Source organism: Magnolia sinica, chromosome 11 (assembly GCF_029962835.1).
Source record: "Magnolia sinica isolate HGM2019 chromosome 11, MsV1, whole genome shotgun sequence".
NCBI classification, from domain to species: Eukaryota; Viridiplantae; Streptophyta; class Magnoliopsida; order Magnoliales; family Magnoliaceae; genus Magnolia; species Magnolia sinica.
In genome coordinates, this window is record NC_080583.1 from 39,272,658 (window position 1) to 39,344,746 (window position 72,089).

A 72,089-nucleotide genomic window follows, 5' to 3' on the forward strand; every position below is an offset into this window, starting at 1 on the left:
ATATATTCGCCGAAATGAGAACTTCCTCGTATTTTTTTAGGATTACCTTGGTCCACAAACTGTAGAACTGACGTTAAACCAAGAGACCACGCGTCCTGAATTCATCTTTCTCCCACAAGGAATCACGGTCATGAAAATGCTACTGGATTATTTCAAAATAATGAGTGGGATATATAAAGTGAGGATTGTAGCATGGTATGAGAAAATGCATATACGATACTTGACCGGTCTTCTGAACTAGACATTTTTCTGTGAGATAGCCTTCGAGAATTCTTGGCTCTTTTATAACCTAGTTCGCCACATATCAGAGCCAATTTTATGTCATATAATCTGATGGTTCGTTTTGGATCATAAACAAGTGACGCTGAAGGTGCAAAAGTATGGTGATGATCTTGTCTTTATAAGGATTTTTGAATTTGATTGCATCCGCTTGAGACTTGATCATGTCCCAAATGTTTTGATAGCGTCTCTTATTGTGTTCTTAAATTTTCTCTTGGAAGATTTCATTTTTACTCTTTCGCCTTTTCTTCTTCGAAATCGATGGAGGGGAGGATTTAACAGGAGTAGGATGGGAATCATCTGTCTGAAAATTAGTGGTGGATTTCAGCAATTCTCCCAGTTTGACTCTTGACCTTCTATGGGTGGCGCTTCTCTCTAATCAAGACAGCGGTACGATTGGAATCAGATAGGCGCTGGATTCAATCAGAAAGTTGATTATCGATGGGGTTAGTGCCTTAAAAAGAGATGAGTAGCCCTCAGAGGATCTGGCTTTCTTTTGGGGATGAGTTTCAAGTGGCGAGGGGTTAGATGATTCAACAGCGTGATGACTTTCTTGAGAAGTGTGAAGCCTCTTAGAATGAGTGTTGGAAGAAGAGGATTTAGTAGACAAGTTAAGACACTCGAAGAAGTTCGAAATCAGCAAAGATATCTACAAGAATTCAGTTGTGCACAAATAGTAGTATTATGCACAGAAGGATCAATTGTGCACAATAGGCAGTTGTGCGTAAGAGTGCGTTGTGTGTAAGAGTGTGTTGTGTGTAAGAGCGTGTTGTGCGCAAGAGTGTTGTGCACAAGGATGTGTTGTGTGTAAGGATACATTGTGTGCAAGAAGGAATAGAGCGCAAGAAGGGGGGAAGCTGCGAAGTAAGAGTGAATGAAATGAGGGCTTGGAGGGGTTTATATAGACATTTCTAGGCTAGGTTGTGCGTAAGCTGGGTTGTGCGCAAATGATGTTTGCACATAAGCTGGGTTGTGCGCAAATTTGAAATTGCACACAATGAGAAAAATACAATAAAAAATGCTAAATTAATTAATTTTTTTAAAAGGTTGATCCTACATTCTCTTGTTTTGTAGATAAAAATCATAAATGCAGGATCAAGGAGGCATCTATTGAGGCATAAAAAGAAATAAAGGAAAAAATGAACGAAGGAGTTCTTTCTGAAAGGAGGTTATGCGCTACACAAACAAAAGGCTGCAATTAGGGGTTGTGCGCCACACCAGGCTAGGCCACACAAAGGATGTTGCAAGGAGATCCGCACAAGGTGGTCCACACAATGGTGTTCTACACAAAGGTGGTTTGCACAAAGGGGCTAGGTGCACAATGAAGGTGTTAAGGTATTCACACGTGCGAAAAGCTATATATACCCCATCACCCCTCTATAATGGAATCATTAGAGCTAGATTCAAGCAGAGGAGAGAGATCTAGACTTCAAAAGAACATAGGTATTGTCCACACCTATTGTGCAAAACAAGGCTAGTGGGGCACACAACGAGTGCCAATGCATAATGAGCAAGAGCGCACAACGCCTATGTGTGCACAACACCACCGATGCATAGTGGCTATGTGCGCACAACCCTCCTGGTGGTGTATTGTTCTCCCTTGTGAACGTGGAACGACTCCATTCGTGTCATGAATTCATTGATTATCCCTATTTTGGAGTATAGGATCAATCAAGATATACGCTATGCTAGCACATAAATATCACTACATTGAAGAGCATGATGTAATTTAATACTTGTATTGTGTTTATATAAATGTTCTACTTTGGAATCAAAGGAGATAAAGGATGTAAATGAAATCAGAATGAATAAATATCGTGATTATTCTCTTTATTTTTCTTTTGTTAACTATTGAGTGATTGAATTTTCCCAAATCGAATGCATTTGTTTCTTGTCGAAACAATGAGGTGCATGACTGAGCAATGGTCCCGTTGGCAGTGTTTCTTCTTGAGGGCGAGGCTGAGCAGTGGTGGGCATCGGTCTCTCATGTGGCAGGGGCTAGGTTTGTATGGACGTGGTAGGATTTTGTAGACTGGTTCGACCGAAAGTTTTTCCCTGACCACATCTGACAGCAACGCACAATTGAGTTCGAGACTTTAGTGCAGGGGGGATATGACAGTATCTTAGTATGAGGCCCGCTTCATCGCTCTATCAACATTCGTGAAGTATCTAGTTGATGATGAGGGGCAGAAGGCCCACCGTTTTCAGAACGGCTTATGTTATGGTCTCCGGGGGCGTGTTGTTGGGCATATGCTTTCGACTTTTGAGGAGGTAGTGTAGAGGGCCCAGATTTATGAGGCAGAGTGGGCCAGTTCACAGAGGGATCGTGATCAGAGGAGAGACCGGAAGAGGAAGGACCCCTTCAGTGGCTCCCAGGAGTAGAAACATCGGTCACAGCAGAGGCGTGCAGCCTGCCCAGCCGCACGAGCACCAGCAGCACCTCTAGCACCACCTCAGAGGCAGTTTTCGGGTACCTGTCATGGATACAGAGAGATGGGGCACTGTTAGCGGGAGTGTCCCCACCCTCATCAGTAGCAACAGCAGCCGAGGGCACTGCAGCAACCTCCACCATAGCAGCAGTGACAGCAGAGACCCCCACAGCAGTAGCAGTAACAGCCTTCGAGACCGCAGTAGCAGAGGCAGCCGTTTCGGCTGCCACAACAACAGCAGCAGCAGCGACCATAGTGGGGACAGGCACCTCCCCAGCCAGCTCAAGGTAGATTATATGCGGCACAACAGGACCCACAATCATCAGGAAGAGTCGTTGAGGGTACCCTCCTTGTCTTTACATGCATAGCTCGAGTTTTGATTGAATTTGGTGCATCTCGTTCTTTTGTAACCAAGGACTTCTGCCGCTTGACCGGATTGCCGTTAGAGTCTACTAGTGAGGGATTGTCAGTATCGACGCCCTTGGGAAAGACTACAATGTTAGGCCAATTTTGTTTATCTTGCCCCATTTTGGTAGGGGAGACCTTCTTGCCTACTGATTTGTTTGTGTTGCCGATGTCAGAGTTCGACGTCATTTTGGGCATGCATTGGCTCACCGAGTATCACGCCATCATGGACTGCTCCGTGAGGACAGTCATGTTCTGTATACCCAGCATGCCACAGTTCCAGTTTATAACTGAGCCCAAAGGAGAGCAGATTTCTTGCCTTTGATGTCATGTGCTGTTGAGGGGTCAGTTGCTTAGAGTATCGACCAGCTGCCAGTTGTCTATGGTTTTCCTGATCTGTTCCAGGAGATTCCAAAATTACCGCCTCACCAGCATATTGAGTTTTAGATTAACCTTGTACCCAGTACCGCGCCTATCTCAAAGGCTCCGTATCGTATGACACAGTTGCAATTGGACGAGTTACGCGAGTTAAGCTTTATCCATTTGAGGAGTTCGCCGTAGAGAGCGTCGGTACTCTTCGTAAGGAAGAAGGATGGCTCATTGAGGCTTTGTGTATATTACCACGAACTCAACAAGGTCATGATTAAGAACAAATACCCGCTTCCGAGGATCGATGATTTCTTTGTTCAGCTGCAGGTTACACAGTTCTTTTTTAATATAAACCTGCAGTCTGGTTATCATCAGATTCGGGTCCGAGAGGAGGATATCCCGAAGACAGCCTTAAAGACGCGATATGATCATTTTGAATTTCAAGTCATGTACTTCGAACTGACCAATGCACTCGCTGTATTCGTGTAGTTGATGAACAATGTCTTCTGTCCTTATCTTAATCAGTTTGTTGTGGTATTCATCGATGACATTCTGATATATTCGAGGACCCGCGGGACCATGAGTAGCATTTAGAGATCGCTTTGCAGACCCTTTGTGCCCACCAGCTTTATGTGAAACTAGAGAAGTGTGAGTTCTGGTAGGAGGAGATGAAGTTCCTTGATGACGTGGTGACGAGGTAGGGAGTCGCAGTGGACCCCTCAAAGATTGATGCAATGCGACAGTGGGGCTAGCCCATGAACGCGTCCGAGATCCGAAGTTTCCTTAGTTTGGCGGGCTATTACCGAAAGGGCGCTGAGTTTGTGTGGAGTGACGCATGCGTGTGAGCATTTGCAGAGCTGAAGGACCATCTTACGTCCACCCGGGTCCTCACTCTTCCCTTTGGGAGTAAAGGGTTTATGATATTTACCAATGCAGCGCATGTTGGTTTGGGTGATGTCCTGATGCAGCACGGGAAGCCACTGGCCTACATGTCTTGCTAGCTCAAGGTCTTTGAGTTGAACTACTCCAAGCATAATTTGAAGTTGGCCACCGTCATCTTCACACTGAAGGTGTGGAGGCACTATCTTTGTAGGGTTAGATTTGAGCTCTTCTCTGACCACAAGAGCTTAAGGTATCTCTTCTCACAATCCGAGTTGAATATGAGGCAGAGGCATTGGATAGAGCTCCTAAAGGAATACAATTTTGATCTTTAGTACCACCCACGCAAGGCGAACGTGGTGGCGGATGCTCTTAGCCATCAGCTACGAGGCCTGGTGGCACATATGATGGTCTGGGAGTGGAAGATGCTCGATGATATAGCAGAGTATGACTTCAAGTTTAGTCTGCAGTTTTCTATCGTTTAGTTATTGAGCTTGTCAATTCAACCCTCTCTTGTTGCAAGGGTGATCAAGGCTCAACAGACAGACGAGTCGTTACAGGATTATTGAGCAGAGGCGGCATTTGAGAGTCAATCAGGTTGGCATATTGGTTCTAATGGTGGACTTCATTTCAGAGGCCAATTATGTGTCCCGGATATCAAGAGTTGCGCAGGGATCTTATGACCTAGGCACATCAATCGAGGTTTTCTATCCACCCTGGCTTGAAGATGTACCGCGACATAAGGAGATGTATTTTTGGGTGGGGATGAAGCATCAAATCGCCAGTTTTGTGGTCGAGTGTGACACATGCCAGCGTATCAAGATCGATCATCAGAGACCCCCAGGTCCATTACAGCTATTGAGCATCCCGACGTAGAAGTGGAAGCACGTATCTATAGATTTTATCATGGGTTGATCGAGGACTCAGCGCAGTCATGACGCCATCTGGAGTGTCGTGGATCATTTGACGAAGTCGGCGCACTTTCTCACAATTCGTGCGACCTGGCCTTTAGACTAGCTTGCTAGATTGTTCATTGATTAGATCGTGGGATTGCACGGTGTTCCAGTTTCGATCATTTCTGATCGAGATCCAAGGTTCACATCTCAATTTTGAAAGAGCTTTCAAAAGGCGATGGGGTCTGCCTTGCAGTTCAGCATAGCGTATCATCCGCAAACCGATGGGCAGACCGACAAGGTTAACCAGATCCTTGAGAAAATGTTTCGGGCTTACGTGATTGACTTCTCAGGTAGCTGGGATGAGCACTTGTGCCTGGCTGAGTTCGTGTATAATAATAGCTATCAGGTGATCATTGGCATGACTCCCTTTGAGGCATTGTATGACAGGTCATGTAGATCCCCCAGTTGTTGGACCGAGTTTAAAGAGCACTGTCTCCTAGGTCCCGAGCTTATGCAGTAGACATTAGAGGACATCGATATTATCAGGTAGAGGATGCGCACAGCTCAAAGCCGGCAGAAGAGTTTTACTGATTGCCGGCATCGCCTCTTGGAGTTTGCAATTAGGGACCATGTGTGTCTCAAGGTCTCACCCATGAAGGGTGTGGTTCGATTTAGAGAAAAGGGAAAGCTTTCCCCTAGAATTATTGTACCTTTTGAGATCACTGGGCTCATTGGCGCCATGGCCTATAGGCCCGCCTTACCACCTCAGTTGTCTGGCAACCACAACATTTTTCATTTTTCTATGCTGTAAAAGTGTGGGTCAGACACCATTCTTGTGATTGATTGGCAGCCCCTAGAGGTCCGTGAGGACGCTTGCAACATTGAGCAACCAGTTCGCATCCTTGATCGAAAGGAACAGGTCCTCTAGACCAAGGTCATTCCCTTGACAAAGGTATAGTGGGGTCACCATAGTATTGATGAGGTATCTTGGGAGCGCGAGGCTGAGATTCAAGAGCATTATCCCCATCTCTTTGTTGATTGATTGTACTTTATATTATATTTTGATATATATATATATATGATGCCATGTTTCCTCTTTCCTTCTTGTTCTGCGCGATAGTATAAATGTCGAGGACGGAATTTTTATTGGGAGGGGAGAGTTGTAAGGCCTGTGTTTTAGTATCATACCGTTCCTTAGGACCCCGCAATTCTCTCTGTCGAATTCTGGCAACCTGCGACCTATAGACAGAGTTTGCAAGCGACCTTAAGTCGCATCCCATAGACCCGAGTCGACTCAACCTAAAACCTATACCATTGCGACCACGCCGTTGCCATAGTTCCAACGCCACGTCTCGTGTGCCAATGCGATGCCTAAACTAAGAGATATGACCCGCGCATAATCTCGGCCACATACTGCACGTTGCAGGGCCAAAGATTCCAGGTAAAGTGGATTCTCTACATGAGCAATTATGACTATGACATCATCCTAGCCTACGTAGCTTAGGATGACATCACCCTAACCACCCATGCCTTGCTAGCAATGATGACTAGCATGCCCATGCTCTCTTACACCACCATGATTACCTTACAACCTCATCATTGCTTTCCTATACCCCTCTCTCTCTCTCTCTCCCTCCCTTTCTTCCTTTTTTTTTTATTTTGCAACCAAGAGGCCTTGGATGTCCAAGCAAGAGCAGAGCAGGAACCCATCTCACCAGCCCTCTTCCTAGCTAAATCTCACCCAATCCAACCATTGAAATACCATCTCCACTATTAAAGGAGCACCTTAGGAGCTTTAGAACTCTAGGGAGCAATAAGAGGAGAAGTGGGTGCATTTTTAGCCTAGATATGTCCAGTTTCTTGTATGAGGGCAGGTGGGACCTACCAATCAATGGTAGGGATCCCATCTTGGTCCCTAAGTGTGGCCAATGGCCCACCATGCTTGCATACATGTGCCATGATGGGGTTATTCTCCATGGACCCCATCATGATGTTTCTTTGATATTTAGCATGTAAAAAGGGGTCATCTAGATCCTTGATCTTGTGGTAGGGATGACATCCCACCTTGATTTTGATTTGAGGGACCACACATGGATGGGGCTCATCTTGATGTATGCATGACACCTGGAGGGGCTCATAGTGGTGGAGCCCCTCCCACCACACGTCTTCTCTCTCTCTCTGTAACGACCTTGGAATTTTTGTGCTTATCTTTCCTTAAGTAGTTGTTTTAGGGTAATTAGCGCTTTACTCGATTGCTTGTGAAATTCGCATTAATCACTTTAAATTGTATCTGCATGGCTCTAAACGTGTAGATTAGTGAGCGCTACGTTACTCTGAAATCTGGGATCCATCGCTAAATCCAGTTGTTCTGGAGAATTTTTGGGAGATCTGGATCAGACCTAGACCGCGCGTCGAAAGTCCGATAGCGATGATCTTAGGCTGTTGCGGTCACCGAGTTGGGCTTGATCTTCACCTCGAAAATCAAGTCGATCTGATGTTCTGGGTCGATTTTGTTGAGCTCGGAGTGAAGAGTGTGAGAACGGTTGGAATTTATTAAGCTTTTATTGAAATCTGAGTCGTGTCGCTTGTGCGATGATTTTAAGCATTCTGACCGTTGGATTCTGACCCAATTTCACCCTCTGATCAGGATAGTTGGCCCAGGCATATCCTAGTGCTTGTGGACCTGATCGAGTTTCCGTGACCGTTGAATTGAGTGTGGTCCGCCACGGCTGATCTGAAGAGCCGGTCGGTATGAAAACTCAGCCTGACCTAGATCCATGGTCAATGAGCTTAAGTCCGACCTTTCGTGGTTATAGGCCCACCAGAAGTGCTTCGTTGGATCGAGAAAGGCTTGCTTTGGTTATAACCTAAGTATACCTTGACCCTGGGGTTATTTCCATCATTTTAAGGCCTATATATAGACCTTAAACCCTAGCTCTCATTTCCATACGAATTTTCTCTAACCCTAGCTTGGAAAGAGAGTGGAAAAGAGAGAGTTAGTGAGAGAGATTGGTTGGTGATTCATTTTGATTCTTCTTTGTTCTTCTTTACCTTTGAACCTTTACTTTGAATCGTTCATCTGACGATTCTGAGTTCTTTTGGGGTAAGTTAACCTAACCCTAACCTGTGTTAGAGCTTAGATTAGACTTGGTGTTGTTGTATCTCATTTCTATCCTTATTTTAGGGTATTCTAGCGCCGTTGACAAAGACTACTCGTCTAAATCAGCTCAGCGGTTCTTTCTTCGCTTAAGGTGCGGACTTTAAGTGTATAGGTTATGGTTTTCAAGGCTTTCAATCCCAGTTAGTGATTTATTCTTGTTATGGATGAGATTTCACATGTCAAATGTTATGTTTACATCGCTTTCCTGATATGCATGTGCTATATTGAGATTTGTGTATTCTAAGTGTATTTATAAAGTACCGTATACGTATAAAATACGCACTTGTGCTTGCCATGATTATTGGTCATGTATGTATGCTAGATGCATGTATGACAACTCCTTGGTAAAGGGAATTGTCTAAGTGCATGTATTCCAACATACGTCATGTATGTTGTTCCTTGTATGCTAAGTGTTTGTAGAAATGCATGAATGATCTAAGTGTAACTGATTACACTAAGTGTGGGCGTTGAGAAGTGATTCTCAATACTCCTATTGATGCGCATGTTTTCCTTTATGCAGTTACCTTTCAAGTTATTTAAATTCAAGCATCTCCTATGCTTACATTTATGTTAAGTTGATATTCTTCAGATGTGTATGTAACATGATTTGAGTTATTGTTCCATTACTGTTTTACATTCCATATGAATATCTGTAGTAGTGTAGGATATTTGGGACTATGCCTTAGTCCAGGAGATCGGTAATTGACCATATATTCGTGGTTGAGATTGCTTTCGCCACGTAGGACGTATTAGACGAACACGAGCCGTATTAGAGTTGACGGCAGTGGTTTGGCCACGCGGAGTGTTTGCGCACTCTATGTCGTTCAACTCAACGTGCGCTCGTGCTAGTCGAGTTCGTCAAATAACCCGATTGTCCGATGTATGTTAACCATGTATGGACGCTACTGCTTGAATCTAGGGTACCGAACTTACCAGTGAAATCCTAATAACCATGGTACCTGATCCGCTAAGACTCATGAGCCGGACATGGTGGTATGGGACACCGTGGTCGAGCCGTCGGCCTACGCCGGGTGACGAGCCTCCCGTAGTGACCGTGAGCAACTTAACTCGTGAGCCGATTATGGTGGTATGGGACACTATATTCGTCTTTGTCGGCCTACATTGATTGGTGACGAGCCCTTTGTAGTGACCTCGAGCATACCTGGATACCGCAAGGAGGTGACGAGCCGATCTGTGGTAGTAAAGGCATGAAAGGCGTGCATTGATTGGTGACGAGCCCTTTGCTACGACCTCAACTATATGATCGTATGAGATATCTAGGATTGACGACCCTAGTATGGATCACTGTTTGGATGGTGATATGAGGAAGGTATCTTAGCTTCCCAATCCTGTTGTGTGAAACGGACTAATAACAACTCGGTAATCATATCCATGCACCACATTTGCATGTGCTTTGTAGATGTGGCGCACTTTGAGGTGATGTCATGCGTAACGTAAGATGAAGACGCTGAGGGTGTACGCGTGAGGGCACGCATCATATTGCATTCATACTTGCATTAACAAGAGTACTTAGGATTTAATTACTTATCCTGCTTTATCATTACTGTTTGATTGAACTGATAACATGTTAACCAGTGCCTTAATGTTCCACTGAGTTGATCACTCACTCCCACGTTTCTGGGGCGGTGTTTCACACCCACCAGACTCTGTCTTAGGCCCTGATGTTGCAGATGTGGATGCGAGGTCTGAGGTAGAGTGGGAGCTGGATGACGATGAGGCTGCCTTCTCCTATATGCAGTTTTCAGACGGGTTCTAGCGAGCCTCGGTCTGATGCGCGGGATTCCTGGGATATTTTTGGGGACTGAAATGATGTAATTTGATACTTATAATTTTGTTAAATAACACTTTTACACGATCTGGTTGTATATGTAATTCAGGGATTTACACTTGTACACATTTTATTATAAGTCTTCCGCTTGCTTTATTCACTTGTCCCTGAAGCATATCTGTGTTTTGGCTTAATCTATTCCATGTTTTATGCACTAATACAGTCAACATACATTCATCATTAAATATGTTGCATAAGTGATGTTTTGGAACTCGGGAGCTGAGTTATGCTCGACCCCCGAATTTCAGGGCGTTACACACACACTCTCTCTCTCTCTCTCTCTCTTTTTCCATTGTATGTGTGGGCCACCTGGTGTACTCAACAAATCCAGACCATCCAGCAGGTGGGACGGCCTGGCTGTCTAGTTTTCTGGATGCAGGCTGGTCCACCTTGCTGTCCTGTTATGCATGATTTAAATATCAGGGGAAGGACATACATACCTGCTTGACCTGGATATGTGCGGCCCGTCCAGGTGGACCCTACCTTGATGCATATGTTTTAGATCCTTATTATCTAGCAATTTGGATAACATGTTGTCCATTTTTCCAGCCTGCATGACTGGTCAGTCATGCCGGGATAAATGAGTGGAAAGCATTAATATTAGCTTGATTCTTGTGTTATAGTGGGGTGGCCCACTGACGTGTGGACCCCACCTTGATGTGTGTGTGAACCCACACTGTCTAGCCAAAAGGGAGGACGTCCTATGTGGGCTTGGTAGGTCTGGATGGTCCAATTGCTGGTACTATCCAGTAGGCCTGGACGAAGGAAAATGCAAATATCGGCTTGGTTTGATACTAGTGGGCCACTCACAAGGACCCCACCTTGGTGTTTGTGTGTACATGCACACCATCCACCCATTTCTCCCATGCCAAACAGGCCATGGGCCCAGCCAGGCCCAACATGGGGTTGGGCTGACCGTTCAACACACTGCTGGACCTACCTTGATTTTTGTATTATATCGATACCATCCCTCTATTTTAAGGCCCACCTGGATAGGGCCCACCCTCTGGTGGAACGTCTGTAGGTGGGGCCCACCTTGTGTAGGTATTATATCCAGTTGTCCAGGCATTGGGACGTCCAATAGGGCTGGGACACTGCTGGACTAACCATCTAACAACAGGCCCACCCTGATGTATGTGTTGTATCCTTGCTGTTCATCTAGTGGGGCCCACCGTGACATGTATGAGCCACCATGAGTTATGCATTTCATCTTGACAGTCCATCTGCTGGACATCCAACAGGTCTAGAAGTTGGGAGGGCTGGACGTCCAGTAAGGGCCCAACTTGCTGTATGGTATTGCCCTTTGTATATTTGTGAGACCCACCACGTTGAAAGTGTAATGCATACACACTATACCTCTATTTTTTTCTGAGATCATAGGCCCCATTAGTGCCTTGTAAGGCCGACCTTCCATCTGATTGAATGAGGACCAAACTGTCCAAATTTTTGAACGTCCAGCAGGGCCAGATGGGCTAGACGCCCAGCCTTAGAACCCACTCTAATGTATGTGCTGCCCATCCATTATGATGGATTTTGTGGGCTGTTTTGTAAGCCACTATGATGTATGTGTTGTAGACCTTGCCCAACTATTTTCTAGAGCCTATGGGCTACCCCATGTAGCCCACCTTGATGTATGTAGACCATGGGCCATCCCTTGAAGCCCACCATGATGTATGAGATAATATGAATGCTGCCCATTTATTTTATAGCTATTGTAAGGGCCATAGGCCCCATTGTGAGATAATTTCTATAGTGTGTCACACTCTAGTAGGCTATGGTGGTTAAATGTCCACGTTGTAAACCTCCCTAGGGCCCATTGTTAAGCCCATTCTCATCTTCTCTTAGTAGGTTAACCCAAACCGTTGGGCCCCCCATTGTTGATGTGCTTCCACCGTGTCTTGTGGATTTATCCAACCTATAAAGCCCATCTTGTGCTTATTGGGCCACTTAGGAAGCCAGTTTACTACGTGATGAAGAGGGTGAGGAAGCCCACTCTTGTACTTAGGCTCATCCTCTTGACTCCCCTTGTTATATACATTAGACTTACCCATGAGGCCCATTCTTGATATGAGTATATCATCTAGGTCGTCTATTAATGATAGGAGAGTACAACATCACCATTGGATATACTTAGTAGAGCATCATGATACATGCCCATACGCATCATTTGTATGCTTGTATGAGGAGTGGTTGATCATAACATATGCCATTGGTCTGGTTGTTTTTAAGACTCCCTGAGAGACGGAATTGCCCTACATGAGTGCGTGGTACACGCAGGATTGATGTGTGACTGGATAGTATGACTCATGCATCTTACATTTGTGTGACATAATCATTGTACACTCTAGCGACATCAAGGCTGTGGCCTCCACAGGCATATCGTGGATGGAAGGATTAGATATCGAAAATATTTGGTTTTAGCACTGAGGCGTCATAGATGTCCATGGGTGAAAGTCCCTAAACCCTCGTGGTACTATAGGTTGCTCCAACTTCGAGACCGAGTGGATACATGAGCGCCTGAGTGCCGAATACCAGTAGGCTGCGTCTCCTACTATGTCGTGGTCGGTTGGAAGGAGGTGTGGCCTTATCCACCCACGGGGCAGGGGACAAAGCTAGGCTGAATTTGACCAACTCGGGAATGAGTCCACTACTGATAAGCCAGGTAGATATTGGCTGACTACTGGCTAGGTGAGTAATGAAGTCTCTTACACTCACTTGGCTGCACGCCTGGGGGAGAGACAGTCAATGTAGAGTGCACTAGACCCCGGTGATATTCCAGAGAGGAACTGTATTGATATGTGGATTCAGATGAGGACTGGCATGATTTATGATTGCATCTCGCATATGACATTTGACCATGTAGGCCTTGCATCGCATAGCCTTGGTACGGCTGACAGCATTCATAGACTTGCTAACATCTTTCCGCATTACTTTGATATTGCATACTTGGCACATACCTTATGCACACACGTACACCACCCTCAAAGCTTTCTATAAGCTTATGCATGATCGTTGCGTTCAGGTGACGTTAGGATGTAATAGCACTGAGGCAGGAGCGTGTGGCTGAGCTTCAGGAGTTTTTGATATCTATCTTGTATTTCCCTTTATGAGTTGTACTCAAAAGTTTTTTTTATTATAGTGAATATGTGGTGATGTTGTTGTTTGTCTCTAGGTAATGCTTATGGTTATGCTTCCCTTTACAAAATTTTTACTGAAAATTCTCCTTGTAGGATCCCAGGATCGGAATCTGGTATATGGGTGCCGGGAGCGGAGAATGGGGTACTACAGAGGTTGTCGATGCCAGATTTGGCAATCTGAAATTTTGTGAGCCCGGTTTCCAAGTTTGGGGCGTGACAGCCCCGAACTGCGTAACTTGGGCTTGGAAGGAAGTGCTTGAAAAGTACGACCCTCTTAGACCTGAATTTGAAACTTAAGTGAAGATGACCCCACCACTAAATTGTGAAGTTGCAACTTTCCAACAGTCAGATTGTGACTAAATTTGAGCCATGAGCCAGGGATATTTCCCTGCTCATATCTGCATAACTGTGGCCCCGATCGAGTGTCGATAGCCATCGATCCCAAGAAGGGTCCCGATGGTCACTCAAGGCATTCAATCTCCACCAAATTTGGATCGATCGCTTATCCTATGATGGGGCACCTACCCCATGGTGCAGATGAGCCAGCGGGCCCTGTGGACCAAAATCAAGCCCACTAGAGGCTTGCATGTTAGAAAAAGGACTCCCCAGGGTCATTTAGACACATAATCTGGACTATTTAAAGCCCAAATTCATCCTCCCTTACTCCCGTACAAAATTTCAGTTGCAAGGGAGAGAGAGAGTGGAGAGAAGTGAGAGGTAGAGCTCCTTGGGGAGCTGATTTGGGGAATTTCCATCTTACCACTGCCCATGTCAGAGCCCGCAACTATGCCCCACCGTAAAGAGCAGCCCGACAACTATAGCAAGGTAATCCCCTAACCCCCTTTGAAATTTGAGCTTTGTGGGCTATCGCATGCACCCTTACAAGCTAACTTATTCGACGTAAGGCGTCAATCCACCAATTGTTTGGTCGGTATCCTAGTTGTGACACAAGAGAATCATTAGATTTTTCCTAAGTGCAGATCATTACCTTTAGGTTGCCAATTATCAAACTTATATTGCAATTAAAGATTGTGTAGTGAAATTTGGAATTTGCATGTTAAACAATGAGAAATTCTTAGGTGTAATATCCTCCCTGAATTGAGAATTTTACCTAGAATAGTTGATCATTGATTGCATGGTAGAGTAGACTGTTTTTACTGAAATTACCATATTCATATGCTCCACACTTTCCCCTAATACATGTGCATAATCATCTGGTTGTTGTAAACTGTACGATGATTTAATAATGCACTTACGTGCCTATTAGTTTGCCCATATCAGCTAGAATATTTTGAGATACTGATGAATTTGGTTTCCTATTCTCGAATTGAATTGTTTGTGGCATGCTATAGAATTTTAGTCTATTGGTAATTGGGTTGGCTAGCAAATCAGAAAAATTCATAGGGGCAGCCCTATTGGATCGGCTGCCCTAGGCCAATCCGACCAATTCAGGCCAAAGACAGACAACCAACAGTAGTTGAATTACACGGGATGCTTACACCCAGTGCTAGTTGCGCCATAGTTCACCTGAGTCAACTGAATTAGTCCACCAGTTGGCCAACCACATATGTTCACTATGTATGATCACGCCTGTTTGAACCTGGGACACCTCACGCCCTTGGAATGCCCACTTACAACCGTTAGCGACACGATCCACAAGTCTCAAGAGCAGGGCATGGTGGTAGGGGATACTATGCTCGAGCTATCGGTCTACGATTGGGTGACGAGTCTCCCCGTAGTGACCGCGAGCAATCCAATTTACAAACCCGCTTTTCGTATGAGTGCAACTGGGAGTGACGAACCCAGACGGATCAAGGATCGCAGGTACGAGGACGTTACGGCCGCCCTGGGCTTCGCGATTAGATTGTGGTCTTGATTTCGTAGGAGTGCCTCAGTTTCCTCAATCTTGCTGGACGAACAGACATAACTAAACATTCGGCTAACATGATCATTATTGCATTGCATTAGTTAGGTTGATGACTTGGTAGTTGAGGTCACATTGAGGGAGTGCTGGTCATATATGAATGTGTAGATGGAGTCGCTTGAGGGAGTGTTGATGGCGAGTGCATGCATCATATCATAATAGCATACATGTGAATTAACAAAAGTATCTAGGGATTGTATGCTCAAATCGCTTTTCATTAATTGTGCATGTGGATTTGATAGCTTGTGTAACTTGATGTTAATGGAACCATTGAGTTGATCACTCACTTTCACTTTGGGATGGTGTTTTAAAACACCAACCAGACCCTATCTTAGATGAGGTATCACAGAGTCTGACATGTTGGATGAGGTGTCCATAGACTCAGAGGTGGAGCTCTCGTATTTTTAGCTCCTGGGCAGGACACTATAGCTGGCCTAAGGCCATCGATGGGACTGTAGGGCAGGGATGTTTTGTACATCTTTTGGATTATATGTATTTTGTTAATCTCGTACACTACGTGTATACACATCATTTTGTTAGTCATGCTCTAATTTAGTTAGTTGATTTCAATTTACGCCGCATGATCCATTAAAATTTTCAAATGCTCATTCACCAAATCAAATGAAACCCAAATTACTTAAATCTGCAAAGTATAAGTGGCACCTAGAAATTCGGGAGTCAGGCATTACTCAACCCTTGCAATTCAGAGCGTTACAAGCACAACCTGGGCTTGATCAATCTCACTAGCCATTGATGAGATTGGACACCCTTGCACATAGGTGAGGATGGAGTTGTGTTTCAAGTGGAGGATGTAAAGAGCAATCTACACTTAAGGTGGAGGCTAGCGTGGGAGATCTTTAAGGTGATTTGGTAGAATACAAGTTAAAGTGGAGATTGTTGTGCGAATGCTTATCGGGCGGACTGAACTAGGTTTGGTTTGACTTATAGAGTGCAGGATTTCTCAATTAAAAGTCAGAGCAGAGTAGGACTCTGTCGGTCCGATTGAAGGTGAGTTCAGTCTGACCGATAGTTGCCGGCTTAGTTACATGATTTTGTGAAAGTCAGGCTATTTAAGTCCTGATTCGATGAGGGCTTTAAAAGACGAGTATTTTCTCTCATAGGGTAAGGGTTTTATGAGATGAGAGGGCTTTCTACACTTATAAGGGCTTGAGAATGGATTTTTCTCAAGGGCCAGGGGGTTTCCTCGGAGTGTGCATTGCAAGGGGTGATTAAATTATTTATGTAATAGGAGAAAGGGGAGTGGTATAACTTAAAAGGCTTCTATTATAGTGGAGATCTTTGTCTCTTTGTACTGTGATTTTTTTTTTCTCGAAAGGGTTTTCCACATAAAATCATATGTTTGTAATTGTTTGATAGGTTTATTATAAATTGATTGTTCATCTTCGCTAAACTTGCTTTTGCAAAGCACATGATTAACAAGTGATATTATATTTAAATTTCTAATATCTAGGGTTGATTTAGGTTTATTGTGGGCTCAAAAATTACAACATTAACTTAGATTATGTGCTTGGAATTTGGATATTAAGTAACCTTAATATGTTATCTGAATTTTGGGGCATAACAAAAAGTCTAGGAAAATGCTCACCTTCTAAACTATTTCCTTTTGTATGGCCCACTCGAATAATTGATGGTGTTGATGTTTGGGTTCCATGCCTAAGTCTTGGTGTAGTATCTAATGGTTGGAGTGGATTTAGTTGGCCTTGTAAATATCAAGGGTGGACGTCTTTGTCCCAACTATCTCCCCTGGTGTGCCCTTCCAAAATCATGCGTCAGTCCAATCTTGTGGGCATGTGCCTAACGTACGTGTACATGTCTAATGGTTGGATCAGATCTCCCGTGAATATTAATGTGTAACTCCTAAAAAATTAAGTGTGGGCATCGCAAAAAGAGTTATTTTATAGGGTAAGGATGGGAGAGGGAGGGTGTGGGCATCCCAAAAAGAGTTATTTTACAAGGTAAGGATGGGAGAGAGACGGGCTATTTTAGACGTTGTTTTGTAAAATGGGTAGTGCTTGGGTATTTAAATCCACTTTGTCCATCAGGTTTGTCACACCATGATAGGTCCATGGCCTAAATATAAACCTCATTCGTAATTCACATAAACCAGGTGATTGAAAATAATATATAGGTTAAAGCTCATCCTTTAAACTGTTTCCCTTGGCGCCTGTTTGGGCGGTGGGATTAGAAGGGATTGGGTGGGATGGGATTCATATGGTCCTATGCCCGTTCCCTCCATGTCTGGGAAGAATGGAAAAGCTTGGAATTACAGTAAATGGAATTGCATTGGGTCATGTGCCAATTTTACTCAATGTTAGCACGTTGTGTAGGTCCCACCATGATGTGTGGGCTATATACACACTGTCCACCCATTTATCAAGATTATTTTAGAGCTTGGGCCAAAAAATAGGTAAATCTAAAGCTCAAGTGGACCCTACCATAGAAAGCAACCGGGATTGAATACTTACAGTTGAAAACTTTTTTGGGACCACATAAGTTTTGGATCTACCTCATTTTTAGGCCCATGACATAAAATGAGGTTACAAAACAAATGAATGGGTTAGATATAACACATGTATGTTATTCTCATTAATTTCAAATGATGGTGAGTATATCCATTCAATGTACCACCGTATTATCAACAAAGCATGACATTAATCTTATCCCCCACCTAATCCCTTCTAATGCACCGCCCAAATAGGCCACCGCCCAAATAGGCCCTTGGCATTGCCCTCCAAAACACCTATGGGCCTGATTTTTTCTTCCACAGCTGTTTCATTTGGTGTGGAGGACCTGAATCACAGCCAAACCTAATTTTTTGGCCCATGGTCTAATATAGGATTACACGTCTAATAGTTGAGCAGATCTTACATACACACCACGGTGAACCCATAAAAAGATCAAGGCTGCGTCTCCTTTTTTTTTTTTTTTCAAAATTTCAAAATTTCGTTATCACTCGAGCTGGCTCGGGCGGTGTGTAGAAATGGAGACTGGCCGGACATTCTTGGCCCATTACAGGCATGGCGGTGTTTGGGCTTTAAAATATTCGGGCCGGGCTTGACAGAGCGTGGCCCGGGCCTAACCCGATCAGTTGACACCTCTACTCCAAATACAAAGATCCCAAAAGAACCCTGGGTAGGAATTTGATCCCTCATTGGGAAAAACTCACCCCCCCCCCAAATCAATAGACAAACATCTCTATGGAGAATGCAAAAGTTCAAGAGGTAGAGAGAGACACTGCATCTTTTTTCATCCTTCGCTGCCTCCTATTTCCTAATATTTACCAGATTTTCTTCACTCTCCTTGAGTAATATCTTCCTTCTATATGGTAGATTCTGGAGAAGCAGGTGCTGACGGTGGCCAAGGCCGTGGAGGACAAGCTTGATGAGGAGATATCGGCCCTGGATCGCCTGGACGATGACGATCTGGAGGCGTTAAGGGAGCGCAGGCTCCAGCAGATGAAGAAGATGGCCGAGAAGCGTAGCCATTGGATCTCCCTGGGCCACGGTGACTACTCCGAGCTCCCCTCTGAGAAGGATTTCTTTTCTGCCGTTAAGGCCAGCGACCGCGTTGTCTGTCATTTCTACCGCGATAATTGGCCATGCAAGGTAAGATTCTTGGGTTCCGTCACATCTTCCTTTGCATCTTTTAGAATAATAATTTGGGAATAATTCGGTGAATTATAATCAGTATATGGTAGTTTCTTTCGAATGGACGGTTAAAAAGGTCAGTCCTAAGACTGATAAAGTTGATGAATGTGCCGGTCAATCTAGACCAACTGACAGATGGGCTGCGCCACTGCTGGGACAGGGTTCCAAAAATTGTGTCCTGATCCTAGCTAGGTAGAGATGATAGAAATGAGAATTTTTTTTCCTAATACTCTGGACGGATTTGATAGTTGAGATGCGCGCAGTCAGAAATTGTGTATGGGTCTCAGAATCAGATTGCTCGGCACTCGTTTGCTGAATTTAGACCATTGGCTGTTTTTTCATTCCAGCTGTAATGGAAAATGATGGGCAAGCTCAGTGACCAAAATTGCTATAATTTTTGGTCCATGATCCATATAAATAAGGGCTTGCAATTTGGACAATTTAATTTGAATTACTTGTTTGACGCATGTTCACTTTTTTAGTGAATGAGTATCAACCTTCACACTTTGTTTGAGTATCAAATTTTTTTCTGGTAAAGATTATACTTCTATATGAGTTGGAAACTGGCATCTCGAAGTGAGGGTCAATGGGAGTTGGGTGATGATAAAGTGGGATTGATCTCTTCTTATAAATAAAAGAAAGTAAACAGGAAAAAAAGTTGTAGAGAAATGAGAGGAGCCTCCAATTGCGACAATTTAAGCTTTTGCTTCGATTGGAACTCAATTGGTAAGACCGAGCCTCTTGGTATTGCTGCAGATGTTAGAGATGGGGTTTGGAGAGGTTCTCTTATGGCCCATTTGGGAGCTTGGATTTGGAATGCATTGGTATCCAAATTACAATTACATTGGAATCAAGGTGATTCTGAATCCTCAGCTGTGTTTTGTTGAAATGCCCTAGAATCCAAATCTTCCATTTGGAAGCTTGTATTTGGAATGCATTGGAATTCTTCACTATATTCATAGGACCTGGATTTGATTAACTAAATCAGCTTTCATGTCCGAAATTAGTGTATATATATGTGATATTTGATAGAATGATTGTAATAAGCCCATTGAAATATATTCTTTGGCAAAAAATGTGGAAATTCTGAGCCTTGGGTGGGCCTCAAATGTAAGGATCACAAACAAGCAACTCACTGACCTTTTTTAACCGTCAATTTAGATGTCCAACATGTGGATGGTTTAGCATTCTATTGATGTGATTTTAGTGTTGCAACTAATAATTGAATTGTTTTGGGGTATCATCAACGTGCTGCATGTAAAGTGGATTAGTAGCCGAACAACACTTTTGTTACACGTGCAAATCTCCTATCTTTAAAAAGAAGCCAAAAAAGCCAATTCATTTGGATTATACCGGAATCATAGCAATTTGCTGAGATTTCAAAACACACCAAAAGGGTGTATTTGAAAAACCTCCGGCGGCATAGAACGAACTAATCTGTGACCAACAAGTTTTCTGAAACCAGACTAAATTGTGACTTTCCAAACCAGCTTCAAAACGTGAAGCGCCCCCCTTTAGTTAGGGCTATTTCATAATGGGGGCCCTTTTTAAAGCGCAACGGCTTTGAAGCACCGAAAAACATGTATGAGTCTTTCTTTTTCTAGTCACACTTCTGTCAATGTAATGAAAACACCATCCCTTCCTATTTGCTTGTCAAATCAGATAAAAAGAAAATTAGACCCCAAAGAGCCCTTCACTAGGGAGGGGGGGAGGTTCACTCTAAGCTTTGGCAACCACCGTAGGAGGTGTGATGTACATGCACCCATTTCAAGGGGGATGCAACACTTCTCAGTTTGGGCCTAATATTTATCCTACATACCATGTTCGTATGGTGGCACGATGTTTTACATGTATCCATGTTGGAAGGTCATCATGCTAAAGTCGTACAATTAGGACCTCGATATGGTTCTATTATGTTCATCGTATTAGATGTTATGTTTCATTTTTGCTCTTTTTCGGGCTCCTTCTCATTCTTGTTTGGCATCTATGGTAGAGATCGGAGGTATTTGGCCCCAAAAGGGATTGGGGTTTTAGATCCTCGAGAAATCCCTTTTCTTAATACCCCTATTCCCCCTTCATCTAGACCTATCGTAACTTGGGCTCATCATGCTATACTCACAGGGAAGGAAAAACGAACAGTTTACGCTTTACTAGCTACCGTTTCATTGGCTCTAGTATCCACTGACTTTCAAGGAATGGAATATTACCCAGCACCCTCCACTATTTCGGATAGTATCTATGGTTCTATGCTAAGGATGCGGAGATTAATTAACCACAAACCCCTTAATGAAGCTCTATTGTGGATACCATATCTTGTATTAAATTGATAACAACTATTGACTTGGATCGCAAATGCCCAAATTTTTAGTAAGTTTGATCTCAAATCGGGCTTTTATCATATTAAAATTTTTTAAAAGGATAGATACAAAACAACGTTTGTGGTACTTATGGGATAGTGTGAATGGTGTGTAATGCCTTTCGAATTGCAGAATGTACATAGAATTCTAGAAGATCGGGGACTAGATCATAAAACTTATTGATGCATTTGCTATTGCCTACATCAATGATATGTTAATTTTCAACAAGGACCTTGATGTGCATCTTGAGAATCTGGAGGATTAAAAAAAGAAAAAGTAATTGAAAAGGTATGTCCCAACATTGAACCTAAAACTTTTGAATTCTTGGGGCAAACTATTAATAATGGCAAGATTAAGGTCCAAGACCATTTTTTAAAAATTCGTTGACAAATTCTCCGATCAAATTCTTGATAAGACACAATTGCAAAGGTTCTTGGGGTGTTTGAATTACCTCACCACGAGGACTTGATAAAGGACAGAAGTATCCTTAGCAACCGCCTAAAGAAAAGCATTTGGCAAAATGAAGAGAAGTTCACATAAAGGCTTTGCAAAGGATAAAATGGCGTGGCTAATCTTATTCATTATCGATGACATGCTTCCAACGATAAAAGAAACAGATGTATCAAGCACTTCTTGGGGAACAGTCCTAAAGCAAGTTCGCAATTAAAAGGAAAATTTTTTTGTGTTCGCATCTTGAGTTTGGAATGATGTACAAAGCCGCTTCCTAGCCATCAAGAAATAAGTGCTCATAGCCCTCAAGGCATTCCTCAAGTTTCAAGTCATCATCTCGAATCAACATTTTGATTTTTGGACTGACAGTATGTTGCTTAAGGCTAGTGTTGTCAAAATCCTATGAATCCCAGCCTTGAATCCCTTTTATATGAATCCTAATATTCCATGTTTTGAAACCTACGATTTATGATTCAAATTATATGTGCTCTCTTCTATTTTATGCTTCACTTGGCTTTTATTTTATGCTTTTAAATTGGTGGGGGCTTTAAGAATTGTTTAGATAGGGTAAATTATTTTATTTTATTCTCTTCAACGGTAAATCATGTAGCTTTTTTTTTTTTTTTTTTTTGTGATTTCTTTCTTACTTCTTAATTGGTTGAAACACCAAATTGATAAACGGCTTACCTATAATGTTTTTATGGATGGTTGCAATAAAAATATCTTTTTTCGTTGGTTTACAATATCAAAGGCCACTTTTCCACCGTGATTCTACATTAAAGAAAGGTGACAAGAACATAAACTATTAAGGGACCCATGTAAATTTTTTAAGAGAAATTTCTTGAAAGACAAAAAATTAAAGGAATGAGAATCCTTCAACACTATCATGACATGCTATTACTTGGTGCACATTGATGGCAAATGGAAGATTGATGAGTTCTAAAAAACAAATTCTGATTTATTGGTAATTTTTCATATATATATATATATATATTATAAATTTTTAAGAAAATTGTAAAAAACATTACAATTTACGATACGATTCAACCCCTACTACAATTTGTGATACGATAATGATTTTGACAACATTGCTGAAGGGAATCGTTGAGAAGGATGTCAAAATTTAGTCTCTAAAAGATCTTTGCATGTTGGCAAGTTTTATGTTTGATGTTCGGCTTTCAAGTCAAACACAAGCCAAGGTGTGAAAGTTCAATTCACTTGCTTGAGGGGGAGTGTTGACATATGTACATGTACCAATGTATATTAATTGTTTGATACCTTCAAGGAGAAACACTCAAGATCAGGTTGCTAATGCAATGAGCAATATAGAGAGCACCGGTGGTGTATGCCCTAGAAAACTAACAGGCTTAGTTGTCTTCAAATACATCTGTAAGGAAGATTTCATTCCCTTCTTGGTCCTTTACATATTATTTTAGTGAGCGGTTTCCAATGTCATGGCAGATAGCCCAAAAACATCTTCCATGCAACCAAATTGGCTTAGATCAAACATGTGTATGATTAAATAGAAGTGGTCACACTCACAATTATGTTTTGTCCTAATCACTAATAGGTTTGGAATACTTCGATGTGACTATGTTGAAGACAGTAGGGGTGCTTCATTGTTGGTATCTTGATTACAAGTAGGCTATGTTTGAGGCCTTTACTGTTCACTGTTCATAAATGCTAAACACTCTCTCTCTCTCTCTCAAAAAAAAGAAAAAAGAAAAGAAAAAATAAATAAGAAAGGTGGGCGGGTCTAACAACACTAAACCCTAACAAATTATTATTATTATTATTTTTAAAAAAATCCCATAGTGTACTATATTCTCTTGGACTTTCACCCTAATGACATAGACCCTAGGTGGTAAAATGATGTGGCTCTTTACCATGATCCTGCCTAGAATCTTTCCTCGAGTGCTGTTCTGATGGAAAATGTATTATTTCTCATGGTGTGGTTCATGATCTCGCGAATATCTCATGATGATCATGCATAGTAGGATGATGATCTGATGCAGGACATGAAAATTAAATATGATATGCGAGATTTCAGGCTTAAGATCACGTTAGTTCAGAAACAATTACACAAATTCCATATCCCACATGAAAGTCCAAACATTCAATTAAGGGGAATCTATGCGGGTCAGGCCTACACATGATAGGGCTGGATCAATAAAAATTATGAACCAAACAATACTCAAAGATAAGAAATAATCATCCACGCATGCATAGTAATCAGTCCCTAATCCAAGGGATTCAGAAATTCCAATTCGAGGAACCCTAGGGTAGGAAAATTGGCAAATAACTTGGGAAAACGTAATCTAGGGCTAGGATTCATGAAAAAAGGTTATGAGAGGATAAAAGAGGATAAAAACCTGAACCAAAAGACGATCCCGCATGTGGACAGCAACAATGGCCAGACGGACGTGCGTGTGATCCCGACCACACGTGTGTGGGGCCCACTATTTAGAAAAAGGCCACCTTGGCCCTGGTCGGCTAGGGATAGTCTCCAAAACTCCCAAATCTCACCTCGATTCGATGTATGGTTTGTGCGTGGTGCTCCGCCGAAGTTTCAGCTTGCCTGCGGGCCGAAATCTGGAAATCTGCTGTAATGAAGAAATCAGATGCAACAAAAGGACGAATTCGAAGTACGAATGGTGGGGGAAGATAGAAAAAAAGATGATGGAGGATGGGGATGAATCGGGATTGATGTGGCTTCGCACCACGGTAATTAGCCCTTCGAAAAGGGAGGGCTTCGCACCCACTTTTGAATTCTTCCACAACTCATGAAGAGAGCAGAAAAATAAAGTAGGAATTTTTTTATTAACTTCAATAAATCAAAAGAACTACAAGGGGTGCCTATTTATAGGGAAAATCATATACCCAAAAACTCGCACTATGTGCGCAACCTATTACTTGGCGATGAAGTAAACTAAAATAAAAACCAAACAGAGAAATCTAAAGCGTTCACTATGTTCTAAATAATAACAATAAACAAAACCTAAAATATGAAATCAATCCGACGAGTGGGCCACGATCATGAGATCCCATGATGGGCTTTTCTTGATTATCGGGCCTAATCTTTTGAACCAAACTTCGTCTTCTAGGTAGGAGGCCCTCCCTGGACGTCGTCATCGAGACAGATCGATGATGGGGCCCTCCTACTCCGTGCGTACGTGCGTAGGTGAGGCGGCGTGTGTGCGCGTATGCGCGAGATGTCTCCATCATGATCCTTACATCATATTGTGGAAGTGGTTATTGAGTATGTTTGGCTACCCTCTAAAGACTGTAGTCACGTTGTCTGAGCAGTTCATTGAGTGATGTAGCTTTCATATTTTTGTTCCACATATACTCTTGTGATACAGGATCATCTCTCCCGTTTCCTTAGCTTGTGCATGTGAATCTTGGCCTGTCATCATAGTTATCAGTTACAATTGTTATCCTCATCATATGGGTCCTAGTCAGTAAATGTGTGGCTTTCATAACTATGCATATTCTCCTTTTAATTACACTGTTGTTCTGAGCAAATCACACATGGAACTCAACCTCGTCTAAATAGTGATCTCCTGAACAACATTTCCCCTTACCATCTTGAGAGATTGTTCCCTTTTGTTTGTATCACCTAATCTTCCATTTACAGATTACTGTTATAGGTTTCGTATTTGCCATAATGTATTCCCATTGGATGATTCATGCGTAGCTCACCCTTATGAGGTATTGGATCGGTGGGTCCTCAAACTGGAAGTTTCCCGCTAGGTCATCGAATACTTTTTCCCAGGTAGCTCCAACCATCTCTAGTAATTTTGCCTCAGTTATTAACTTGATCAATAAATTGAAACTTTCCTACAAGTATTGATTAAACCATTTTGGCCTAGAATCGAGTTTGAATCTTCATCCAAGCACCATGTATCATTTATGCCTCTTACTTTTGTTTCGGAGATAGAAGACCTTGAACATGGCTTGCTTGTAATTGAGATACAAGCAGTGAAGTGCCCCGAATTTCTTCAATGTAGGCTTCATCGGAGTTTGTGATGTAGGACATGAAAATTAAATATGATATGCGAGATTTCAGGCTTAAGATCACGTTAGTTCAGAAACAATTACACAAATTCCATATCCCACATGAAAGTCCAAACATTCAATTAAGGGGAATCTATGCGGGTCCAGGCCTACACATGGTTGGGCTTGATCAATAAAAATTATGAACCAAACGATACTCAAAGATAAGAAATAATCATCCACCCATGCATAGTAATCAGTCCCTAATCCAAGGGATTCAGAAATTTAAATTCGAGGAACCCTAAGGTAAGAAAATGGGTATAAAATTGGAGATTTGAGTAATTTAGGGTTAGGTTTAGGGATTTTGGGTGAAGGTGGAGTGAAATAGAGGAGAGAGACGAACCAGAGAAGTATCGCACGTGTGGACAACAACAATGGCCCAGACGCACGTGCGTATGATTCCGACCGCACGTGTGTGGGGCCCACTATTCAGATAAAGGCCACCTTGGCCCTGGTCGGCTAGGGATGGACTCCAAAGCCTCCAAATCTCAGCTCGATCCAATGTACGGTTTGTGCATGGTGCTCCGCTGAAGTTTCAGCCCTCTTGTAGGGCTAGATTCTGAAATTCTGATGTAGAAAGGAGAATTACTGCAATAGATGATTAATTCGAAGTGTAGATGATGGGGTGAGATGAGAAGAAGGGATGATAGAAGATGGGTAGTAGAGATGACAATGGATGTGGGCGAATCGGGATAGATGTGGCTTCGCACCACGGTAGTTAACCCTTCGATGAAGGGAGGGCTTCGCACCCAATTAGGCTTTACAACTCAGAGAGTAGGAAAACGCAGAATTTTTATTAATATTCAATGAATCAAAAGAACTACAAGGGGTGCCTATTTATAGGGAAAACCCTATACCCCAAAACTCACGCCATGTGCGCAACCTATTACTTGGCAATGAAGTAAACTAAAATAAAAACTAATCAAAGAAATCTAAAGCGTTCACGATGTTCTAAATAATTTAAATAAGCAAAACTTAAAATATGAAATCAATCCGACTAGTGGGCCATGATCAAGAGATCCCATGATGGGCTTTTCTTGGCTATCGGGCCCACTCTCTTGAACCAAAACTCCATCTTTTAACTAGGAGGCCCTCCCTGGACGTTGTCATTGATCCAGATCGACGGTGGGGCTCTCCTTTTAGCGTACGTGCTTAGGGGGGGGGGGTGTGATGTCCCCATCAATTCTCCTCGGCTGCAAAGATTTCGCCAATGGCGAAATGAAACTCCTTAACCGCTCCAAGATGTCAGGATCAAGTTTCTGAAGCTCCTCCTCAGTGAGCCACGTGCTGTCTGAAGCTGGGCGTGACTTCTATTTAACCACGTACTTCTGAAACCCGCCGTCCGACGTTAAAACTATCTGATGGTCCAGGATATCCTCTATTTTCTTTTTGGGTGTGTGAAGGTTAGGTATGGGAGGTAGAGGCTGAGAAAATGAGTCGGGAAGGATAGGAATGGGAGGTAGAGTCTGGGAAGATGGGTCGGGACGGGTACTTATGGGAGGTAGAGGCCGGGAAAATGGGTCGGGACGGGTAGGTATGAGACGTAGAGGCTGGGAAAATGGGTTGTGAATGGTAGGTATGGGAGGTAGGGGCTGATAAAATGGGTCGGGATTGGTAGGTGTGGGACGTAGAGGTTGGAAAAATGGGTCGGGAAGCGTAGGTATGAGAGGTAGAGGCTGGGAAGAAAGGTCAGGAAGAGTAGGTATGGGAGGTAGAGGGTGGAAAACTGGGTCGGGAAGGGGCCATAGTTCAAGGGATAAATATGGGGAATCAGGATGGGTGGGCGAAGGGCTGGACAAAGTATCAGTGGTCCCCTGAAAAGTAACTAAATCCTCCACGTCGGATGTGAAACTAATTCCCATGGAAGGTGGAAGATCTACCTCATACACATTGAGACCGTTTCGTTTTATAATTTGAAGGGTCCAGCGCTACGCACATGTAACTTACGAACGGCCCTTGGAGGGTATCGCTCGGGGCTGATGCGGACCATCACGGAGTCCCCAATATTGAATCCTTTGAAACGTTTATTCTGGTTTGCAGAAAATGTGTAATGTTCATTACTAGTCATGATCTTCTACCTAATTTCTTGATGCCATGAATGAATGTGATGTGCAAAAGACTCTGCAGACTCTGACAGCCTATGGGACAGTGACATAGGGACAAGATCAATAGGTTTCATAGGTTTATAACCAGTAACGACTTCACGAGGACTTAGACCTGTGGACCTATCGACAAAACTATTCAACGTAAACTTGGCTGTAGGTATTACGGTATCCCATGTTCTAATGTGCTCTATATCCCTCCAAGGGGAAGACTCATCCGGTAGATCATTAGGAAAGACATCACGTAACTCATCCATTACTGGAATGGCCTCAGTGGGTAACTCTACATTAGCCTCTGGTGCACTCTTTCCAGCCACAAGGCCGCAAATGTTGTACCCTTCAAAATAGTGGTCTTGATGTCTCTCATGGGGTGGGTGCACGGGTGCACACTCATAATTGATTCCTTGACCAACTCCATTCATTGGTCTATCCTCCAGGCCACTTGCCTGAGATTGGACATCTACCCCATTGGTGGGGTTCATCTTGGTGATGGTCTTTAGTCGGGTAATGCGTACATCAAGATGTTCAAAGCATTGGTCCATTTCCAAGCGCTTAATCAGAAACTTCAACTTCTGGGACAGCTTGTTTAGTGACTCTTGCAATTGTTCCATGTTTAGTATAGGGTACCAACCAAAATTCAGCAATGTAATTGTCAAAATATAAGATTTTTTATTTTTTATTTTTTATTTTTTTATTTTTTTATTTTAAGAAACAACCTAGTTTCTAAAAACGAAAAAGGAAAGTTTTTAAAACAAGTTAGGAAAGTTTCTAAAAAAAAAAAAACAAATTAGGAAAGTTTCTAAAGAAAAGCAACCTAGTTTCTAAAAACGAAAAAGAAAAGTTTCTAAAAACAAATTAGGAAAGTTTCTAAAGAAACAAATTAGGAAAGCTTCTAAAAAAAACAAATTAAAAAAGTTTCTAAAAAAAACAACCTAGTTTCTAAAGAAAAGAAAAAAGAAAGTTTCTAAAAATAAAAAGTTAGTTTCTAAAAAAGAAGAAGGAAAGTAAACTAGTTTCTAAAAAAGAAAAAGGAAAGTAAACTAGTTTATAAAAACGAAAAAGGAAAGGAAATTAGTTTTTAAAAACAGATTAAGAAAGTTTCTAAAAAAACAGAAAAGGAAAGTTTCTGAACCTAGAAATAGAAAACTAAGTTCTAAAATAATTCAAATAGGGGGATAAAAGAAAATTTCAGCAGCTTATGTCAGGGTTTATGGACCTATAAACAACCATATATGGTGAGAATTGATGCGTAATGGACATAAACAACCAAACCCTACACATGTAATGAATTCCCCTATAAGAACCCTAGGCTCTGATACCAAATTTGATGCAGGACATGAAAATTAAATATGATATGCGAGATTTCAGGCTTAAGATCACGTTAGTTCAGAAACAGTTACATAAATTTCATATCCCATATGAAAGTCCAAACATTCAATTAAGAGGAATCTATGCGGGTTCAGGCCTACACATGGTAGGGATGGATCAATAAAAATTATGAACCAAACGATACTCAAAGATAAGAAATAATCATCCACACATGCATAGTAATCAGTCCCTAATCCTAGGGATTCAGAAATTCCAATTCGAGGAACCTTAGGGTAAGAAAAGGGGCATAAAATTAGAGATTTGAGTAATTTAGGGTTAGGTTTAGGAATTTTGGGTGAAAGTAGAGTGAAAGAGAGGAGAGAGACGAACCAGAGAAGTACCTCACACGTGGACAACAACAATGGCCTAGACGCACGTGCGTGTGATCCTGGCCGCACGTGTGTGGGGCCCACAATTTAGAAAAATGCCACCTTGGCCCTGGTCGGCCAGGGATGGACTCCAAAACCTCCAAATCTCAGCTCGATCCGATGTACGATTTGTGCATGGTGCTCCGCCGAAGTTTCAGCCCTGTTGTAGGGCCATATTCTGAAATTCTGCTGTGAAGAGGAGAATTGCTGCAATAGATGATTAATTCGAAGTGTAAATGATGGGGTGAAATGAAAAGGAATGGTAGAACATGGGTAGTAGAGATGGCGATGGATGGGAGCGAATCGGAATAGATGTGGCTTCGTACCACGGTAGTTAACCCTTCGATGAAGGGAGGGCTTCGCACCTAATTAGGCTTCACAACTCAGAGAGTAGGAAAATGCATAATTTTTATTAATCTTCAATGAATCAAAAGAACTACAAGGGATGCCTATTTATAGGGAAAACCCTATACCCCAAAACTCGCGCCATGTGCGCAACCTATTACTTGGCGATGAAGTAAACTAAAATAAAAACCAATCAAAGAAATCTAAAGTGTTCACGATGTTCTAAATAACATAAATAAGCAAAACCTAAAATATGAAATCAATCCGACTAGTAGGCCACGATCATGAGATTCCATGATGGGTTTTTCTTGGCTATCGGGCCCGTCTCTTGAACCAAAACTCCATCTTCTAATTAGGAGGCCCTCCCTGGATGTCGTCATTGATCTAGATCGACGGTGGGGCCCTCCTTCTGGTGTACGTGCGTAGCGGGGGCGGCGTGAGTGCGCGTGATGTCCCCATCAGTTTGTCAGGCCTAAAACATTAGGACTTCAAACAAAACACACTAAGTGTATTATCATACATATGTTTGATCCAAGCTGTTATGGTTGCAAGGTGAATTCGTTGGGCTCCCCATGACAATGGATACCTGTCACCGGAATAGTATGTAGACCCAATGAGGGAATCTCCAACATCCTAGGGTTGCCCCTAAATGAAAACTTCCTTTGAGACATGTTTCAAGACACAATCAAGCATGTTATTTTTGCAGGGGATATGCCACCAGTGATCTCTATCTCTATCTCTTGTCACGTTAGCATCATGATCGTGGGTTTTATACCATGGTGCTATTCTCTCATGAGGAAGTTAGGGATTGAATTTTCACACCCTAGCTTGTGTTTGAAGTCAAACATTGAAAATAGAGCTTGTCAACGTGCAAAAATGTATTTAGTTGTCAAATCACATCTTTCTCAAGGATTCCCTTCAGTTACATACAGTTGGGTCAAAGAACAAAATGCTGGTTCAGGATGAAAAACTTGGAAATTGCCTTCAAAGCCGTGAGCATGTCTTTTCTAACTGCTGAGTTATTGACTTTGTGTATTGTTCCATATGCAAACATAACAATTTCTTCCTTCTGATCATGAACATCAAGACTCCCCAGCCCATGCTTTGGAAATACATCTCAGCAATGAATAAGATTGGTAATTTCCAACATGCCATTTTATCCTTTGTACAGCCTTAGCATAGACTTCTTTCCATTTGATTAAACTCTTTTTCGTTAGGAGTTCGCTGGGATCCTTTTATTCATTGTCAGGTCCTTATAGTAATTAAATAAGTAATTCAAACACCCTATGAACCTCTGCAGCTGTGCCTTGTTTGGAATTTGATTGGAAAATTTGTCCATGAGTTCTACATAATGGTCCTGAACCTCAATCTTATTCAATAATCTGACCCATAACCTGAACCTTTGTTTGGAAAAGTTAATCTTCTTAGGGTTCAATGCTGTGCTATACTTTTTTATTGCCCACATTGATGATGTGTTAATTTTCAGCAAGGACCTTGATGTATCAAACAGCTTAATTATCCGGTCCATGATCTTTTGAAATTCTGATGGTTGCATTCTTCTATGTAAAAGGCATTACACACCATTCGTACTGCGGCCCCAAAGGTATAGCAAAAGATGTTCTGTATTTGTTCTCAAGATGCCATCAAGATGAACTCTATTCAAAGTGAGCTCTTTTCGTATTCATCCTATCCTGTAGCATCCGCCGATTTTGGAGTGGGATGACAAGGATATTTTGGTGCCATTAGTCTGTATTTTTGTCTTTCCCAGTGGACGACTTCCACTTTCTCATCATCATCTAGTGGGGAGAGATGGAGTTCCCTGAATTCATTCTTCTTACTCCAAAAAGACACAAATCAGTTATTTTTTTATTTATTTTTTAAGAGGGCAGAGCCATTTATTTTTTTGAAAGGAAAACATGTTTTTTTTTGGTAGTAATTTTGGGCCATTTTAGGCAGTCTGCAATAATAATACGATTTGTCTCATTCAATACGATAGTCGTACGATTCGCATGACACTTGTGCATTTGCATTTTTTGCAATTTGGGGCTACAAGTGATGCAATTCAAATTGTACGATTTCCCACCATTTCAACAAATGAGAAGCTTTGGGTTTAAGAGTTAGGACTCTGAAAGGCTAATCAGTAATGTCGCTATGGTTGGACCATTTTGCATAAATTGCAAGTGTCTGCTATAGATACATGGAGATGCGTACTTCGAACTGATGACAAGGATTGCAGTAATCTCTTTTGCACCTCTCTTGCATCCAGTACCACCTCTTATTTGGAAGTAGATTTCATATAAGACGTCCATTCCAGTGGTTGTGTTCTGTTTTGACCAAATCATAAAGAGCTATTGTATAATCTCACAACCATATCAGGTTTCGCGCGCACACACACACACACACAACTTGAAAGCTTGGATTGGTTAAAAAAGCTTGGCTTGGATTGGTTTGCATAGAAGTTCAAACCAAACCAAGCCTTTGAGTCAAGCTCGTTTAGCAAAAACAAACCAAGCTCAAACCAGGGCAGTACCGGCTCCGCTCGAAGCTCGGCTTGATTCAGCTCAGTTTGATTCAGCTCGTAGATTGTATGCACATTTTTTCCTGTGGTGTGATCCACTTGAGCTTTGGATATGATTCAATTTTGGGATCATGTCCTAAAATGATATGTAAAAAAGGATGTACGACGTGTATAATACATATACAGATAAAACATTATACATATACATGAATGTACAATATTTCTTGTGGTTTGGTCCACTTGAGCCTTGGATATCATTCAATTTTAGATCATGTCCTAAAATGATATGCAAAAACGTATGGACGGCGTGGATAATACATATATATGATGGGTGGGCCCACAAAGTTTACTCAGTACACTAAAGCATGATTCGAATTGGCTGGTGACCTCAACACCCGCCATGTAGCTGGTGTCAAAGCTCTATGGGCCCCACCATGATATACGTGTTTTATCCAGCCATCCATCAAAATTTCTAGCTTATTTTACAGTATGAGACAAAAAATAAGGAAGATCCAAACCTCCGGTAGACCAAAACACAGGATTCAAACTTGTTGGGGGACAAAAGTTTTGGATCAATACTATTTTCCTGTGGCGGGGCCCACCTCAATGCATGTGATGCATATCCATGCTGCCCATCCATTTTCCAGCTCATTTTGTGGTGTTATCTTTGTATTTAAAAAGGTTCATATTATGTATATTGTTTATTTTTAAAAAATGAGCTGACCCCTGTTCGAACTTGGCTCGGCTCGGCTTGTATATTTGGACCAAACCAAACCAAGCTCAAGCTCGTATAATCTGGACCAAACCAAACCAAGCTCAAGCTCGTATAATATGGACCAAACCAAGCTCAAACAATAGGGATAGGCTCGAAGATTGGTTCATGTAAACCTCGAACAGGGGTTGTCACATAAACAAGCCAAACCAAACTTGGGTCAAACTCGGTTCAGCTCGGCTCATTTACAACTCTCTCTCTCTCTCTCTCTCTCTCTCTCTCTCTCTCCATATATATATATATATATATATATATGCTCAGCTACGCACCAGTTCTCATGAGAACTCGTGAGCACCTTTTGATACATGATGTGAGTGCAAAATCTGAACTGTCCATGTTATGCGGCACCCCATGAAACCTCCAAGACCCAACTTTCAGCCTGATCCAAAACTCTGGTGGGCCATGGCAAAAGGAAACAATTACCTCCCTTGATTCGCCTCTCTCTTTGCTATGGCCCACCAGAGTTTTGGATCAGGCAGAAAGTTGGGCCCCGTGGGTTTCATGAGGTGCTGCATCACATAGACCATTCGAATTTTGTGCCCATGACACATGTGCAAAGGTGCGCACAGGTGCTCATGTAAGAAGGTGTGCAGGTGAGCATGACTCTCTCTCTCTCTCTCTCTCTCTCTCTCTCTCTCTCTCTCTATCTATCTATCTATCTATCTATCTATCTATATATATATATATATATATATATATATATATATATATATATAATTCTGTGCGTGTGTCTATTATGACCCTTCTATTTATCCACAGTTTTATTAAACAAGGTAATGTCTTTTTAGTGTGCTAAATTCAATGGAGTGATTATTGTATATATCGTTTTTACAGTAAAAGACCTTTTATAATATGACAATGATGTAAGCAAATTGTTGTGATTTCAAAAATAATAACCATGATGCAATAGGCCAGTTAAAAAGTATCTGCAAGTATCCTACAAGTATCTTTTATTGGTATTTGGTACTGCTGTCATGTAGTGCTGGCACGATACATTGAGCGTAGTATCTGCGTACCTTAGCACGAGGCGCACATAGCAACTACTATAGAACAGATGTTTGGTTTCTGCTAACTTAAAAATCATCAGTGACTAAGAAACCAATTTCATGGCCGTGTGGAACTTCTTTCCTCTGGTGAATTTCTTCATAGTACTTTCTATTAATCTACCTCTGGGATGATATGGTTCTGGGAGTCCCTGACAATTTTCTTTACCAGAAATGTATACTCCAACAATTCACCCAATTAAAATGGGTTGTTTTTTGGACTAAGAATCAGTTTGCATGGTTCAATAACTGGTTACAATAAATCTCTCTTTGGAAATTCTATTGGTTCACCTTATATCTTGCAGCAACTCTATTACAATTCTATCATTTTATCTTGAAGCATTTCCAGTTCCAATGTTCCATTGTTTTAGTGAAATAATGCATGATTAGCACACTATCTGAAGTTTTAAAAAGACCTATCAGTTGTCACAAACCCTCAATATCACATCTGGAATGTGTAAAAAACAAAACCTCTGTTGATGCAGTCCAAGTACTAGGCCTTCAAAATTAAGAAATCAAGTATTAACTCGTGAATAGCGGAGATGTTAAAAATCAAGAGGCTACGAGAACTGGATGCAGGAAAAGTGGTTGTACTTGTTCAATTCCTCTAGGGTCATGAGGAAGTCTTCTTCGAAAAGTATAAAGTCAAAGCTCCTATATTCCCATTTTGGAAGGATGATCTCTATCTTGTTTTGAAGATCCCATCAAGATGCACAATGTTTCTGCCTATGAGTTTGCAAGCTTCGATCCTTTTGGGGCTCGACATTGAGCCGCAAAACTAGTGTGAAAAATAGTTATTTTTGGCCTAGTAGTGTTATTTTAGGTCTTTCTAAAGAATTAGTGGTTAGGATAGAAGTTAACAGGTTTGTTTAAGTCAATGGTTAAGGTTAGAAGTTTATTACAGTTTCTTTTTGTGCTTATCTTGTATAATAAAGATGTAAAAGGAAGAAATGTTGTCTTTTATTTCAGAACTTATTTTTTCATGATGCAATTTGGGTTTGAAAGAGAAGTCTAAGTCTTTCTTTTGTTGGTAACGTTCTTTTCTTGTTTTGATTAGCATAACGTTCATTGATTGCATTAGCTTGAATGCTTTTGGCAGGTGATGGACAAGCACTTGAGTATTCTGGCAAAGCAGCATATTGAGACACGTTTCATCAAAATCCATGCTGAGAAAAGTCCCTTCCTGACTGAGAAGCTTAAGATTGTTGTACTGCCGACTCTTGCCCTTGTAAAGCATGCTAAAGTTGAGGATTATGTGGTATGAGATAGAGAGGGTGCGATGCTATCATTTGAAACTTAAAAAATGGTTCATTTGATACATGATTGAATTGAATTGCAATCATTCAGTTTAATCAAAGAGGAAATGATCAAATGGTTGACAACGTTTCTAGTATTCTTGAGATGATGAATCTCTCAATGCTTTAAATCCTAGCTTCGAAGTAACTCATATGAATACTGAGGAAGGTATTTGCTTTTTGGTCATTCCTTCTTTGTTGATCTGATAATGGCAACTTCAATTCAAATGGCGTATTCAAATGCAGCATTAGTTTTCTATGCAACTGTCAGTTAGTAATTCCAATTCTGGATAAACATCACAAGGTGGGATTTGACGAGCTTGGCGGAACGGATGAGTTCGCAACAGGAGAGCTGGAGGAGAGGCTGGCAAAGTCCCAAGTAATCATTTTCGAGGGAGAATCATCGATGAATCAATCCAAAGCTCCGACAAAGAGAAGTGTTCGCCAAAGTGAGACAGCAAACTCTTCGGATTCAGAGTAACTAGTGAGTCAAATCTTATGTTGGAGGTTGTTCCATCATTTTTCAGTGCGTAGAGGTCGCAGATGCTTATTGGGATTTCTATCATCCTTCTGGCCCCATTGTTTGAGCCACTGCAGATTCTGCAGCTGATGGATGGCAACGGTATCATCTGGGTTAAGGGTTTGCTTGAGTGTGCTTAATCAAGATTTCTCATCCATTTAGTGGGGTCCCATCAGTAATCACTACACATCCTGCATTTCTTTGTTGTGTATGTGAAAATTTCCTGTGTTATTGTAATTTTGCAATGAATTTGTGGAGTCCCATTTTATTGGAAATACTCCATTGTTCTTTTATGTTGGAGAAGGTCTCAAATCCAACTGGTTGTACTGTAAATTAGTCTACGTGGTCGATAACTTCCAACCTTTCATCTGTGTGCGACATGGAACCTGTCCAAAAGGCTGGCCCTAACATGAGGATTAACTTGTGCAAAATTCAATCATATCCACTGATCTAGTCAACCATACTTGTATTTTTCTATATATCAGGGGCTAGACATTATTTTCTATGGTGTAGCCCACCTGATGAATGGATAGGGCTGATTTTTTCACTGAGGGCTTGTTTGGCATATCTATTCTAATTCAATAAGAACTTTTTCAATAAAAGCTATTCAAGTAAGCTCTTTTTTTTAGTTTTAACTCTTATTTTTAATAGGCTCGTTTGGTAAAATTACATTTTCAAGAAGAAAAAAAAAAAAGCTCTTATTTGAAATAAGCACTTTAGGTAAAACCTTGGGTGCTTGATGTTAAATTACAACAACTCTATCATAAGAATCCAAATGGTTGTTTTGCTAATCTCACAGTAGATGAACCATGCTCCAAATGACAAAAGAATTGATGACCACAAGCTTCATATTTTAAGACCCTCCATTATGCCGTAAATTAGATGTGGATCAACCATCATATGGAGCTCACCTTTGATGTCGACCATCCATTGTGTGAGCCAAACCTTCAAAGTGGGCCGTCAATCATACAAGGACCATCTTGGATGTGGACTATTCATCATTAGGGGCCTACCTTGATGTAGGTCATCCATCATTTGTGGCCCACCATCAATGCTAATTGTTCTTTATATGGGTGCCCTCAATGACCACTACCCATCGCCCATAACGTGGAGTCCACATTTGATGTGTCCATTGTGTGGGCTCTACCTTTGAAATGAATTGTCCATCATGTGGGGCCCATTTTTTATATCCATAATTCATCATGTGAGGTGTACCTTCTATGTGGATCATCTAAGATGTGACCCACTCTAGATATGGGTCATCCATCATGCCAGACCTTAGATGTGGATTGTCCATTATGAGAGGCTAAACTTTGATGTGGGCCATCCATCATGTGAAGCCCACTTTGTCCATTATGTAGAGCCACCTTGATATGGACCATTCATTGTGGGGCCCCACATAATGGATAGAGTGGGCTTCACATGATGGATGGCCATCACTTTGATGCGGACTATTAATCATGTTGGCCCAATTTTGATGTCAACCGACCGTCATGGGGCTCACCTTTAATAACCATCATTATCATGTGGGTCCCACCTTTGATGTGGACTGCCCATCAAATGGCACCCACTTAATGTGCATGTTCCGTCATATTGGGCCACACTTTGATGATGGTTATCAATCATGTGAGGCCCGCCTTTAATGTGAACCGCTCATTACATGGGCCCACTTTGATGTGGGAGCCCACATTCAATATGAGTCGTCATCATGAGGGGCCCACCTTTGATGTCCACCATCCATTATGTGGGTCCCACCTTTGTTGTGGACCATCTATCATGTGGGGCCCACTTTATGTGGATAGTCCATCATATGGGACCCACCTTCGATGTCCACCATCCATCATGTAAGTCTCACCTTCGCTTTGGATTGTCCATCATGTGGGCCCAACCTTCATATGGGTCATTCATCATGTGGGCCCACCTTTAATATCAACCTTCCATCATGTGGTCCCATATTCAATGTCTACCATCCGTCATGTGGGTCCCACCTTTGATGTGGACCATTCATCAGGTAGGGCTTGCTTGATGTGGATCGTCCATCATATGGGGTCACACTTTGATGTAGGCCATACATCATGTGGGGCTCACCTTTAATGTGGTTGTGCATTATGTGGGCCTACCTTTGATGTGGACCATTCGTCATGTGGGGCTCATACAATATGAGTCGTTCATCATATGAGCCTACCTTGAAGAGGTTGTAAAGAGAATAGAATAGGGTAAGATGTGAATAACTTGAAAATTTTAAGAACAAACTTGTCCAAAAATTAGTCCAAAATATATAGCTTAAGCCAAATAAGCTCCATTCCAAAAAGTAACTCCTCCCCAACTTATAAAATCAAAACTTATTTACTGCTTTCTAAATAATAAGCAACCTGATTAAACTTTTACCAAATAATCTGAAAGTTTTTTTTTTTTTTTTTTTTAATTTATAGAAATAAGCTAATAAACTCTTATTTGTAGAGATGCCAAATGCCCATAAGTGATTCTCAAGGTGGGTCCAAACTATGAGGACATGTGGACATCACATGCACTTACTAGGTTACAAGCTATTTGCGATAGTGCCCTATGGTCCAATCAGTTGAACTTGAGACCACCTCTTTTAATTGCAAATACCTGCCATTTTCTCTCTTAAGGAATAATTCTAATTTAGCGTAGGCAAAAAATGTGTTGGCATTGTATATACAATAGCTTGTCTGGTTTCTAATAAAAAATGTGTTGGTGTTGTATATATGTCAGGAGATGGTCGACAGAATGTTGTGGTCGAGTTGTAAGTGAAGAGAGCAATGTTGTCAAGCTGTTTGAGTATAAAGGCGAGACCGAGAAGAACAAAGTCTTACCAGACAGAAGAGGAACCATCGTGAAAAGAAATGTAACCAAAGAAAGATTTAGATGAGAGAATGATCTAGAAAGACTTTTTGGCGACTGTCGTAACCATTGCAATAATGGAAGAAAGACTTTTTGGCGACTGTCGTAACCATTGCAATAATGCACAAAAACCAATCCAACACAATAACCAATTAATAGAGAGGAATCCAATATAAAAACCAATCCAACACAACAACCAATCAAATCAAATATATCAATTTATCTTTTATCTCAGCTTATCTCAGGAGCAACAATAATCTAGTAGCAGTAATTCTTAGCTATAATTCTTTGTTGTAATCCAAATCTACACTCATGCACTGGATTTCATCTTGATCATATATCACGTAGTTATTTCAAGAGATGCATTCTTGTAGTTGCTCCTAGTGATCAATTTTGAGTTTTTCCTTGTTTGATTGCACTAATATTATGAAAGTCTTTTCTTGGGGAAGGCATAAAGTAACCCATCTTCAGAGAAAGAACCCCACCCTCCGATTATCGCTTGATCATTATCAAATTCTGCATGTGGTTGAATAAGCGATCGATCTTTTCAGAATTTGGTCATATACGTTCATATTAGACGTATCTGCTTATTTCGGAGCTTGGTTGGAAATTGATTAGTTTGGATTGAGCTATTATATTGATTTTGGCACGCTTGCACATACTACATGTGATAGAAAACACAATGAAGTGTTAACATTTTTGGCACGCCTTTGGGACTAACAACTACTAAGCTGTCATAAATATTTATTGTGCATTGGTTGTGTAAAATTGAAGTGTCAACATTTTTGGCATGCCTAGTGCAACTCCAATATACTTGTCGGTGTACCAATTTCTTGAAATCATGAGCTGAAGAGGTGATCGTGATACTTCAATAGCTACTACCGTAACTAACGAACCCTCTACTCATAAGTTGCAATAGGTGTCAGAACAAGGAAATCCACTCCCTACTCCGGTGCTTGTTCCACTAAATCTAGATAGGTCAAAACTCTTGGGATTATGTCAACCGGGATGGTTGATATGCAAAGGGGGATTCAATACATTACAAAGTTATCATGAGTTCAGGTCCAGGCCTTTAATAGGAAGATGGTCGGGCACACTGTAAGTGCTAGTGTAAATCTAGCATTCGAAGAGTGGCTGAATTTTGTTATGCCAAACCATTTAGAATTTGTATCATGCTTTAAGTTGAATTGATCAGGTTTGTACATTGCAAAGTTATCTGCATCTTCGTCGAACTTGCCTGCATTTTTAAGATAAAGTGAAGATTGTTGAAGTTCATGGTTTCAAGCTCAAATTCAAGAACTAAGGTTCAAGAACTCAAGTTCAAGTTTAAAGTTCAAATATTGTATGCTAAAGACTCAAGAACTCAAGCGTAACTCAAGCATCAAGTTCAAGAGATCGAACTCAAGCTTCACGTATCACAAGTAATCAAGATTCTGAAGCAAATGATGTGTCAATTGTTCCAACTTACAAACAAGGTATGGATGACCCTAGATTGACCATAGGTTGTGTCATATTCATTGCATATTGTATGTGGGTCATTTCATAAGTTTATAAGTCATTTTCTTGACTAGTCTTAGTCCTTGTTCGACTAGTTCAAGTACTGGCTCGACCAGTCTAAGAGTTTTCTCGACCAGTCCAAGGTTTGTTGTGAATTTTCAAAAATTTCTGTTGGACTCTCGACCAGTCCTGGAGATTGCTCGATCGGTCGAGCGAACAGTGCTCGACCGGTCGTGCAGGCTCGACTCAAAGTCCAGCAAGCTTTTTTGGTCCCACTCGACTAGTCGAGTGCATTGCTTGACCAGTCGAGCAGGCCACTCGACCAGTCGAGTAATGACCTTATCTTATCGCGCCAGAAATTTTAAAATTTTGTTGGTCCTTGGACCAGTCGAACCGACCCTTAGACCAGTCAAGTGAACAGTATTTTAACCTATAAATGGAGCACAACACGAATTTTAGAGTTTATTAATTCACTCTAAGCTAAATTAAGACACCACTCTGAGAGATAAGTTTGTGAATTTATTAAGTTATATTGTGCTCATTTTAGATTCTCTTTAATTAGCTTTTGTAATTTGATTTTGTGATCTTTATTCCAATCTTACTTTAAGAATGGATTTGTGTTTTCTCCTTTCTTGAGATCAAAATCAAATCAAGCTAGCCCAGGTTGATTTAATTTAAAAATCATTTAGAATTAGAACCTTTTCATCTGTGAGACTGGAAATTGAACATCTTCGTCTACATTGGATTGGTTCTATTGGGCTTCTTCAAAAGGAGAAATTCTAGATAAGTACATTTACATTTTATACATCCTTTTTGGTTTTTGAGGTTGTGCTAGGAAAAATCTCATTTTGATTTTGTCTGAGGTAATCCAGAAAATCTCATAGTGTAGGGTTTTTGTAATTGTGTAAGCCCAACTAAAGACACAATTGTGAAGGTTTTATGGTGAACCTTGGAAAACCTTTTTCATAGTGAAATGCTAATATCCCGCGGGAGTGGATATTAGGAGTGGAGTAGTTGTATTACTGTTTTCTAACAGTTGGTGTACACACAAGCGAACAACTATAATTCCTGGAGTTGTGGTGGATGATTGAATGTGCTTATGTGTGTGAATGTTGTAATTTACATTAAGCATTTGTGGTGAATGGTGTAATTTATTTTATGCACTTGTGGGAATGTTGTAATAACTTAGTTTATTTCCTTTGGTATTTCCTTTGCTTCTTTATTGGTTTGGATTTTTAATATTTACAAACGTTCTAATAAGGTTGTCCTGCCATAAGCCTTTGGTTTTTGGTGTTAGGTTGTTCTTAGAACTAAGTTTGTATCAACCTCTCATGACTAGTACATTTGAGGTTGTTATTTACTTGTGTTTCTTTCCTTTTTGATTGTGCTATCTTTCTTTCATTTCCGCATTTATTTTTTAATTTGACATAGTCCTATTCCGCCCCCCCCCCCCCGACTAGTACATTTGAGGTTGTTATTTACTTGTGCTTCTTTCCTTTTTGATTGTGCCATCTTTCTTTTTATTTCGCATTTATTTTTAAATTTGACATAGTCCTATTCACCCCCCTCCCCTTCTAGGACATTTAGCTTGGCCTTTTCAAGTGGTATTAGAGCCTAATAGCTCTTTTTTATTTCAATTTATTTCCTGAGCTTATAAGATGTCAAATTTTGATAGCTTCTCAATCACTAGGTCTCCACCTTTTGATGGCTCCAATTATACTTATTGGAAAGCCAGAATGAGGATCTTTTTAAGGTCCATAGATGAGAGCGTGTGGCAAGCCACAGTGACTAGATGGACCCCTCCTACCACCGAAGTGATTGACACTGATGGATCCAAAAATATAAAGGTTACACCATATTTTTCTTGGACCACTCTTCAGAAAAATGAGAGTAGTGCCAATGCAAAGGCTTTAAATGCAATTACTTGCTCACTATCACCAGATGAATTCAAAAGAATTATATCTTGTGATACTGTAAAGAAAACCTGTGACATTTTAGAAATGACACACGAGGGTACAACTATTTTCAAGAAATCTAAACTTCAAATCCTCACCACTCGGTTTGAGGAGATACGTATAGAAGAAAGTGAAACTTTCATGGACTTCTACACTAAGTTAAATGACATAGTCAACTCCATGTGGGGTCTTGGTGATAACATCCCAGAAAGCAAAGTCTGTGCAAAGATATTGCGGTCATTGCCTGATAGGTTCAATTCTAAGGTGACCGCAATCCAGGAACTTCGTGATACGGATAATACGAGGGTTGAAGAGTTAGTTGGTTCTTTATAAACCAACAAGTTAAACTTTTAGGCTCTTAAAGGTAAGTCCATCGCCCTTAAGTCTTCTAAAAATATTTCTCATGATAAAGCTAGTAATTCTGATTGTGAAAATTCTGAAGATGATATGGCATTATTAGCCAAGAAGTTTTATAAAATTTTCAAAATCCAAAAGAGGGTAAATTTTTAAAAACCTTCTGAAAAGAAAAGGACTAGATCTAAAACTTGGAAATCTATTAAAGACAACCAATGTTTCAACTGCTATGAATACGGGCATCTAGCAAACAAATGTCCAAAGAGGGACAAATCTAAAAAGAAAGACATGTTGGCTATATGGGATGAATCATCTTGCTTTGAAGCCTCTTTTGAGTCAGAAGATTTTGAACCCGAGTCTGCTAATGAGGTTAAAGCCTTAATGACTCTAACCAAAGTCACGTACTCAGACAGCTGTGATTCAACTTGTGATGAAAATCTGAGAAGTGATCCTGAAATGATGAGGATTTACAAGATGCCTATGATGCCCTATACAGGGAAAGTTGCAGGATAGCTGTAAAACTAAAACTTCAAAAAGAAAAGTTTTTAAAACTAAAAGAAAATTTTGATAATCTAGTTTTAGAAAAATCACACCTTTCAGATTGTTTTGAAAAAGCAAAGTATGATTTAGATTTCAAAACATCCCAAGTTGAAAACCTAAAATCTGAAAATGACAAACTAAAACTAGAAGTCTCTTCTCTCTTGAGTATGAAGGATACTTGGAGGTATGCCTAAGGTGATCCTAAACTAGAAAGACTGTTAACTGGATCAAGGAAATGTGGCGATAGATCTGGTCTAGGCTATGAAAAGTATACACCTCCTAAATATAAGAACACTCCTCCAAAATTTGTTAAAGGGGAGTCCTCTAACTCAAAAGGGAAAAGTATGAATCAAAATACATTCAAAAATCTTAAAACTTTTCAGGCTATGAAACCTAAAAGCAATCATAGCGGCTCATTTTGATTCGACCCATTTGTATCGGCCCATTTGATTCACCCATTTGAATTGGTCCATTTGATTCGGCCCATTTGATCGACCCATTTGAATCAGCTTATCTGATTCGGCCCATTTGATTCGGCTTATTTGATTGGCCCATTTGATTTGGCCCATTTGAATCGGCTGATTTGATTCGGCCCATTTGAATCGGCCTATTTGATTCGGCTAATTTGAAATGGCCCATTTGATACGGCCCATTTGATTCGGCCCATTTGATATATTTGGGGCCCATTTGGTGAGGTCCGATGTGATGTACTTGGGGCTCATTTGATAAGGCCCGATGTGATATATGAGACCCTTATATGAGGCCCAACTTGTTGTATTTGCGGCCCATCCGTTAAGGCCCAATATGATGTATGTAAGGCCATGGGCGAGGCCCATTGTAATGTATTTAAGGCCTATGGGCGTGACCCATTGTGATACATTTGAGGCCCTTGTATGAAGCCCAATGCGAAGTATGTGAGGCCCATGAGTGAGGCCCAATGTGATGTATGTATGGCCGTTACGTTGTGTATGAATCCCTTATATAGGCCACTCCTTGGGAGTAATGTTGGTTAGCTGTCCGCATTTATGGGCAATGATGGTTAAATGTCCTCATTGTGACCTTCCCTTAGGCCTTGTTAGGCCCATTCGCATCATTTTCTAAGTGGGTTGTGTCAAGCCCGTGTCCTAGTGTCCATCTCGTTCCGTAGGATCCCGCAGTCCTTCCGGTCAAATTCTGGTGACTTGTGACCCTTAAATTTCATTTCCGCGCGACCTTGAGTTCCATCCCGTAAACTTGAAGTGATTTAGCCCTTGACCTACACCATTGCGACTACGTCATCGCCGCGGTTCCGACGCCGCGTCTCGTGCGCCAATCCGATGTCTAGATCATAAGTTGTGACCCGCGCACTGTAAAGGCCATGGACCGCATGTTGCGGTACCCACTTATCACATGACACCATTCTCAACTGGGGTGACATCACCCAAAGTCATCATTACTTAAGCAATAATTGTCTTACATCTCATTATGGCATGCCTCCTTACAATTAATAATGGCCTTACAAAGCCACCATTACATATCTGTCTCTTACCCCTCTTTCTCTCTCCTTCTCCATTTATATTCCTTGCAATCTCCAACCGTCCATGAAAGCTCCCAAATCCAGCAACTTCAAGCTTTAGCCCCTCTTGATCTAACCCTCCAAACCCCATCTCCACCGTTAAAATCCCTCCCTTGAAGCTAAGAAGACCGAAGGTGGAAGAAGAAGGAGATCTAGAGCCTTGAGGTGGGTGTTCCTCTCTCTCTCTCTCTCTCTCTCTCTCTCTCTCTCTCTTTCCCTGGTTTGAAGGCCCACCATGGATGTATATATGAGATCCACACTGTCAACAATGGGACAGTCTTGCTGGACCATCCAGGGCCACCTTGTTGTCGTTTGGACAGGCCTAGACGGTGGGGAAAACACCAATATCAGCTTGATCTCCAGCCGTGTGGGCCCCATATGGACCCCACTATGATGTATGGGTTACATCTTCATCGTCCACACCCTCCCCTGATCATCCGACATGGATCAGGTGGGCCACAGCCAGCTGGACCTGCTACCGATTAGCAACAGGCATTAATGATGAAGGAAATCACAAATATCATTTTATCTAATAGATCTGGTGGGCCACACTGACGTGGACCCCACCCAGTTATGCATGTATGTGTGTGGCACATCCACATTGTCCAGATCCAACGCTCAGGTGTGCCAGGACCTGCTGGACGTCTGCTGTTCACCCCATCCATCAGACATGGACGCTGGTAAAACTCAAATACCAACTTGATTCCAAGCTGGGTGGCCCACCTACGTGGACCCCATCTTGATGTATGTACTCTATGACCATCGTCCACCTGGAGAGGTCATTGAGGCCAGGGTCCAAGAGATGGACAGATTCAGTGGCTGGGATTCTATCAGTCGCAGCCCCTGCTGTGTTGTTTATGTTTAAATCCACTCCATCCATCCCTTTTGTGGCCATCTGGATAGGTCCCACCCTCTTGGTGGACCGTCTATAGATGGGACCCACCATGTACATGTATTTTATCCATGCTACCCGCCCAACAGAGCCACCTTACTGTCCATTTTGGGCAGGCCCTGTTTCAAGGGAAACCACAAATATCACCTTAGTTCTAGTGGGGTGGCCCACTCACGTGGACCCCACCTTGTATATGTGTTGTACCCACCATTCAGCAACATGGGATGCACCATGGTGTGCTTCATCCAGACCGTCTAGCCGAGGACCAAATAAACAAACAGTGGTGATGGGCAGCCTGTCGTTGGAATCTTCCTGAGGCCCACCATGATATTCATTTGCTATCCAACGTGGGAGTAGGTCACGTGTGACCTGGTTGACGAGAAGCCACAAATATCAGCTATTTCATAGCTATAATGGACCCCATCGTTTCCTGGGATAGTGGAGAAGGAATGGCTACCGCTGGAGCCTCCTTGACATCACCATGATGCAGTGTTTTACCTAGCCGTCCACCAGCTTTTCCTATTTTCTGCAGTGGGCCCTTTAGGCAGTGGGGTCCACATGATGTGTACATGTAATCTACACCGTCCGTCCATTTTCTGGTGTGGACCCCACCTTAGATCAGTGGCAACCAGATGGCCACGTTGATCAATATCAAGGCAAGCAGCAAGTGGACTGACTGTCCAGCAAACGGCCCACCTTGCTGCATGTGTTGTAAAACCATGTTGGCCATTGATTGTGGGGCCATTATTGATGCATGGGGGCTCCCACACAATGTATGTGTAGTATCCAGACCATCCATCCAATTTCCATGTCATTTTAGGCCATGGGCCAGGGAAACGGGACTAATCCATGTCTCAAGTGATCCGCATCGCAAGAAGCAGTGGGCTGACCGTCCAGCTATGGCCCATCTGCTGCATGTATTGTACCTCCATGCTACTCATCCAGTGGGGCCCATTGATGATGTATGAGGCCCACTGATGAAGCCCACCTTAATGTAACGTTTCATCAACACCGTTCGTCCATGGGGCGGACGTGGACCACACACGATGTGGGTGTTTTACCCAAGTCGTCCATCCCCTGGACATGGGCCATGACGTATGTGTTGCATCAACCGTCCATATATGTGGGGCCCACCATCAGCCGTCCAGCGATGACAACGCTGACACTCCCACTCCCTCTCACACACGCACACACCTATATATATTACATATAATAAGATATATTATTATATAATATAATATAATATTTTATATAAATATCATGGTGGGTTTGGCGTGCCAGGTACGCCCCACCATGATGTTGTTTTGTATCCTTACCGTCCACCTGTACGTGGACGTGGGGCCACCGTGATGTTTGGGTTTTGTCACACCCGTCCGGCATGTTAGACAGGTGGGACCCACCACTTGATGTGACGTGCTGCATCCAGCCGTCCATCCATTTGGTTAGATTTTCGTTAGCTTGAGACTAAAAATGAAGCAGATTCACGTCTTTGGTGGGCCACGTATGTGGACCCCACCCTAAATGTATATGGTTCATCTAACTGTCCATCCATTAGGTGAGCCAATCCAAAGGCTTGGGAAGAAAAAAAAAAAGAAGACATATCTAGTATCAGGTGGACCACATGGCAATAAACAGTGGGGATTGAACGCCTACCATTGAAATCCCCTTTTGGGAGTACAAAAGTTTTGGATAAATATGAAATTTGTTTTCCTCTTAATCCAGGTCTTTGTGACCTTGTGCATAGATTGGATGGAAAATAAATGTTATGGAGGGGACCATCTTAGATGTATGTGTTGTACATCCATGTTGTTCATCTGAGGGGGGCTTATTTGGATGGTGCAGGCCCACCTGCTGGTTGTGCAGGGACCACCTACTACGAGGCCCTTGTATGAGGCCCAATGCGATAAACTATGAGGCCCACCTCGATGTATTTGTGGGTCATCCATCGGGCCATTGACATAGCCGACTTGATGAGTATGAGGCCCATTAGTGCAGCCCATTGTGATGTATTTACGGCCCGTTAGTGTAGCCCATTGATGCAGCCCACTATGATGTAATTGTGGCCATATGAGGCCCGATGCGAGGTTTATGTGGCCCATGCGTTGCAGCCCACTTGGCATATATTAGGCCCGTGTTAGAGGCCCATTGTGACGTATATGTGGCCTATATGATGCGACCCACTTGATGTATATTAGGCCCAATGTGACGTATTTATGGCCATCCATTGAGGCCCACCTTGATGTGATGCATAATGGACCTGCGTGAGAGGCCCATTGCGATGTACTTGGGGCCCATGGGTTGTAGCCCATTGTGATGTATTCGGGGCCCATGGGACGTGGCTCATCCGATGTATATAGGCCCATGTGATGCAACCCATGTGATGTGTATTAGGCCCATGTGATGCGGCTTATTATGATTGTATGAGGCCCACGGTGTTGTATTTTGGCCCTCTTGTGATGCCATGGGTCCACTATATGTTAGGCTCTATGTGGGCCATTTCTTGGGGGCAATGTTGGTTAAATGTCCACGTTGTCGAGGTCGATTATTAATGCTGGTTACTGATACGATTATGAGTATGTGACAACATAACATCATAATACATGCCTATACACATCATTTGCATGTTTGTTATGAGATGTGGTTGACCATTGCATATGACCTTGGGCAGGTTGTTGTGAGACTCCCAGATAGGCAGAGGTTATCTCACATGAGCGCATGATATGCGCAGGATTGATGCATGATTGGATTGTATGACTCATGCATCTTGCATTGTGATTCATGTACGCCCTAGCGACATCAGGCCCATAGCCTCTACAGGCATATCGTGGATGGCTAGATGGGACATCAAAAATCTGTTACTAGCATCGGGCTACCATAGATGGTCCTAGGTGAAAATCCCTAAAGCCTCTTGGTACCAGATGATGCCCCAACGTTGAGACCGAGTGGATACATGAGTGCCCGAGTGCCGAATACCAGGAGGCTGCGTCTCCCACTGTGTCGTGGTCGGTTGGGAGGGGGTGTGGCCTTACCTGCCCGAGCGTAGGGGCATTATTAGGCTAAGTTTGACCAGCTTGTGAATGGGTCTACTATTGACGTGCCGGATAGGTATTGACAGACTATTGCCCAGGCGGATAGTGAGGTTTCTTACGCTCACTTGGACTGTGCGGCTGCGAGAGCGGCAGTGCCATTTGGAGTGTATTAAACCCTGGTGATGATCCCAAAGATGAACCGTATTGATATGTGGACTTATTGAGCAGGAGTTGCATACTCATTCAATCATTCATTCACTATCCACTCGGGCTGGTAGTGCGTAACTATTTGTTACGTGTACTTTCGCATGGCCAAGATTTTGGTTGGGCGTGCGACTAATCTGAGATCAGGAGTTTACCACATTGAGTCTGACTATCCAAATTTAGGTATGTGACTGGTTCGGATAAAAGTCCTTTGTGGTGGACCCCGTAGCCTGCGGTACTACGTACTATCATCCCGACTTCACACTCCAGCATGGTCATTCCATTCGCACCGCATATTGCATTACATCTGCGGCACGTGGCATTTTGGATTACTTGTGTTTCTACATTTATATGGTTTAGATACGGCATCTAATATTTAGCTCTTTACGACTCCTCATTTGCATAGCTATCTTATATTGCGTATTCTGATATTGATGACTCATAATCTTATCAGTATCTCTGTTTATTCTAATATTGTACGATTTATGGATTACCAGTATTTTCAGTACTGTATGATGATGGCATTATATTGAATATTTGACATTTACCTTGTGCACACACTTACACTACCCTCTAAGATTTCTATAAGCTTATGCATGATAGATGCGTGCAGGTGATGTTAGGTTGTAGTAGTGTTGAGCTTGGAGCGTGCAACGGTCTTCTGGAGCTTGATTTTCGATTTATGTATTTTCCTTTCAGCATTGTACTCAAAATATTATATCAGTGGATATGTGTTGTTGATGTTGCCCTGGTGAATTGGGTAATCTTGTAGTTATGATTATTACAAGTAAAATGTACATTAAAAAAAATCTTCCTTGCAGGATCCCAGGATCGGAATCTGGCGTATGGATACTAGGAGCCAAAAATGGGGTACTACGGAGCCTGTCGGCATCGGATTGGCCGATCGGGATTCCTGTGAACCCGATTTTTGGGTTTGGGGCGTGACAGGTTGACCCTAATTATTGGGCCCCATTAACATGATCTATCTATTCTCATTGGGCTATCCCAAGATGTTGGGCCCCCATTGGTTGTTAGTAGGATTATTTCTTTTATTTTGGAGTCCATCTAGGACTCATTTGGCCCCCCCTAGGGCATCTAGCGGGCTATGCAATAGTATGGTGAAGGAACCCTTTCTGGATCCCTAGGATTGTGGGTAGGCCGCTTAGGCCCAACCTTGATATAAGGGGGAGTACATCATCACCATCATATAATATGCTTATAATAGCTCCACGATCCATGCCCATATGCATCATATGTATGCTTGATGTGAGGAGTGATTGATCATAGCACATGCCATTGGGCAGCCATTATGAGACTCCTTGAAGGGGGGAGTTGTTTATATGAGCGCGCGGTACACGCAGGATTGCTGCATGACTGGATAATGTGATTCATGCACTTCGCATTGTGTGACATGATTACTGTATGCCCTAGCGACATCAGGGCTATAGCCTCCACAGGCGTATCGTGGTTGGCAGGATTGGACATCGAAAATTTTGTTCTACATGGGGTGCTATAGATGTCCCTAGGTGAAATTCCCTAAACCCTTATGGTACCAGGATGTTGCTCCAACGTGTAGACCGAGGGGATGCATGAGCGCCGGGTACCGATTACCAGAAGGCCATGCTTTCCACCGTGTCGTGGTCGGTTGGAAGGGAGTGCGGCCTTACCTACTGGAGAGGAGGGGGCAAAGCTAGACTGAGTTTGACCAGCTCGAGGAATGGGTTCGCTATTGACGAGCCGAGACAGATATTGGCAGGTGGATAGTGAGGTCTCTTCCACTCACCTTGTTACGCGTGATGGGGCGGCAATTTGGTTTGGAGTGTACTAGACTATGGTGATATTTCAAAGTTGAGCTGTATTGATATGTGGACTCAGATGAGGATTTTTATGCTTGAGTTATATCTCGCATCGCATGGCCTTAGTATGGCCGACATCATTCATGTCTTGCATCGCATAGCCTTGGTATGACCAATTCATCATCATATTTTGCATTACTTTGATATTATATAATTGTATTATTACATTACGCACACACTTTCACCACCCTCTAAACTTTCCATAAGCTTATGCACGACTATTGCATGCAGGTGACGTTGGATCGCAGCAGCGCTGAGGCTAGAGCGTGTGGCAGATCATCTTGGAGCTTTTGTCTATCATCATTGTATTTTCCCTTTATACGCATTGTACTTATAAATTTTTAATCATAGTGGAAATGTGATAGAGTTTTTGGTTGTTGTTTGTGGGTTATTGTAACGTCTCAAAAAAATCCGTACAAAGACCCGAGAACCACCTCAGGCAGAAATCATTAAGGACTGAATCCTTTAGAAATTAGATGAAAATTAATTAAGTACTAAACTGAATTAGTCGGTGAATTAGCTCGAATCACTTTCTATAAAAACTGCAAGATTTAAAACTAGTAGAATCGCTAACTCTACATTACCTAAAAACCTAGGATCAATCTCAAAACCCAGTTGCTCTCGGGAGCATCTTGAAACTCCGTATCGGACCTGGACCACGCGTTGAAAGTCCGATTACCATGAAACTATATGATTATGACCGCCTTACTGGGCTTGACAACCATCTCAGAAATCAAGTCCAAATAGTATACAAAAACGCACAACTTGAGACCGGAGCGAAGTGTGTGAGAAACGAATATCTTTAGAAAATAGACTCAAACTTAAGTGAATTGGGCCGTTCTCTTGCAGGCCAAATTTAAGGTTTCAGATTGTCAAAATCTGACCCAACTACAGCCTCGGATCAGGGAAATTTCCCTACACATGTCAGTACACTTGTGGCCCTGATCGAGGGATGTCGACCGTTGAACTGAAACTGGTCCTCCGCGGTCGATCTACAAACCCAATCAGATAGAAATCTTAACTTGGCATAGATCCATTGTTAGGGAACTTTCGCTGGACCGTATGCAGAAAATGGACCTCTAGATGAGCTCCATTAGCTCAAATCAGCCACTCTTTGGCTATAACCTGAGTATACCATGGCCCTGGGGCCATTGACATCAGTTCTGTGCCTACATAAGGGCCTTAACCCACCCCTCTCTCATTCCATACGATTTTCCAAAACCTTAAGAGAGAGAAGAGAGAAAAGAGAAGGAGAAAGTGAGGAGAAGTGAGAGAGAGTTGTGGTCTATTCCTGGGATTTGATCCCACCACTCCACGTGCTGAATCATCCTGCCTGTATCGCTATATTGATGATTTTGACTTCGTTCTTGTGTAAGAAATCATAACCCTAATCTGTTTTAGGTATCCAAATAGATAGATCGGTGAAATAGGTAAACTATTTCATGCTATTGGTTGCTATTGTACCATAGACAAAGGCATAGTGTTCGAACTAAGTTTGATAATAGTTTACCGATGAAAGGTGCGAAGTATAAATGTTTAGGTTATGGTTTTTAAGGCTTTCAATGTCAGTTAATAATTTATGACTGACTTGATTGCTATCACGTATGCTCAGATGCAATGTTTTTCGTGCATTACATATATATATGAACGATGTTGAAATTAATGCGTTCCATGTGCTTGTTGAAATGTTTGTATGAATATGGAATTATGATTTGTGCTTGCCATGATTGTTGTTTGAGAATACATGATTGTTGTACATGTGGCGAATCCTTTGTGAAAGTATTTGCTATAATACCTATTATAACTACTTTATTACATGTAAGTTGATATGTGTAGTCTAAGTATTTGATAAAATGCCTGAATGAGAAAACACTTGCTGAAATGTATTTAATTAGGGTGTTGAGATATGATTCTCAATCCCCTTATCTATGATTACAATTTCCTTCATATAACCTTACTACTACGTGATTTATGGATGAAATGCCAATGTATGATAAAATGTGCATTGCGTGCTTGTGGAAATGCTCAAATGAGTTTATATTTGAATTGGCTGTCACATGCTATTTAACTATCACATATGAATGCCTATTGTGTTTGAATATGATTGGGACTACAACATGTCCAGGCAATCGGTAGTGATTCCCGAATCAGTGGTCGAAGTCGTTTCGCCACACAAGACATGTTCGATGAATCCGAATTATACGTTATTTGTCGACAGTGGTTAAGCCACATGGAGTGCATATACGCTCTATGTCGATTAAGTCAATGTGCGCTCATACCAGTCGAGCTTATCAAGTAACCCGATTGGCCTAATGTATATTCATCATGTATGGACACTACTGCTTGAATCTAAGGTACCAACTTAATAGTGAAAAGCCCGTTTAAACTTGGTACCATGATCCGCTAAGACTCATGAGCCGAGCATGGTGGTATGGGACACCGTGGTCGAGCTGTCGGCCTACACTGGGGTGATGAGACTCCCTGTAGTGTCCAGTGAGCAAACTAAACTCGTGAGTCAAATACGGTGGTATGGTATACTATATTCGAGCTGTCGGCCTACGATTAGGTGACGAGCCTCTCGTAGTGACCTTGAGTATACACTAGGACTACGCTAAGGTGATGAGGCTTTTCATAGTGACTTCGAGTATAAACTAGACCTACGCTGAGGTGACGAGCCTCTCCATAGTGACCTGGAACTGCCATCGTATGCGACTAACTAGGATTGACGACCCTAGATGGATCATTGTTTGGGTCAATGATATAAAGGGAGGTACCTTAGCTTTCCAATCCTGTTGTATGAATAGGTTTAATTAAGAAGTTAGTTATTCACGCACATGCACCGCATTGCATGTGCCTTTGGCATTGGAGTTGAGCATAGTGGGAGTGTTGCATGCCGCGATCGTGAGATGATGTCACTGAGGGAGTGCAGGTAAGGGCATACATCATTAATACATACTATCCTTGCATTAACCAGAGTACTTAGGAATGTTTGTTGTATTGCTTTATCATTACTGCTTGACTGAATTGATAACATGTTAACCTTTGCCTTATAGCTCTATTGAGTTGATCACTCATTCCCACTTTGGGACGGTGTTTTAAAATACCAACCAGACTCTATTGTAATTTCTGATGATGTCGAGGATTACGAGGCGGAGCCTGACTTTAACGACGTTGAGGAGGAGTTCTCCTACCTGCAACTCTCTGGTGGGTCTATGTAGACCTGGAGTTGCACCACCGAGGCTATAGGGATATGGATTAGAGGACATTACACTTTATCATTTTATAAATTTTAAAATTATACATGTAATTATTTAACCTGGTGACATTCATACTCTGGGGACTTACAATCACTTATATGCTCTATATATTTATCATAGTCTTCTGCTTGCATAATTTAACTGTCTCTAGAGTATGATATGCTAATTTGGTACAATCCCACTCATGTTTAATGCACTAATATGGACAATATTTAATCATCATTATCTATGTTGCATAAGTGATGCGTTGGAACTTGGGAGTTGAGCTTCTTCTCGACCTCTGATTTTCAGGGTGTTACAGTTATGTCCTTGGTTATGCTTGTTACGAATCAAATTCATGTTGAAAATCCTCCTTGTAGGATCCCAGTATAGGAACCTGATAAATGGGTGCCGGGAGCCGAGAATGGGGTTCTACGGAGGTTATCGGCGCCGGATTCGGCGATCAGAAATTTTGTGAGCCTAGTTTCTGTGTTTGAGGTGTGACAGAAGTTGGTATCAGAGCATAACTTGGGAATAACTGAGAACAACATTACATGTCTGCTATGAGTTTAGAATAATTAAGTCCCAAATTCAGATAGCTTAGCAATCTTTTGTTACAGACCCTTATCATGTGTGCCTTCGAAAGTTTTCAAAGTTGATTGGCGCCTTTGCTTTTTCCTGTAGGACATGCCACCCAGGAGAGTGACCCGAGCGAATCCCACCCCAACACCTGAGACTCTCGCCCAACCACCTACGATTCCTACTCCACCACTAGAGATTCCTACTCCCCAGCCTGAGAATGCAGCTCCTCTACCCGAGACCGGTGCAAATTCGACCATATCCGTGAGTGCCTCCCAGTTACAACAGATGTTGTAGGCTATGACGGTCGCCCTTTAAGGGTAGGGTAGGCACCCTATTGTTTCGCCAGCCCAGGCAAAGAAGGAGCACGCGAGCGCCCTTCTTCAAGAGTTTCGATAGCTTGATCCCCCACGTTTCTAGGGCGAGCCACACCCGACAGTAACTGAGAGATGACACTCCGATGTGGAGAAGATATTTGATACGATAGGATGTACGACCCAGCGGTGGGTCCAGTTAGTTGTATTTCTTCTCTTGGGAGAGGCTGAGCACCAGTGGACATCAGTCTCCCAAGCAGCAAGCGTCAATTTTGAGTGGACCTGGGAGGACTTTGTAGATCGATTTGACCGACAGTATTTTCCTGATCACATCAGACGACAGCGAGCATTGGAGTTCGAGGCCCTGGTGCAGGGTGATATGACGGTGGCTTAGTATGCGACTTGTTTTGTAACGTTGTCCAGATTTGCGCCATACATGGTAGATATTGAGGGGTGGAGAGGCTGCCATTTCGAGGACGACTTGCGTTATGGACTTCGAGGCTGTGTTATTGGGCATGAGCTCTCGACTTTCGAGGAGGTGGTACAGAAGGCCTAGATTTTTGCTGCGAAGTGGGTTGGTTCTCAGAGAGATCGTGGTAAGAGGAGAGATCGGAAGAGGCAGGCTCCCTCCGGTGATTCCCAGTAGCGTCGACCACAGTAGAGGTGCACAAGTCGCCCAGCCTTCCGAGCGCCAGCACCACCTCCAGCACCACCTCCGAGGCAGTTCACTAGCACCTGTTTTGGGTGTTATGCAACAGGGCACCGCATTTGGGAGTGCCCCCACCCCCAACAGTAGTAGAAGTAGCTGAGAGGTCCACAACAGCCTCTACCACAGTAACAGCTGAGAGGTCCACAATAGCCTTCATCGCAGTAGCAGTAGAGACCCCCACAGTAGCAGTGACAACAGCCCCCACTGTCGAGACCCCCTCAACAGCAGCATCAGCACCAGCCTTCGAGGCTGCAGCAGCAGAGGCAACAGTTTCAGCCACCTCAGTGACATTAGCACCAGTAGCACTCTCAGAGGGGACAGACACCTCTCCATCTGGCTCAGGATATGTTTTATGCAGCTTAGCAGGACCCGCAGTCCTCCAGAGGAGTCATTGATGGTATACTTTTAGTTTTTGCATGTATTGCACGTGTATTGTTTGACTTTAGTGCATCGCATTCCTTTGTGGCCAAGGATTTCTGTCGATCAACTGGTTTGCCGTTGGAGTCTGCTCGTGAGGGCTTGTCAGTATCGACTCCCTTGGGGACGACTGTAGTGTTAGGCTGATTTTGTTTGTCTTGCCCCATTTTAGTTGGGGATATATTTTTGCCTGCCGATCTGCTTGCATTACCGATGTCCGAGTTCGATGTCATCATAGGGATAGATTGGCTCACCAAGTACCATGCCATATTGGACTGCTCAGCGATGACAGTCACGTTTTGTATACTCAACATGCTGCAGTTCCAGTTTATTGCTAAGTCCAGAGGAGAGCAGATCTCTTGTCTCATGTCATGTGCCGTTGAGGAGCCCATAACAGTGAGCATCGATCAGTTGCCTGTTGTTTGCGATTTTTCCTATGTATTCTAGGAGATTTGGAGATTACCTCTTCACCAGCACATCAAGTTCCAGATTGATCTCGTGCCCGGCACAACGTTTATTTTGAAGGCCCTGTATCGTATGACACCGTTAGAGTTATGGGAACTGCATAAGCAGTTGGACGAGTTGCGCAAGTTAGGCTTTATCCATCCAAGCAATTCACTGTGGGGAGCGCCGGTACTCTTCATGAAGAAGAAGAATGCCTCATTGAGGCTTTGCATGGATTACCGCGAGCTCAACTGGGTCATGATCAAGAACAAGTATCCGCTCCCGAGGATTGACGATTTGTTTGATCAGCAGCAGGGTGCGCATTTCTTTTCAAAGATTGACCTACGTTCCGGTTATCATTAGATTCGAGTCCGCGAGGAGGACATCCTGAAGACGGCTTTTAGGACGCGTTATGGTCATTTTGAGTTTCAGGTCATGTCCTTCGGACTGACCAATGCACCCGCGGTCTTCATGCAGTTGATGAACGAGTCTTCCGTCCGTATCTCGGTCAGTTTATTTTAGTCTTCATCGATGATATTCTGATCTATTCGAGGACCCGTGAGGAACACGAGCAGCATCTAGAGGTTACCTTACAGACCCTTCACGCACACCAGCTCTATGCGAAGCTGGAGAAGTGCGAGTTCTGGCAAAATGAGGTGAAGTTCCTCGATCACGTGGTAACGAGGGAGGGTGTCGCAGTGGACCCCTTGAAGGTTGAGGCAGTATGTCAGTGGGGCCAGCCCACGAATGTGTCTGAGATTTGTAGTTTCCTTGGTTTAGCAGGCTACTATCGGCGTTTCATTGAGTGCTTCTCTCATATTGCAGCCCCGCTGACCAGGTTGACTCGGAAGGGCGCAGAGTTTATTTGGAGTGACACCTGTGAGCGAGCATTTATGAAGTTGAAGGACTGCCTCATGTTCGCTCCTGTCCTCACTCTTTCCTTTGGGGGTAATGAATTTATTGTATTTACTGATGCCTCGCATATTGGTTTGGGTGTTATCCTGATGCAGCAAGGGAGACTGGTGGTCTTCGCGTCTCGCCAGCTCAAGGTCCATGAGCAGAATTACCCCACGCATGATTTGGAGCTGGCTGCAGTTGTCTTTGCGCTGAAAGTATGGAGGTACTATCTCTATGGGGTTAGGTTCAATCTTTTCTCTGACCACAAGAGCTTGAAGTACCTCTTCTCACAGTTCAAGTTGAACATGAGGCCGAGGCGCTGGATGGAGCTCCTGAAGGACTCTGATTTCCATCTTTAGTATCACTCGGGCAAGGCAAACGTGGCAGTGGATGCTCTTAGTCGTCAGCCACACGACCTAATCGCACATATAATGGTCCTGGAGTGGAGGATGCTTGAGGATATAACAGAGTATGACTTCGAGTTTGGTCTGCAGTCTTCTATCCTTCAGCTATCGAGCCTATTGATTCAACCCTCTCTTGTCGCAAGGGTGATCGAGGCTCAGCAGATAGACGAGTCGTTATAAGATTACTGGGTAGAAGTCGCTTTCGAGGAGCAGGCAGATTAACAAATTGGTATAGATGGTGGACTTCACTTTAGCGGCCAATTATGTATCCCGGATATTCCTTAGTTACGCAGAGATCTTATGACCGAGGCACATCAATCACGATTTCTATCCACCCTGGCTTGACGAAGATGTACCATGACGTGGTGACCCACTAGATATATATTATATTATATTATATATCTCACATATATATTTTATATAATATACAAAGGGGGGGGGGGGGTTTGGTCCAGCGTGTGGGACTTCTCACCGTCCCAACAGTGGATGGTGTGGATCTCTCCTGAAATGTGGTGGGCTACACTGTCTGATGGACGGAGTAAATTTAACACATCAGTGGGGCTCACTCCATCCTAAGGGAGAGAGAGAGAGAGAGAGAGAGAGAGAGAGAGAGAGAGAGAGAGACGTGAAAGGGGAGGGACGCCGCCACTAATGGGCCCTCCCTATACAATGCATACATTAAGTGGGTCCCACAACAAGTGGGCCCTAGAACAAGTTTTAATGGTCAATCACCCACCTTAACTCTCTTCTTCTTGGCTCCTATGGCTTCCTTTACTCCTTAGCTTCGATCACAACGGAAGATGATGGAGTATGGAGGGTTGAGATGGGAGATGAGAGGGGTAGGAGGTGGGCCACACTAAAGCTTCTCCATGAGAGCTTGGGAAGCCTAGACGTTGGGATTTTTTTTTAAGTTTTGAGTTACTTGGAAGAGAAGGGAGAAATAAGAGAGAGAGAAGATGGGATGGAGTGATGGATGGGAGAGAGAGACAGATAGGAGATGGGATGAAAATGTTGACTTTTGGGGTTGTTGTGTAAGAGGTATGGGTTGGGTGATGCGTTAAGTGATGGGTTGAGTGATGGATGTACTTGACTTGAGAGTTGACTTAGGGTAGGTTACTTGTCTCAGGGAGAAAGAAAACATGGGTTGAAGATGTGATGTTTACTTGACTTGACTTGATTGATTGATGTGACAATTTGGGTAGAGAATCTCTTGGGATTGCAAATGCACAACGTTTTTCTCGAATTGAACACGGGCCCACATCTCCTGGCCTGGGTATCGCCTTGGCGCACGAGATGTGGCATTGGAACCGTGGCGACGGCGCGTTCACTAGGGTACAAGTCTCTGGTTGAGTTGACTCAGACTGATAGGGTACGAATAAGGGTTATGCACAAATGCCGATTAGAGGTCGCGGGTCACCTAAATTCAACAGGGAGGATCGCGGGAATCTACGGAATGGTACGGACTAAGATACGGGTCTTACAATGGTTGCTTGTCTGGTTGCCCACACCACTTTTAAGGCTTCAATGCAATCAAAGTGGTACCTAGACAGTGGTTGCTCTAGACACATGAAAAGTGATAAAGATTTATTCACCAATCTCAAAGATATGACTAATGGCTCAGTCACATTTGGTGATGGTAGCAAATGCAGAATTGTTGGCAAAGGTATGGTTCAACTCTTTAATTTTCCTCTGTTTGAGAATGTTCTGTTTGTAAAGGGCCTTAAGCATAATCTATTAAGCATTTCTCAAATTTATGATAATAAACATAACATAAAATTCACCAACCTAGGGTGTGAAATTTCTAATGAGAATGGTTCTGTGATATTAACTAGTCGTAGAACATCTGAGAATTACTATATAGTCAGTGATTCAAGCTCATCTAAGTTATTGTGTTACATGGTCCAAACCGATGAAACCGAACTATGGCATAAACGCTTAGGACATGTACACTACCATAGTCTTTATAGACTGAGCAAAGGTGAAGTAATAAGAGTGAAAAGGCAGAGCTATTAAGTCCTAAAGGGGGTGAATAGGACTGTCAAATAAAAAAAATAACAGGGGAATTTAAACAAATATAAATACTGATAGTAATAAACAATCCCACAATGCAGAAATGTAAAACAACCTCAAAAGTACAAGTATTGAGAGGTTGATACAGATGTTGTTTTAAGGACAACCTTGCACCAAAACCCAAAGGTTTATAGTAGGACAACCTGATTCCTAGAACATCTGTGTATCAAAAACTCAAACCGATACAGAGGAATAAGGAAATAAATAACAAAGGAAATAACTAAGCTATTACAACATTCCCACATATACATAAAAGGATTACAACATTCTCCACAAATGCGTAAAGGAAAATTACAAACATCCACAAAATGAAATAATCAATCAACCACAAGACCAGAAATTATAGTGGTTCGGTTGTGTGTACACCAACTGTTTAGAAAAATAACCACACAACTACTCCACTCCTAATATCCTCACACAGTGGATATTAGCGTTTACTATGAAAATAGGTTTTACAAGGTTCACTTAAAACCCTCACAATTGTGTCTTTCAAGTGGGCTTACACAATTCAAAAACCCCACACTGAGTTTTCTAGATCACCTCAGACAAACCAAAACAAAAAGATTTTTCTAGCACAATCTCAATGAAACCAAAGCAATGAATTTACAAAACTGTAAAATAATTATCTAAATATTCTCCTTTTGATGCATCCCGGAAGAACCAAATTAGAGTAGAAGTTCAACGTAAAAGTTCAATGTTCACACTCACTTGTGAAATGGTTCTAAGTTCTAAATTGATTTTAGATTAAATCACCTTGGGCTAGCTTGATTTGATTTTGATTCGAAGAAATGGGAATACTTTAATTCTTCTTTCAAATAAAATTGAAATGCAGAATACAAAATCAAATGCAAAGAAAGCTAATTAAAGAGAATATAAAATGAACACTAAATAGCTTAAGAATATCACTAACTTATCTCTCAGAGTGGTATATTGATTTTGCTTAAATTGGATATCAAACTCTAAATTTCATGCTCTATTTATAAGTGCAGAAATTGCACTCTCGACTGGTCCTGAGGTCGGCATGACTAGTCGTAGGACCAACAAACTTTTAAAATTTTGGGTGTGATAAGATAAGGCCGTTCCACGACTGGTCGTAGGGCCTACTCGACTGGTCGAGTCTTGTCCATGACTGGTCGTGTGGAACCCATTTTAGTTGCTGGACTTTGAGTCGAGCTTGTAGGACTGGTTGAGCACAAGTCGAGCACTATTCACAAGGCCGGTCAAACAGTCTCGAGGACTGGTCGAGGCTGTAATAAAAATTCCTGAAAATAAGTAACAAACTTAGGACTGGTCAAGAAATTCTTGGACTCATCGAGCCAGTGTTAGGACTAGTCAAACATAGTGCAAGACTAGTTGAGAAACAGTCTTATGCACTTATAAAATTACCTAATTAAATTATGTATTCAAAATGACCTATCCTATGGTCAATCTAGGGTTATTCATACCTTATACATGATGTATGAATGTTGAATCTTCTTTTGCTTCAGTTGATAGTTGATCTTTGAAGTTCACGAAGATTGAGATCTTTACATATGTAGAAGCTTGAACTTAAGACTTCTGAAGCTTGAATTTGTGATACATTGAAGCTTGACCTTGAGGATCAAAGTATAGAAACTTTGTCTTAACTTGGACAAAACTTTTGATAACGTGAACTATGAAGCTTGAAACACTGAGCGATGTTCTTGAATCATGAAGTCTTGCTTTTGAAGTTCTTGAAGTAAAGACTTTTGTTCTTATACATGAGATGCACAGTCTTGAATATGCAGATGTGCTACACAAGAAATAGATTCTAAGAGGTTTTGACACTACAAAATTTGACAATCATAGGAGCTAGAAACCATAGCACTTACAATCTCCACCTTTGTCAAATTTGTGACAAAACATACTTCATTAAAATAACATAAGCATTATACGCACAATAAAGAATCATGCACCGGTTATCAAATATAAACCAGTTACAACCTAGTTAAAGAATCATGCACCAGTTATAAACAGGTCAAAACAAATCGCATCAACTTGCATCAATTCATCCAACAATGTTAAAGAATCATGCACCAGTTATAAACAAGTCAAAACAAAATGCATCAACTCGCATCAATTCCTCCAACAATACTCCCCCTTACTCCCCCTTACAAGTTAAAAAAGAAGGCTAGCTATCCACAATACAATCCACATGCCATATATCACAAGCATGACAAAATCCTCCCCCTTTTTGTCACAATATGACAAAGGAAGGAACCAATAAATAAAGTGGAAGTAGAAAAATAAGAAAGAAAAAGAAGAGTAATGAGGAATAAATAATCAAGATAGTCATGATATTAAATCCATAAACAAGCATTGTTCAAGCATGATCAACCAAGTGCAACCCAGAAAATAAAAGAAATCTAAGTATCATTAAAGTTATTACAAACCAAGATAAGCAAATACTAATCAGAACCTGATGAAGGAGCAGGTATGGTAGGATCAAGTTGATGAAGTCCCTTGTTAAGGCGCCTAAGATATTTACGCATATATTTGAACTGCAAATCATGGGACACATTCATGTTTTCTACCTTCTCCTCAAGTGAGCGCAACTACGTATCAAAGTCAGATGGCTATTAATCAGAATCATCTGCTGAATCGGATTCGATGTCATAAAAAATATCATCCATGTTAATGTCATCTAGAGGTAAATCACCCTCCTCTTCATTCACTGCATCAGCTCCACCAACACCCACATTGACTTGGCCCGCGGCCAACCTTAGATTCATTTTGTTTATATTGGAGTTATTGAAGATTAGGTGTTGAATGGGAGCTTCTCCAACAGGCATAGCCACTAAAATATGGGTGACCAACACAATCATAAGATAAGCGAAGGGAATGTCACTGTGTCTAGGATGGAGACGAAATTGAATGATGCAATGACAAATTAGAGAAGGGAGACATACATTGGTTTCAGAAACAATGGAATGAAGAATCCGAACCATGAATGTAGTGAGTTTGGTTTTGTTACCAGAATGAGGATAGACATTTGAAATGAATATGGACTCTGTATCTGGGTAACAAATACTTTGAGGCAAGCGCAATTCCTGAAGTATTCCATTCTGCATCTATATTGCACAAAGCTTTAGTAAGCATATGTTTCTCAGATTCAGATGGTTTTGCCACTAGAGCGCTAATAGGAATACCTTCATCATTGACAGGTATGTCCATTAGACCAGATATTAGATGTCGGTTTACTTCAACTGGACCTTCTCTAGTTGCAATAATAAATGTTAGATTTTCAGCAGAAAAATCAGAGATATATGCATACATAGCTTGTGCAATGGACCGGTATGCCGGCCCATCCCAATGTAGAATGTTATTCCATCCTATAGATTGGAGGAGAGGAAGGATATCAAATGGAGTTAGATGTTCAACATGAACAGGTCGTTCAACTATAACATTACGCAACCTAATATCCCACACATAAGCAAGATCATCTTTAGGTGACCAAAGGTGGTGCGCTATGATAGGAGTCAACCTTGAAGTTGAAGGACCACAAGAACTTTTCTTTTTGGCTCTACCTTCCATTTACAATAATGTGAAAGTAAGGAACAAGGTGGTTGTAAAAGAAGTAGAGTGAGTTTTCACTAGATCAGATTTTTGAGAAGAAAACCCCAAAAACCACTATGAATCAAGAAATAAATCACACCAATGATGAAATAGGAGTGCTAAGAACTTGAATCTATAAGGAAAATGAAAACCATACACTAACCTTGAAGAAATAGGAGATGGGTTCAATCGATCGACCTAAGACCCATTGGAGAAGAAACCCAAAATGAAGAAAAAAGGATTTTCCCCTAAATAAAGCACCAACCCGTGCTACACGGCTGGTCGAGTATATGCTCAACCGGTCGTGCCACGACTGGTGGAGTATGTACTCGACTGGTCGTGCATAGCCAAAAATGCACAATTTTACTCAAAATTTTAAAAATTAAGCATTTAAACTAACAACTATATACAATATGATATAGAAATACATGAATTTTCAATTCAAATTGCACATACTAAGATCAAATTTCAATTTAGCAAACCTGCTTTTGTCAAGTGGTTTTGTGAATATGTCAGCAAGTTGAGTCTTGGTCGAAATATATTCCAAAGAAATTATTTTTTCTTCCACTAATTCATGAATGTAGTGATATCTAATGTCAATGTACTTGGTTCGTGAATGCTAGATTGGATTTTTAGATATATTAATTATACTGAAATTATCACAATATAAAACCATATAATCCTGTGCAATTCCGTAATCGCTTAACATTCTTTTCATCCATACAAGCTGAGTACATGCATTACCTGCTGCAATGTATTCAGCCTCAGCAGTTGAGAGCGATACGGAACTTTGTTTCTTCCTTTGCTAAGAAACTAAACAGTTCCTAACATAGAAACAACCACCACTGGTTGATTTCCTATCATCAATGCTACCAGCCTAATCAGCATCAGTGTAACCAGCTAATTGAACACTAGTATCATGTGGATACCAAAGACCTAGATTTGCTGAACTTGCGACATATCACATGATCTACTTAACAACAGTTAAATGTGACTCTTTAGGGTCAGATTGATATCTAGCGCAAATTCCTATGCTAAATGCAATATCAGGTCGGCTCGCAGTTAAACACAACAAACTATCTATCATACTGCGATACAATATAGGATCCACTCTCTTACCTGTAGAGTCCTTTGAGAGTTTTAAGGTAGTACTCATAGGAGTATAAAAAAAATTTCCATTCTCAAATTTGAACTTTTTAACTAAGTTCAAATCATATTTGGTTTAAGAAATAAAGAAATCATCAGGTTGCTGTTTAACTTGCAACCCAAGAAAATAATTCAAATTTCCAACCATGCTCATTTCAAACATAGATTTCATAAGATCTGCAAACTCAACAGTCATGTTAGCATAGGTCGATCCATAAATTATATCATCAACATAAATTTGAACAATTAAAATGTGATCATTATGTTTCTTTATAAACAATGTCTTACCAACACTTCCCATTATAAAGTTATGACTTAGTAGAAACTTAGTCAACTTTTCGTACCATGCCCTGGGAGCTTGTTTTAAATCATAGAGTGCCTTTTTCAGGTGATATACATGATTAACATTCTTAGGGTCTTCAAAACCCATTGGTTGTTTAACATACACTTCTTCATGCAAATCATCATTTAAGAAAGTACTCTTTACATCCATTTGATATATTTTGAACTTTCTAAAGCATGCAATGGATATAGGTAGTTTGATTGATTGAAGACAAGCTACTGGGGCAAAGGTCTCATCATAATCGATGCCTTCAATTTGAGTGTACTCTTGTACAACCAGTCTAACCTTGTTTCTAATAATATTACCAAGTTCATCAGACTTATTTTTAAAAATCCACGTTGTTCTAATAATGTATTTATCTCTAGGTCTTGGAACTAAATACCAAACATCATTTCTAACAAATTGATTAAGCTCTTCTTGCATCGCAACTATCCAGTTTTCGTCAGTAAGAACTTCTTTTACGATAGCCGGTTCTATTTGAGATGTAAAGCACACGTAGTTACATATATCTTCTAGTTGTTTACGAGTGCACACACCAGTGAGAGGGTTTCCAAGAATTTGACTAGTTGGATAGTCTTTAACAGTCCTTAATTCAAAGTTATTTTGACTTGATGAAGAATCTGGTTTATCAATTAGGAGTACATCATTTTCTGAACTTGAGATAGGTGTATTCAAGTGATCGTCAATAACCACATTAATGGACTCTTGAATTACTTCGAACCTCTTATTAAGAACCCGATATGCTCGACTATTTAGAGCATACCCTAAAAATACCCCTTCATCATTTTTAGTTCAAACTTACCCAGATTTTTTCGGTCAAGTTAAATGTAGCACTTGTTGCCAAAAACTCTAAAGTATTTGATAGTAGGCTTCTTATCAAACCATATTTCATAAGCCGTTTTACTATTTGATTTTCTAGTATAAACACAGTTAATTATATAACACGCAGTATTTACAGTTTCGGCCCAAAGATTTTTAGAGAGCTTCATACTATTTAACATTACATTTACCATTTCTTAAAGCCCTCTATTTTTTCTTTCTACTATACCATTTTGTTGTGGTGTTTTGAGTGCAGAGAATTCATGTGATATTTCCTGATCACTGCAAAACTTCTCAAAACTACTATTCTCAAATTCTGATCCATGATCACTACGGATCTTACAAACTGGAGATTCTTTTTCAGTTTGGATATGTCTAAGTACCCATTTTACTTCATCGAGAGTTTTTAATTTCTCTCTTAAGAAGACTACCCAAGTATATCTAGTAAAATCATCTACAATTACCAGTATGTACTTCTTGCCACCTCGACTTTCCATTCTAGTTGGTCTAATAAGATCCATGTGGAGGAGTTCGAGCGGTTTAAATGTGGCATTGGAGTTCACCTTTTTGTGAGAACTCCTAGTTTGTTTGCTAATCTGGCATTCGCCACATATTTTATCTATTTTTTGTATTTTGGGTAAGCCTCTTACTAACTCTCTTTTGCTCAATATATACAAGTTGCAGTAGTGTAATGTCCAAGGCCTTTATGCCATAACTCGGTCTCATCGGTATGGACTATATAACAAGATAACTTATATGAGCTTGAATCACTTATAATGTATTAGTTTTCAGAAGTTCTACGACTAGTTAATATTACGGAACCACTTGTATTTAAAATTTCGCACCCTAGGTTAGTAAATTTTACGCTATGATTATTATCGCATATTTGAGAGATGCTTAATAAGTTGTGTTTTAACCATTCTACATATAAAACATTCTCAAATAAAGGGAGATTAAAGAGTTGAACTGTACCTTGGCCAACAATCCTGCAGTTGCTACCATCACCGAAAGTGACTGAACCACCAGTCATGTCTTTAAGACTGGTGAATAAGCCTTTGTCACCAGTCATGTGTCTGGAGCATCCACTATCTAGGTACCACTTTGAATGGCTTGTAGCTTTGAAAGTAGTGTGGACAACTAAGCAAGTAACCTTAGGAACCCATTTCATTACAGTCTTGGGTTTATGAGTATAGTTGGTCTTCTTATGTTTTCAGTTGTTACAAGACCGACCCATTAAGTTAAATTTTAAGAGATCCTTAAGTAAATCAACAATTTTCTCAGCTAAAGGATTACGATTATGATTTTTATACTTGATATGATTACTTTTAGGTTTTAAGGTTTGAAAATTTTTAGCATTTTTAGGATAATTTTGACTTAGACTTTTTCCTTTTGAGTTTGAAGACTCTCCTTTCACAAACTTAGGAGGTGTATTCTTATGTTTGGGAGAAATACTTTTATCATAGCCCAAACCAGATTGGTCACCATATTTCTAGATCCGGATAAGAGTTTTTCTAACTTAGGATCACCTTGGGCATACCTCCAAGTGTCTTTTAAACTCAAAAGTGAAGAGACTTCAAGTTTTAGCTTTTCATTTTCAGATTTTAAGTTTTCAACTTAGGAGTTTTTGAAATCTAAGTCACACTTAGTTTTTTCAAAATAATCTAAAATGTGAGATTTTTCTAAAACAATATTATCAAAATTTTCTTTAAGTTTTAAAAACTTTTCTTTCTAAAGTTTTAGTTTTACCGCAATTTTACAACTTTCCTTGTACAGGGCATTATAAGCATCTTGAAGATCTTCTTCATTTTCATGATCACTATTCAGATTTTCTTCACTAGTTGAATCATCATTATCTGAAAAAAGTGAACTTGACTAGAGTCATAAGGGCTTTAACTTCATTACCCGATTTGGTTTCAGAATCTTCTGACTCAGAAGAGGCTTCATAGCAGGAAGATTCATCCCAAGTAGCTAACATACCTTTCTTTTTTAAGTTCGTCCTTTTTAGGACACTTGTTTGCTAAATGCCCATATTCATGGTAGTTGTAACATTGACTGTCTTTTAAAGATTTTTAAGTTTTGGATTTAGATCTTTTCTTTTCATTAGGTTTTTGAAAATCAACCCTCTTTTTACTTTTAAAAATCTTATAAAACTTTTTAGCTAAAAGGGCCATATCATCTTCAGAATTTTCTAAATCAGAATTACTACTATTTTCTTGAGAAATACATTTAAAATATTTAAGAGCGATGGATTTACCTTTAGGAGCTTTAAAGTTTAAGTCATAGGTTTGTAATGAGCCAACTAATTCCTCTACCCTCATATTGTCTGTATCATGAACTTCATGTATTGCAATCACCTTTGAATTAAACCATTCAGGTAGTGAGCGTAGTATCTTTGCACAGACTTTGCTTTTTAGGATTCTATAACCGAGACCCCACATAGAGTTGACAATGTCATTTAATCTTATATAGAAGTCCATGAAAGTTTCACTTTCTTCCATACATATTTCCTTAAATTTGGTTGTGAGGATTTGGACTTTAGATTTCTTGACAATTGTTGTTCCCTCGTGTGTCATTTCTAAAACATCCTAGACTTGCTTTGCAGTATCACAGGATATAATTCTCTTATATTCATCTGGTGATAGTGCGCAAGTGATTGCATTTAGAGCCTTTGCATTGACACTACTTTCACTTTTCTGAAGATTGGTCCAAGTAAAATAAGGTGTTACTTTTACAGTTACAGATCCATCGGTACGAGTTACTTTAGTGGTAGGAGGGGTCCAATTAGTCACTGTGGCTTGCCACACGCTCTCATCCATGGATTTTAAGAAAATCCTCATTCTGGATTTCCAATAGGCATAGTTGGAGCCATCAAATGGTGGAGGCCTAGTGATTGAAAGGCTATCAAAATTTGACATCTTACAAAGCTCAGATCGATTAGCTTAGGAAATTAATCCAAAAGAAATAACAATTAAAATGATCTATTAGGCTTTGATACCACTTGAAAAGGCCGAGCTATTAATTCCTAGAGGGGGGGTAAATAGGCCTATGTCAAATAAAAAAAATTAATAGCAGAATTTAAACAAATATAAATATTGATAGCAAAAAACAATCCCACAATGAAGAAATGTAAAACAACCTCATGAGTATAAGTATTAAGACGTTGATACAGATGTTGTTCTAAGGACAATCTTGCACTAAAAATCAAAGGTTTATGGTAGGACAACCTGATTCCTAGAACAGTCTGTGTATTAAAAACTCAAACTGATACAGAGGAATAAGGAAATAAGTAGTAAAGGAAATAACTAAGCTATTACAACATTCCCACATATACATAAAAGGATTACAACATTCTCCATAAATGTATAAAGGGAAATTACAAACATCCACAAAATGAAATAATCAATCAACCACAAGACCAGAAATTATAGTGGTTCACTTGTGTGTACACCAACCGTTTAGAAAAACATCCACACAACTACTCCACTCCTAATATCCTCACACAGTGGATATTAGCGTTCACTATGAAAATAGGTTTTTCAAGGTTCAACTAAAACCCTCACAATTGTGTCTTTCAAGTGGGTTTACACAATTCAAAACCCCCACACTCTGAGTTTTCTGGATCACCTTAGACAAGCCAAAACAAAGAGATTTTTCTAGCACAATCTCAATGAAACCAAAATAATGAATTTACAAAACTGCAAAATACTTATCTGAATATTCTCCTTTTGATGCAGCCTGGAAGAACCAAATTGGAGTAGAAGTTCAACATAGAAGTTCAATGTTCACACTCACTTGTGAAATGGTTCTAAGTTCTAAATTGATTTTAGATTAAATCACCTTGGGCTAGTTTGATTTGATTTTGATTGCAAGAAATGGGAATACTTCAATTCTTCTTTCAAATAAAATTGGGATGCAGAATACAAAATCAAATGTAAAGAAAGCTAATTAAAGAAAATATAAAATGAGCACTAAATAGCTTAAGAATATCACTAACTCATCTCTCAGAGTGGTGTATTGATTTTGCTTGAATTGGATATCAAACTCTGAAATTTGTGCTCTATTTATAAGTGCAGAAATCGTACTCTCGACTAGTCCTAAGGTTGGTGCGACTAGTCGTAGGACCAACAAACTTTTGAAAATTGGGCGTGATAAGATAAGGCCATTCCACGACAGCTCGTAGGGCCTGCTCGTCTGGTCGAGTGGCCTCCACGATCGGTTGAGTCCTGTTCACGACTGGTCATGTGGAACCCATTTTAGTTGCTGGACTTTGAGTCAAGCCTACAGGATTGGTCGAGCACTGTTCACACGACCGGTCGAGCAGTCTCCAGGACTGGTCGAGGCTTTAACAAAAATTCTCAAAAATAAGTAACAAACTTAGGACTGGTCGAGGAATTCTTGGACTTGTCGAGCCAGTGTTAGGACTAGTTGAGAAATAGTCTTATGCACTTATAAAATGACCCAATTAAATTATGTATTCAAAATGACCTATCCTAAGGTCAATCTAGGGTCATTCATACCTTATACATGATGTATGAGCATTGAATCTTCTTTTATTTCAGTTGATAGTTGATCTTTGAAGTGCACGAAGCTTGAGATCTTTACATATGTAGAAGCTTGAACTCAAGACTTCTGAAGCTTGAATTTATGATATATTGAAGCTTGAGCTTGAGGATCAAAGTATTGAAACTTTATCTTAACTTGGACAAAACTTTTGATAACTTGAACTGTGAAGCTTGAAACACTGAGCGATGTTCTTGAATCATGAAGTCTTACTTTTGAAGTTCTTGAAGTAAAGACTTTTGTTCTTGCACATGAGATGCACAATCTTGAATATGCAGATGCGCTACACAAGATATAGATTCTAAGAGGTTTTGACACTACAAAATTTGACAATTATAGGAGCTAGAAACTATAGCACTTACAAAGAGGCCTTCCTAAGATTAAGAAATTGGATAAAATCTCAGATTGGAAAACAAACTAGGAGTGCTCACAAGAAAGCGAACTCCAATGCCACATCCAAACCCCTTGAACTCCTCTACATGGATCTCGTTGGACCCATGTAACATCTCAAAAAAATCCGTATAAAGACTCGAGTACCACCTCATGTAGAAATCACTAAGTACCGAATCCTTTAGAAATTAGACAAAAATTAACTAAGTACTAAACTAAGTTAATCGGCAAATTAGTTCGAATCACTTTTTATACAAATTGTAAGACCTAAAACCAGCAGAATCGCTAACTCTACATTACCTAAAAACCTAAGGTCAATCTTAAAACCCAGTTGCTCTCGGGAGCATCTTGAAACTCTGCATCGGACCTGGACCGCGCGTCAAAAGTCCGATTACCACGAAACTATACGATTATGACCACCTTACTAGACTTGACAACCATCTCGGGAATCAAGTGTAAATAGTATCCAGAAACACACAACTTGAGCCCAAAACGAAGTGTGTGAGAAACGTGAATATCTTCAGGAAACAAACTCAAACTTAAGTGAATTGGGTTGTTCACTTGCGGGCCAAATTTAAGGTTTCAAACCGTCAGAATCTAACCCAATTACACCCTCAGATCAGGAAAATTTCCCAACACATGTCAGTGTATTTGTAGCCTTGATCGAGTGTCGATAGCCGTTGAACTGAAACTGGTCCTTCGTGGTCGATCTACAAATCCGATCGGACTAAAATCTTAACTTAGTATAGATCCATTTTCAGGGAACTTTCACTGGACCATATGCAGAAAATGGACCTCCAGATGAGCTCCATTGGCCCAAAATAGCCAACCTTTGGCTATAACTTAAGTATACCATAGCCCTGGGGTCATTTGCATCAGTTGTGGGCCTATATAAGGGCCTTAACCCACCCCTCTCTTATTCCATACGAATTACCAAACCCTAGGATAGAGAAGAGAGAAAAGAGAAGGAGAAAGTGAGGAGAAGTGAGAGAGAGTTGGGGTTTGCTGTCGGGATTCGATCCTACCGCTCCATATGCCAAATCATCCTGCCTGCATCGCTATACCGGCGATTTTGATTCCATTTTTAGATAAAAAAATCCAAACCCTAATATGTTTTAGGTGTCTAAGTAGATGAATCGATGAAATAGCTAACCTATTTCGTGATCCAGGTAGCCGCTGTGTCGTAGATGAAGGCATAGTGCTCGAACTGAGTTCGATACGAGTTTACCGAAGAAAGGTGCAGACTATAAAC

The 72,089-nt window shown here is 41.3% G+C and overlaps 1 protein-coding gene and 1 pseudogene across 1 annotated transcript; both read left to right on the forward strand.

Annotated features, from left to right (window-relative positions):
• Positions 1-18,502: 18,502 nt before the first annotated feature.
• Positions 18,503-36,482, forward strand: LOC131219050 (thioredoxin domain-containing protein 9 homolog). The gene is made up of 4 exons (XM_058214012.1): positions 18,503-18,569; positions 18,678-18,953; positions 35,474-35,632; positions 35,974-36,482. Exons 1-4 carry the CDS (start codon positions 18,546-18,548, stop codon positions 36,148-36,150), a joined length of 636 nt encoding a protein of 211 aa, XP_058069995.1. The 5' UTR covers positions 18,503-18,545; the 3' UTR covers positions 36,151-36,482.
• On the forward strand, positions 19,664-23,501 carry LOC131218345 (cytochrome c oxidase subunit 3-like; annotated as a pseudogene).
• Positions 36,483-72,089: the final 35,607 nt, after the last annotated feature.

What these genes read in the sequence shown, in the direction of transcription:
- LOC131219050 (XM_058214012.1), top strand. Translation starts at nt 18,546, where the DNA reads ATGGAGAATGCAAAAGTTCAAGAG. An exon ending in AGAATGCAAAAGTTCAAGAG is followed by an intron (nt 18,570 to 18,677) that starts GTAGAGAGAGAC and finishes TCTATATGGTAG; the next exon opens with ATTCTGGAGAAGCAGGTGCT. An exon ending in GCGATAATTGGCCATGCAAG is followed by an intron (nt 18,954 to 35,473) that starts GTAAGATTCTTG and finishes TGCTTTTGGCAG; the next exon opens with GTGATGGACAAGCACTTGAG.